Source organism: Rhinoderma darwinii, chromosome 4 (assembly GCF_050947455.1).
Source record: "Rhinoderma darwinii isolate aRhiDar2 chromosome 4, aRhiDar2.hap1, whole genome shotgun sequence".
Classification (NCBI taxonomy): Eukaryota; Metazoa; Chordata; class Amphibia; order Anura; family Rhinodermatidae; genus Rhinoderma; species Rhinoderma darwinii.
In genome coordinates, this window is record NC_134690.1 from 381,837,606 (window position 1) to 381,909,694 (window position 72,089).

A 72,089-nucleotide genomic window follows, 5' to 3' on the forward strand; every position below is an offset into this window, starting at 1 on the left:
TCTGCCTCCAGCTTTCTAATATACTGTAGATGTTATCTTTCAATGTAATCCTGCCTGTGATAATAATGATAAAAATTTAAATTTACATTCATGGGACATTATTAAGTCCCGCCACCTCCATTCTCCTCTGGAACCACAGGACAATCTCGCAATCCTAATTGGGAGGTTTGCTGCTGTGTACACAGAGCAAGCTGAAAGTGATCCCTACAAAATAGGAAGGGTTATCCTATTATAAGAATTTAGTAGCAAGTGTGAAAATTACAACATTAGAATTTACAATATATATATATATATATATACACACACAGTATATACACATATATTTTTAATATCGAGAGGTAGAACTTAAAATAAAATACCACAGTTTTAAAAAAATATATATGGTTAACATTCAAAATAAGGTACAATGAATTATGTAAATGCATATATTAATATAAATTAATAATACATAATAAAAAATAATACATAAATTATAATATATACCATTAATACATAAATCTTTATTAAACATACCATACGGAACCCATACACTATTCAGCTATAACATAAAACCACTGACAGGTTAAGTGAATAACATTGATGAGCTGGTTACATTGGCGCCTGACAAGGGGTGAGATATATTAGGCAGCAAGTGAACAGTCAGTTCTTGAAGTTAATGTGTTGGAAGCAGCAAAATTGGGCAAGTGTAAGGATGTGAGCGATATTAACAAGGGCCAAATTGTGATAACTAGATGACTGGGTCAGAGCATCTCCAAAAGATCTTGTGGGGTGTTCCTGGTATACAGTGGTTAGTGCCAACCAAAAGTGATACAAGTAAGGGAAACTGGTGAACTAGTGAGAGGCTCATGGGCGCCCACTTTGACACGTCCACACCACCATGTCATTACTTTGGCATGTGCCACCTACCTAAACATTATTGCAGACCAAGTACACCCCTTCATGGCAACAGTATTTTCTAATGGCAGTGGCCTCTTTTAGCAGGATAATGCCCCTACCACACTGCAAAAATTGTTCAGGAATGATTGGAGCAACATGACAAAGAGTTCAAAGTGTTAACTTGGCCCCAAATTTCCCAGATTTCAATCTGATCGAGCATCTGTGGGATGTGCTGGAGAAACAAATAAGATTCAAGAGGCACACCTCGCGACTTACAGGAATTAAATGATCTGCTGCTAACGTTTTAGTGCCAAATACTACAGGACACCTTCCGAGGCCTTGTGGAGTTTATGCCTTGAAAGGTAGGAGCTGCTTTGGTGGCACGAGGGGGACCTACACAATTTTAGGCAGGTGGTTTTTAATGTTTTGGCTGAACTGTTTAAATTTAAAAATAAATTAAGTACAATTACTAGTGTGAGTACCCAAGATAAGGAACCCAACCCAAGGAGCAGCATCCTATAGAAAAAAAACATGCAACAATATTTTATGTAGGCAAATATTCAAATAATATATTGTACACCTACATCAAGTGTAAAATACAAATATTATGTATCAAGTATAAGTACATGATACAGATGAATACACAAGTCAACAATCAGTGGCGTAACTACCGCTGTAGCAGCCATAGCGGCTGCTACAGGGCCCGTGGCATGAGGGGGCCTGCACCATCTGCCATCACGGGCCCCCCCATGCCTGATGGCGCCAGGAGCAGCCACTATGACTGCTACAGCGGTAGTGACCCCACATTCAATAGTATCTGTGTCCCTAGGACGCAGGTACTATTGAACGCTATGGCGGAACAGGGAGCTATCTCCCTGCTCGGCTATTTACTAGGTCACAGGCCACGTTCGGACTGCAGCCTATCATGCGTAGGGACAGGATCTCTGCGCAGGCTGGAGTGATGACATCACTGGATTATGCTGGCCTACACAAGGGTCCCGTCGCATTGATTCGCTCTGTTCGTCGCGGGAACGGGGCCTAGGTGAGTATAACGTTTTTTTATTTTATTTGTTTGGGGTCGCTATATGGCGCTATCTACAGGTGGGGCTGCATGGCGCTTTCTACAGGGGGCTGTATGGTGCACTCAACAGGGGAGCTGTATGGCACTATCTATAGAGAAGGGATGTATAGCGCTATCTACAGAGGGGGGCTGTATGGCATTATCTACAGGGGGACTGTATGGCACTATCTACAGGGACGGTGTACGACACTATCTACAGGGGGGCTGAATGGCGCTATCTAAATGAGTTATGTATGGCGCTATCTACAGGGGGCTCTATGGCGATATCTACAGGGGGTTGTATAGTGCTATCTACAGGGGGGCTGTATGGCACTATCTACAAGGCAGAGGTGGGGGCGCTATTTATGGGGGGGGGGGCTGTATGGCACTATCTACAGGGCGGCTGTATTGCACTATCTACAAGGGGGGCAGCGGGGGGGCTCTATCTACAAGCGGAGTGTGACACTGTCTACAGGGGGGCTGTATAGCACTATCTACAGGGCGGCTGTATGGCACAATCTACAGGAGGGGCTGTATGGCACAATCTATAGGGGGCACTATCTACAAGAGAAGGGCTATGTGTGGCACCTAGGTGAGGGGGCCCAGTCAAAATTTTGCTTTGGGGCCCAGTCTTTCCTAGTTACGCCCCTGTCCATAATGCAAAAAAAATTGGATAAAATGGGTTCATAAAAACATATTAGTGAAGAAACTATTTTAAGTCAGAATCATGTAAAAATAGTATACAAAAACTGCTAGACACCCCTCCCCCCCAATGTGCATCAACAGTAAATTCTCAGGAATCATAAAATACCTCAGCGCAACATAAAGGAGTAATTTAAAAAAAAAATTGACAACCTGCTTAAAAAACTAGTATGGCATACGATACGGCACAAGAAGCTATCCACAGTAGTTATACTAATTAAAACAGATAATCTTACATGCTGCATTGTAAATGATATGGCTAAAGATTAAATCACTCAAACAGCTTTGAAGTAATGATGAACTGATAAAAACTGTAAGGAAAAAAGGTACAGAAAGGTTAATTTTAGATGTATATTAGGCACAATGAAGTATATTGTAGCTTTACTGCTTGCTGGGTGGAATTCTCGGTTTATTGTCATCGACACAGTGTTCTGAAAACCAGGTTACAATCTCCAGCTGGTTGACCTTGTTGTAGGTATAATTAGACCACCTTTTAACGCCTGCTGTGAGGTGTGACAAGACACCGTGTAACACCAGCATTTATTCAATGCCTCTAACGCTGGTGCTGCAAATGGAGCTTTTCTCAGTTACAAAGGAAAAACAGAATAATCAAGCCTTTTTCATGAATTAAAATCAGTATGTATGTGTCTGTGTGTGTGTGTGTGTGTGTGTATAGAATCCACCGTCTAGCAGCACCAGTGTAAAAATATGGAAGGGTGCAAGCCTTGGGGATCCGACCAAAGTTCCCAATCCAGTGACCAAATGTATACAAAAGTAGGCAGCACTCTAAATATTGGTGAAAAAAGTGAATATCATTATTCGCCCTGGTGCAACGTTTCGGCTCTAACACTGGAGCCTTTCTCAAGCATCTATATATATATATATATATATATACATCCATACATTTTTCATTATCGTACAGGTTTTGCATTGGTGTGGAGTTTTCTTTTTCCTCCAAACATTGCACTGTGCATTTGTGCTAAAAAGTTCCCCCTTTGTTTCATCTGTCCATAAAACACCTAGGGAGAGTAGCAACAGTCCTATATTGTCTCCATTTGTGGACTATTTGTCTTACCATGGATCGATGTCAATTTGTCTAACCGTGGATTTGATGAACACCCAAGTCTTTAGCAATTCTTTTGTAGCATTTTCCAGCCTTATACGTCTCTATAACACGTTTTCTGAGGTCTTTCAAAAGTTTTCATCGAGGCATTGTTTACAGTAACCAAACTTTTTTGAGAACAACGGATTTATCAGTAACCAGGCTTTGTGTGCCTTTATTTAATGGCCAAATCACCTTTGAAATTCACACTTCCAACCGTATCTCCTTTGTTAAAACACCTTTTGCCAATTGGCTGTTGGACTGTGTCCATAACACAGAGATGTAGGTAATTGCAGCTAAAAGGGTATTTACAGGTCATTCAATTCAAGGGTTCACATACTTTTTCTCCCGGCACTGTGGCTGTTTGGGTGTTATTAGTTTAGTTAGATAGTGTTTGTCTATCATTGTGACTTAGATAACAACTAGACCACATATTTTAGTAATAAATTCAGAAATCCAGGTAATTCCAAAAACATTCACTACTTTTTCTTGCAACTGTATATATAAATGAAAATATGTATACACAGTAAAACAGTACAACTCTAGTGGTCGGATAAGCGGGAGACTGACGAAGTTCTTGGTTAAAATTTGTCACAATTTTGGTTAAAATTCAATCAGATCATCAGAGGTGTCCAGTGTCTAAAGCCAGATATATGCTTGAGATAGTTGAACAGCCAACAGCTATATCTCTCGACTTCCCAATAAATGTGCATGCTCAACCAAGTGTGAATGTTCATTGCAATGGGGAGTGGGGAATAAGCCACTACCAGACACCTCCGGCAGCAACTCATCTTCCGCACAAACAAAGCATTGGGCATGTTGCAATTTCAGATGCCTGATCCCCCTTTTCCCCAACAACTGCCATTGGGGGGGATAGTCGTGAGGCCTCTATACACATGTTTTGGCTGACTTTTATCTCAAGTGTATGCCAATATTTGCACACTTGCTTCTAATGTTCCAATTCACTGACCAATGGTCAATTTCTTGTTTGAAAAACAAAGCTCTTTCACAAAAAAATGTAATTATATATTTTCTGTACTTGAAAATTATTGTTATTGAAGTATATAAAAAAAAAAAATAGCTATACCTCCTAGCTTGAGCACAGGTCAGGAAACTGACGATTCACATTTGATTTGAAGTCTAAATATTTTTCTATGATAAAACTCTTGTGCCCTTAAAGAGGCTCTGTCACCACATTATAAGTGCCCTGTCTCCTACATATGGAGATGGGTGCTGTAATGTAGGTGACAGTAATGCTTTTTATTTTAAAAAAACGATCTTTTTTCACAACGTTAGGAGCGATTTTGGTTTATGCTAATGAGCTTTCTTAATGCCCAAGTGGGCGTACTTTTACTTTCGACCAAGTGGGCGTTGTACAGAGGAGTGCATGACGCTGACCAATTCGCATCATGCACTCCTCTCCATTCATTTACACTGAACTAGCGATATAGATATATCGCTATGTGCAGCCTCATACACAAACCCTAACATTACTAGTGTCCTGATAATGAATACACATGAAATCCAGCCTGGACGTCATGTGTACTCAGAATCCTGACACTTCTGACTCTTTTTTTGTGAGATTCCGGCAAGTGAAACCAAATCTCGTTTAGCTCCGTGATCTCGCGAGATTTGGTTTCACTTGCCGGAATCTCATAAAAAAAGAGTCAGAAGTGTCAGGATTCTGAGTACACGTGACGTCCAGGCTGGATTTCATGTGTATTCATTATCAGGACACTGTAGTAATGTTAGGGTTTGTGTATGTAGCTGCACATAGTGATATAACTATATCGCTAGTGCAGTGTAAATGAATGGAGAGGAGTGCATGATGCCGATTGGTCAGCGTCATGCACTCCTCTGTACAACGCCCACTTGGTCGAAAGTAAAAGTACGCCCACTTGGGCATTAAGAAAGCTCATTAGCATAAACCAAAATCACTCCTAACGTTGTGAAAAAATATCGTTTTTTTAAATAAAAAGCATTACTGTCACCTACATTACAGCGCCCATCTCCTTATGTAGGAGACAGGACACTTATAATGTGGTGACAGAGCCTCTTTAAGAAACCCTAAAGTATCGTAAAAAATTTAATGTGAACTCTACTTGGTTGCTATGGACTATAAGGCCTTATTTTAGCTGTATCATTAATATTAGATTCTATTGTCTTCTTGGATTGTATGAAATGAATAGCCTAAAAAAAGTGTGACCAGGCCTATGTCCATTTTATCTCAAATCTTCTAAGTGATCATACAGTCGTCACTATTCCATTTCAAGTCATTTTCCCCTTTTGCCTCTAATTATTTACCAAAATTTAAATCCTTATTGTTTACAACTCCGGGTCAGAGAGGTGCCCCGGTGGACAGATATAGCTCGTTTACACCAGTGTCAAGATCTTAAAATGAGTTTGTATGACCAAATGCACAATTACCATTGAACTGTGAAGGCTGGCGGCTGATGACATTCCTGGCATTTTGTGGAGAAATTGTATTGTTCTCACACGTTTATTGTGTATTTTGTATTGTAGAGAAAGTTCAAAAGTTCGAGTTCTAAGTGTAGAAAAAAAATATGGATTGTAACACCTCAGGGTTATAAATGTCTATGGTGTCAATCTCATTGCTGAGTGTCAGCGTTAAATTGCTCATGATTTTCTAGAAATCAGTGATTACTAATACACAAGGGTAAAGTATATCAAGTAGTGCAATATATGATATCATAGCTCAGTTTATTCCTCATAACTACAGCCCTAGAGAACAAAAAGTATTATTTCATCAACTCAACTGGTGGATGGAGTGGTCCATCTTCAATGTGGTGAAGTGATCCTACTGTTGTGAATAATGGAAACAAAGGTTAAACACTTTAACAGTCATCTAAGAAGTGTAGGGGGGCTACACTTCCTAGCTAATTGTTAAAGTGTAACTAAACTTTGAAAAAACTTTTGACATGTCATAGTGACCTGTCTGAAATTTTGATCGATGATGGTCCGAGCACTGAGACCCCAATCGATCGGTAAAACAAATCGGTAGAAGAGCTCGGATGAGCACTGTGCTAATATGTTTCTGGTCGGCTTTCCTTGGGTAGCAGAGCAAGCGGTGTATGGACTCATAGACTTTCTATTAAGCCCATACATGCCAATCAGAAACTAAGCGGCACAGCACTCACCCGAGCGCTTCTACTGCTTAGTTTCAGCAACGGTTGTGGTCTCGGTGCTCGGACCCCCTCCGGTCAAAACTTCTGACATGTCACTATGAAAGGTTAAAAGTTTAATTACCCTTTAATGTTTATTTCAGTAAGCAGATCGGAATTATAGAGGTGTGGCGGCTTATCTCTCGTAGGAAAAAAGCATTGGACATGTTGAATTTCTCAAATCTGATCATTCTTTCTACCAGCATCTGCCTTTAGGAGACAGTCAGGAGACTGCCATACACATTAGATCGTTGGTAGGTTTGAATCAGACTATCTACAGGATTTGTTTGTAGGTTGTAATTTTGGAGACACATAGTTCTGCATAGGAGTTGTAGACACAAAACGGTAGGATATTTTTGATCAACACTATTTGCAAACTTGCTTCATTGTTTATTTAAATGTATTTCAGCTGTAAAATTGCACATACTCTTTAGTTAAAAATGTATTTAAAGTAAAAAGTAATCCTAATGTGTAATATAAACTAGAAAGAAAAAAAAAAGCTTAAAAACTAGAATGACCCTTTCTCGCCACTAGACCTTCTCGTCCACACCCTGGATGGTTTACACTTCCTTCCTTATGACCAAAGGGTAGACTCCTGCAGCTCACACTAATCCTGGATACCACATTCCTACCACATGTATTCACACATAACCCTTTGTCCTTTTAACCGACTCTCAGCATTTCTGACTTTTTAAAAGAGGATTACCATGCAGTGATACTATAAATGTGAATGTATACTCATAAGGGGTTTAATGAAATCTTTACTAAATGTTTATTTAATGCCACATGTAGAAAAATCAAGCTCATATAATCACCTGACTTCTAGTTTTAGCTATAGAACAATTGCATTTAGACATGGTAAAGAGCAATGCAATGCAATTATGAACTAAGCTGTTTCTTCAGGGTTAGTTTCTAAGGGTTATCATGTTGCATTCCAAAGGATGTTTTCACCAGCTGCTTTCTAAAGGTAGCCCCCATCACTTGTAACACCGACATAAAGGCTATCTAAACCTTTGAAAGGGACTTTTTTTTCTTCATAAAAAGGTCAATCAGTGTGATTGGTGCAACTTTATAATTAGTTTTTATTAAAAATTCATTAGACTTTTAGAGATACAGCTGCTATGTATTCTGTATACAGAGCAGCTGTATCGTAGGCTAAATCCTGTTCCCGTCAGGTCCGCGGGACTGACGGGTCTAGTAAAAGCGGGTCCTGCGTGTCTCAGACACACAGGATCCACCTGTTATCCATCACATCTAAGTTCATCACTTGGATGTGTCAGAGACACACAGGACCTGCTGACACTGAACCTGTCAGGTCCGCAGGACTGACGGATTCAGGTCTTAGCAAATGATACAGCTGCTCTGTATACAGAACACAGAGCAGCTGTATCCCTAAAAGTAAAAATATTTTTTAATAGAAACGAATTATAAAGTTGCACCAATCACACTGATTGACCATTTCAAAAATTAAAAATAAATATCCCTTTCAAAGAATAGCTTCTATGAAAGCCTTCATCCTAGTTACCGTGCTGGACAAAATAAGTAACTACAATGCTATAGAAACTTTTAGGTTTTGAACCAAGGAGTTAATGGACTGTGGACTTATAGGAGCCTTCAATAAGCTTCAAGCAGAGATGTAGACGTAAAAGATCAGTCATATTACATTAAAGGGGCTGTCTCATAAAAACATCCTTATTCCATATGCCATAATAAGGCATAGGGATATCACAAAGGGTAGTTCCCCTGCTTAGGAAACCCCCCTATAAGCCAGAATGGGGAGCAGCTAAGTAAGAAAATCGGCTCCCGCTCTGGAGGACCCCGACTGTCCATGCATTATCATGTTGGCCATTCATTTAAATAGCTGGCAAGTATTACCACATTTCTAATGCAGCAGCCACTACTTGGGAAGTGTGGAGCCATCAAGTGTTCCAGGAGCCAGACCTGCAGTGATCGGCAGATCGCTGGATCGGATATCTTTAGAGGATGTTGTATTAGTCAAGTCTCATACATATATGGCTGTATTTTTAAAGAGAATTTGCACCCAAATTAGAAGTTAGAGCAGCAGCCATGGTTTAATAATTATGTTTTATTTACTTACAGATAATTTAACATTTTCCTGTTTTGTCGTGGCGGCAATTTTTGCTAAAAGTTTCATCCGGAAGTGCAGCCAAATTAATTGTCACCTTTGATTTAGCTTTCCAGTAACTGATGGCAAAATTGTCACTGATTTAACCATTACACAACTTTTCTAGCACATAAAGGCTACATTCACATGGCGTGAAAAACACGTGAATCTGGTCCGTGTGTGTTGCGTTATGCATCAGTGTGCTTTGCGAATGGCACGCCTTATTCACACACTTTCAAAGCACGTTTTTTCTTTCAATTGATTTGATACGCAAATCGCGCTCGGCACACGCATGTGCATAAGTGTGCGGTGCGTGGTTTTCACGCACCCATTGACTTCAAGTGAAAACGCACCAATAAAGGACATGCAGTGACTTTCACGCAGCGGATTCTCTCTGCGTGAAAACTCACGCATGTATGAATGACCCTATTGAAATCAATGGGTCCAGTGCTGTGCGTGATTTTCATGCGCAGCACACTGACGTTATTCACGTTCGTGTGAATGGGACCTTCATTTCATAAATGTGTCCTATTGCCTACTAAATTAGTTTTGTTTTTGGATTTTGGGGCAATTCAACAATATTGCTACACTTCGCTTCTATTTAGTGATAAAGTGGAAAGAATTGTAACATTTTAACCCCTTCCCTCTTTAGCCAATTTTGACCTTCCTGACAGAGCCTCATTTTTCAAATCTGACATGTTTCACTTTATGCGGAAATAACTTCGGAATGCTTTAACCTATCCAAGCAATTCTGAGATTGTTTTATCGCGACACTTTGGACTTTATACTACTGGCAAAATTAGCTTGATGCATTCAGTATTTAATTGTGAAAAACACAGAAAAATTGCAAAAATTTGCATTTTTCCAAATTTAAATGTATCTGCTTGTAAGACAGGCAGTTGCACCACACAAAATAGTCACTAATTAAAAGCCCCCATATGTCTTCATTAGATTGACATAGTTTTTTGAACATCCTTTTATTTTTCTAGGATGTTACAAGGCTTAGAACTTTAGCAGCAATTTCTCACATTTTCAAGAAAATTTCAAAAGGCTATTTTTGCCGGGGCCAGTTCAGTTGTGAAGTGGCTTTTAGAGCCTTATATATTAGAAACCCCCAATAAGTCACCCCATTTTAAAAAATTCACCCCTCAAAGTATTCAAAACAGCATTTAGAACATTTCTTAACCCTGTAGACGTTTCACAGGAATTAAACCAAAGTAGAGGTAAAATGTACAAATTTCATTTTTTGTTGTTGCAGAAATTCATTTTTAATCCATTTTTTTTGTAGAAATTCATTGTTAATCCATTTTTTTTGTAACACAAAGTTTTACCAGGGAAGCACAACTCAATATTTATTGCCCAGGTTCTGCAGTTTTAGGAAATATCCCACATGGGGCCCTAGTGTGCTAATAGACTGAAGCACCGGCCTCAGAAGCAAAGGAACACCTAGTGGATTTTGGGGCCTCCTTTTTACTAGAATATATTTTAGGCACCATGTCAGGTTTGAAGGGCTCTTGCGGTGCCAAAACAGGGGAAATCCCACACAAGTGGCCCCATTTTGGAAACTACACCCATTGAGGAAATTATCTAGGGGTATAATGAGTATTTTGACCCCGCAGGTTTTTTGCAGAAATTATTGGAACTAGGCTGTGAAAATGAAAATCTACATTCTTTCAAAGAAAATGTAGGTTTGGCTAATTTTTTCTCATTTCCACAAGGACTAAAGGAGAAAAAACACAGCAAAATTTGTAAAGCAATTTCTCTCGAGTAAAACAGTACCCGACATGTGGTAATAAACGGCTGTTTGGACAGACGGCAGGGCTGAGAAGGGAAAGAGCGCCATTTGGCTTTTGGAGCTCAAATTTAGCAGGAATGGTTTGTGGAGGCCATGTCACATTTACAAAGCACCTGAGGGACCAAAACAGTGAAAACGCCCCAAAAGTTACTCCATTTAGGAAACTACACCCCTTGAGGAATTCATCTAGGGGTGTAGTGATCATTTTGACCCCACAGGTGTTTCATAGAATTTATTAGAATTGGCCAGTGAAAATAAAAACAATCCTTTTTCTTCAATAAGATGTAGCTTTAGCTAAAAATTTGTCATTTTCTCAACAAATAAAGGAAAAAAGAACCCAAAAATTTGTAAAGCAACTTCTCTGAAGTACGGAAATACCCCATATGTGGTCATAAACTGCTGTTTGGGCACACGGCAAGGATCAGAACGGAAGGAGCGCGATTTGGCTTTTGGAGCACAGATTTTGCTGGATTGGTTTCTTGACACCATCTCGCTTTTGAAAAGCCCCTAAGGTACCAGTACAGTGGAAACTACCCAAAAGGGACTCCATTTGTGATACTACACCCCTTGAGGAATTAATCTAGGGGTGTAGTGAGCATTTTGACCCCACAGGTGTTTCATAGATTTTATTTGAATTGGGGAGTGAAAATAAAAATAAATTTTTTTTCCAATAAGACGTAGCTTTAGCGCAAAATTTTCATTTTCTCAAAAAATAAAGGAGAAAAAGAACCCCAACATTTGTAAAGCAATTTCTCCCGAGTACGGCAATATCCCATATGTCGTCATAAACACATTTTTGGGCACACGACAGGGCTCAGAATGGAAGGAGCGCCATTTGGCTTTCGGAGTACAGATTTTGCTGGATTGGTTTCTGGTCGCTATGTCGCATTTGCAAAAGCCCTGTGGGACCAAAACAGTGGAAACCCCGCAAAAGTGACTCCACCTAGGGGTGAATTGTGAGCATGTTAACCCCGCTGGTGTTTTGCATAAATTAGTGTGCGCTCGATATTGCAGAGAGAAAATGGGATTTTTCAATAGATATGCCTATATGTGGTACCCAGCTTGTGCCACCATAACAAGACAGCTCTCTAATTATTATGCTTTGTTTCCCGGTTTTAGAATCACTGTACGTGTGGCCCTAATCTTTTGCCTGGATTTTCGACAGGGCTCAGGAGTGAAAGAGTACCATGCGAAATTGAGGCCTAATTTGGTGACATACCAAGTTTTGGTTCACAATTGCAGAGGCTCTAATGTGAAGTAATAAAGGAAACCTCTGAGAAGTGACCCCATTTTAGAAACTACACCCCTCAAGGCATTTATTAAGGGGTGTAGTGGGCATTTTCACGCACAGGTCTTTTCCATAAATGAATGCACTGCGGATGGTTCAAAGTGAAAATTATTTTTTTTTCACAGATATGCCAATTCATTGGCAAATATTTCATGCCCAGCGTATATGCCACTGGAGACACACACCCCAAAAATTGTTAAAAGGGTTCTCCCGGGTATGGCGATGCCATATATGTGGAAGTAAACTGCTGTTTGGGCACACTGTAGGGCTCAGATGGATGGGAGTGCCATTTCGCTTTTGAAGTGTGGATTTTGCTTGGTGGTAGTTTTGTTTGTAGTTTTACTGGTATTTCAGTTTATAATGTGGGGGCATATGTAATCTGTGCAGAGTATATCAGAGGCATAGTCAGGGGGTATAATAATGGGGTAAAAAATAAAATAATCCATAGATGTGATTTACGCTGTGAAGCAATCCTTTCTGCACAAGCCGGTGTCGCACTGATAAACGATGTCTTTACTTATCCTCCTTTTGGTCCACACTCCACACATTTGCAGTTTGGGGAATTTCGCTGGGAAGTGTTGTTCTGGTATAATACGGGCACCGTCGCTTCCAGCAGATATGTTTGTCCTCCCCTTTTCTGGTTCCCTAATTTTAGGGCCCCGATAAATCGTCTCTTGAAACAGACGAAATGTTCCCCTGAGATCTGTACAACTGCATATTTTCATTTCCTGATTTATTGGAGCCTTAACTGATTTTATTTTTTCATAGAGGTAGTGGTATGAGGGCTGTTTTTTTGTGGCACGAGCTGTAGTTATAATTGGTTTCATTTTGGGGTACATGTGACTTTTTGATCACTTTTTATCCTATTTTTTGCGAGGCAAGGTTACCAAAAAACAACAATTCTGCCATCGTTTTTTTTTATACAGCGTTCACCATGCATTATAAATTACATGTTAACTTTATTCTGCGGGTCAGTACGATTCCATTGATGCCTAATTTATGGCACTTTTTTATGTTTTACAACTTTTTGCACAATAAAATTACTTTTGTACAAAGAATGTATTTTTTCTGTCGCCATGTTGTGAGAACCATAGCATACGATCGCTGCATCTAAGGGGATAATGGCAGGAATAGGAGCTAGCTCAGGTTCCTGCCGTTACAGATGGATCCCAGCTGTAACATACAGCCGACATCCACCGCTGATGACGCCGGCTGATCTCCGCGCGAGGCTGGAAGTTTTCCATGCTAGGCAAACCGGGAGGCCACTATTAGGCCTCCGGTTGCCTTTGCAGCCACTGACACCATGGATATTTCATTGCTGGGGTGTTGATGAGCTGCAAACACCTTAAATGCAGCGATCGCTTTTGACGGCTGTATTTAAGGGGTTAATGGCGGGGATCGAAGTTAAATTCGGTCCCCGCCGTTACAGCAGGATGTCTGCTGTAAGATACAGCTGACATCCGGGGATGATGGCACCGACTCAGCTACTGAGCCGGTGCCATGCATTTGTCGTAAGTATACAACATTTTGCGGGAAGCACTGGCTTTCCATGACGTATACTTACGACAAATGTCGGAAAGGGGTTAATATATCTCTACCTTTTGCCATTTCTGAGCATTTACTTTGATGTGAGTATTCTCTCATTCTTCCCCTGTTTGTATGATCTAGGACAACACAAATAAAAATTTATTAAATAACTCCTTTTGATCTGCGGGATGTCACTACTGATACATTGTGATATCATGATGTCACCTCTGTATCCCTATAGTGCTTGTATGTATGTTATGTGAGAGAGTGAACAGTGCAGATACATATTATATACCTGACACACACATATATATATATACTGTATATCCTCTAAAGTTCTAAATCAAAACATAAGCAAAACATCTCATACAGTATAGTGTTCTCGCACTCAGCTTTTCCAGACTCCTGAATGGCGAATCTGTCCAGCTATGTTGTGATACATCCTCCACTCCAAGATCTCTGCCTTAACCTCTTAACGCCGAAGGACGGATATATCCGTCCTCTGCAGCTGCTAGTTCGCGCAGGATGACGGATATATCCGTCCTGTGATGGCGCGGGTACTGACAGTGTACACACGCGATCAGCAGCAGGAGCACGGCTGTTATGCACAGCTAGGCTCCTGCTGCAACTGCCGGAATCGAAGCGCGGTCCAATTCCGGCAGTTTAACCCATTAAATGCCGCTGTCAATAGCGACAGCGACATCTAATGCTAATGTGTTTGACAGAGGGAGGGAGCTCCCTCTGTCCCCCCATCGGGCCCCCACAAAGAAATCGCGGGTCACGGTCGGGTTTCAATGGCAGCCGGGGGCCTAACAAAGACCCCCAGGTCTGTCTTCAGCAAATGCCTGTTAGGCCATGCCAGAGGCATGGCCTAATATATTGCATGTCAGTTTTACACTGACAGGCAATAATAGTTTGGTATACTAAGTATACCAAAGCATTATATATGCGATCGGCACATCGCATAGTGAAGTCCCCTGGTGGGACTAAAAAAAAAAAATTTAAAGCAGTTAAATAAAGTTTGTGTAAAAAAAATAATAATTTACAGTCAAAATCAAATAAATCAAATTTTTGCCCAAAAAGTGGTTTTATTTAGTAAAAGTGTCAAAACAAATCACACATGCACATATATGGTATTCCCGCGATCGTAACAACTTGAACAATAAAATTAACACATTAATTACACCGCCGGATGAACGGCGTCCAAAAAAAACGCAAAAAACAACAGCAAAATTCTCTCTTTTCTCGAATTCCCCTCCATAAAAAATTAAATAAAAGTTAATCTATAAGTCCTATGTACCCCAAAATAGTACTAATGAAAACGACACATTGGCCCGCAAAAATCAAGCCCACATACGGCCACATTGATGGGAAAATAAAAAAATTACGTCTCTTGGAATGCCGCGATGCAAAAACAAGTAATTTTTTCTAAAAGGGTTTTTATTGTGCAAACGTAGGAAAACATATAAAACCTTTATATATTTGATATCCCCGTAATCGTGCCGACCCATAGAATAAAGTTAACATGTTATTTACGCTGCATAGTAAACGGTGCAAATTTATAACGTGAAAATCAGTGCTGGAATAGCTGCTTATTTTCAATTCTCTCCTAAAATAAAGTTAATAAAAGTTACTCATACCCAGCTCTTTCTCGTCACCCCTGATGTCGGTGGGTACCGGCGTAATAATGGGGGTTAATGCTAGCCTCTGCACCTGCTAACATTAAGCCCTGCCTTACTAATTGAGGTTGTCAATCAGCCGGCGGCCATTACTAAGGCAGTAATAATAAAGTTTAAAAAAAATACAAGGACATAGAAAAAATATTTTCATGAAATAAAAAAACACACAACCCTCATTAACCATTTTATTGAGAATAAAGAAAACCTGCTGTCATTAAAGTAGTCCTAGAATCAGACATAGTCCAACGATCGAACCTGTAAAATAACACAAACACACAAAAATAATTAGTAACACATAAAGAAGCAAAACAATTCTTAGGGTATGTTCACATGGCCTATTTACGGACGTAATTCGGGTGTTTTTGCCCCGAATTACGTCTGAAAATAGCGCCTCAATAGCGCTGACAAACATCTGCCCATTGAAAGCAATGGGCAGACGTTTGTCTGTTCACACGAGGCGTATATTTACGCGCCGCTGTCAAATGACGGCGCGTAAATAGACGCCCGCGTCAAAGAAGTGACCTGTCACTTCTTTGGCCGTAATTGGAGCCGTTATTCATTGACTCCAATGAATAGCAGCGCTAATTACGGCCGTAATTGACGCGGCGTTCAAGCGCCTGCACATGCCGGTACGGCTGAAATTACGGGGATGTTTTCAGGCTGAAACATCCCCGTAATTTCAGCCGTAACGGACGCCCTCGTGTGAACATACCCTAATTCTTACCTTTCCTGGGTCCAGCGCTGGAGCCGCAATGTCAGCGAGCTGGGCCCTATATCTAATCCTACCATATGTGATACTGTCTGCTGAGCCCTGTATCTAATCCTATAATATGTGATACTGTCTGCTGAGCCTTGTATCTAATCCTATCATGTGTGATACTGTCTGCTGGGTCACTGTATCTAATCCTATCATATGTGATACTGTCTGTTGAGCCTTGTATCTAATCCTATCATGTGTGATACTGTCTGCTGAGCCAATGTATCTAATCCCATCATGTGTGATACTGTCTGCTGGGCCACTGTATCTAATCCTATCATATGTGATACTGTCTGTTGAGCTGCTGTATCTAATCCTATCATGTGTGATACTGTCTGCTGGGCCACTGTATCTAATCCTATCATGTTTGATACTGTCTGCTGAGCCAATGTATCTAATACTATACATAGTGTATAGGGTCATAGTGCTATAGATATGCAGTCTCCTATACACACACACACTTTTTTTGGGGGGGGGGTGTATATGTATTGGGGCTATTTCCCCAAACATTTTAAGTCCTTAGTGACACCCCTGGCTGCTAGTGCTGCATTGTTGGGTCACTTAGGAGACCCAGCGATGCAACTGAAAGCTGCGGTCTGTCGGCCATGAGAAGTTTGCGGGGGGGGGGGCCCAATAAGAACTTTTGCCCATGAGCCTTCAGGTACGCCCCTGACTCCAGGCATTATTTTATATTGAGGACCCTTACTAAGGGGCCTCTTCAACCCAAGCTCAGGTCTGTCCGCTGATAACATGCTGAAAAACAAGTCAACTAGTTGATTAAGTGGTCTAGAACCTAAATATTAACCCCTTCAGGACCAAGCTCATTTTGGCCTTCAGGACCAGACACGTTTTTTCAAATCTGACATGTGTCACTTCACGTGGTAATAACTCCGGAATGCTTTTACGTATCCAAGCGATTATGAGATTTATGTTAGTGAAAAAAATTTGGTCGCTAAATTTATTGCTTATTTGTGAAAAACACCAAAATTTCGAGAAAATTGTAAGAAATTATGAATTTTCTCATTTTAAATGTATCTGCTTGTAAAGCGGATAGTAATACCACACAAAATAGTTACTAGTTAACATTTCCCATATGTCTACTTTATGTTTGCTTTGTTTTTTGAACATCCTTTTATTTTTCTAGTACGTTACAAGACTTAGAACTTTTGCAGCAATTTCTCACATTTTTAAGAAAATTTCAAAAGGCTATATTTTCAGGGACAAGTTCAGTTCTGAAGTGGTTTTGAGGGCCCTATATATTAGAAAGCCCCATAAAACCCCAATTTTAAAAACTGCACCCCTCAAAGTATTCAAAACAGCATTCAAGTGTTTCAACCCTTTAGGCGTTTTACAGGAATTGAAGGAAAGTAGAGGTGAAATTTTCAAATTTCATTTTTTTTCCCAAAATTAATTTGTAATAAAAAAAAATCTGTAACAAAGAAGGTTTTACCCGAGAAACGCATCTCAATATTTATTGCCCAGATTCTGCAGTTTGTAGAAATATCCCACATGTGACCCTAGTGTGCTTATGGACTGAACCATCAGCCTCAGAAGCAAAGGAGCACCTAGAGGATTTTGGGGCCTCCTTTTTATTAGAATATATTTTAGGCACCCTGTCAGTCTTGTGGTGCCAAAACAGTGGAAACCCCCAAAAGTGACACCTTTTTTTTGAAACTACACCCCTCAAGGAATTTACCTAGGGGTATAGTTAGCATTTTGACCCCACAGGTTTTTTGCTAAATGTATTCGAATTAGTCTGTGATGATGAAAATAAAGGAATAAAGGCGAAAAAGCACCCCAACATTTGTAAAGCAATTTCTCCCGATTACGGAAATACCCCATGTGGTAATAATCTGCTGTTTGGATCGACGGCAGTGCTCAGAAGGGAAGGAGCGCCATTTGGATTTTACTGGAATGGTTTTCAGTGCCGTGTCGCGTTTGCAACGCACTGCAGGGACCTAAACAGTGGAACCCCCCAAAAGTGACCCCATTTCGTAAACTATACCCCTCAAGGATTTTTTTCTAGTGGTATAGTTAGCATTTTGACCCTACAGGTTTTTTGCTGAATTTATTGGAATTAGTCTGTGAAGATGAAAATCAACTTTTTTTCCTGAAAAAACATAGAATTCTCTCATTTTTATAAGTACTAAAGGAAAAAAGCACCCCAACATTTATAAAGCAATTTTTCCTGATTACGCCAATACCCCATATGTGGTAATAAACTGCTGTTTGGGCACACGGCCGGGCTCAGAACGGACGGAGCGCCATTTGGATTTTGCAGCTCAGATTTTGCTCCATTGGTTTCTGGGGCCATGTCGCATTTGCAGAGCCCCTGAAGTGCCAGTACAGTAGAAATTCCCCAGGTGTGATCCCATTTTGGAGACTATACCCCTCAAAGAATTAAATTAGAGGTGTAGTGGGCATTTTAATCCCTCAGGTATTTTATAGATTTTATTAGAATTGGGCCGTGAAAATGAAGAAAATATTTGATTTTTTACAATAACATGTAGATTTAGCTCATAATTTTTCATTTCCACAAGGAATACCAGAGAAAGACGCCCCAAAATGTGTTACACAATTTCTCCTGTGTAGGGAAATACCCCATATGTGGTTGTAAACTGCTATTTGGACACACGGCAAGGGTCTAAAGGGAAAAAGCGCAATTTTGTTTTTGGATTTGAGATTTTCCAAAATAGATTTTTTGCGCCATACTGCATTGCGCTGAGATGCCAGTACAGTGAAAACCCCCGAGAAGTGACCCCATTTATGAAACTACACCCCTCAAGGAATTCATCTAGAAGTGTAGTGAGCATTTTTGACCCCACAGGTTTTGCAGAAATTAGTGCATAGTAGATGTCGCAGATTGAAAATTGCCATTTTCCACAGATATGCTATTTCAGAGCCCCATGTGTTGTGTCCAGCTTGTACAGCTGGAGACACACACCCCATAAATTGTTAACCCCTTCGGGACGAAGCCATTTTTTGATTTTCGTTTTTCACTCCCCACATTCCAAGAGCCGTAACTTTTTATTTTTCCGTCACTAGAGCGGTGTGAGGGCTTACTTTTTGCGGGAGGAGTTGTAGTTTCTTTTGCTACCATTTATAGTTCCATATAATGTACTGGGAAACTGAAAAAAAAATTATTTGCGGGCTGAAAATGGAAAAAACTGTGATTCCTCAATAGTTTTTTGGGTTTCGCTTTTATGGCATTTTCTGTGCGGTAAAAACGACAGCTTATCTTTATTCTGTGGCTCAATATGATTACGGTGATACCAAATTTCTATAAGTTTTTGTTATATTCTACTACTTTTATTGATAATAAACTTTTTGGTCAAAAAAAGAAAATGTTTTGTGTCGCCACATTCTGAGAGCCGTAACGTTTTTATTTTTTCACTGTTTGAGCGGTGTGAGGGCTTATTTTTTGCGAGACAAGCTATATTTTTAACGGTATAATTTTTTGGTACGTAGAACATTTTGATCACTTTTTATTACATTTTTTTTAAAAACTAAGTTGACCAAAAAACAGCGATTTTGGCGGTTTAAATTTTTTATTTTTTACGGCGTTCACCGTGCGCATTAAACAACACTATATTGTAATAGTTCAGACTTTCACGGACGCAGCGATACCAATTTTGTTTACTTTTTAACTTTTTTACATTACTTTAGGGGGAAAATGGTAAAAGTTTTTTTGTTTTTTTTAAATTCCAACATTTTTACAGGCATCTGTTAAGCCCTGCCACAGGAAGGGCTTAGCAGAGGCAGAGTGAAGGCAGCCCTGGAGGCCTTCATTAGGTCCCTGGGCTGCCATAACACCCGTCGTCAACCCACCATCTCACTCCGGGGTGGGGGGGGCGATGAGCTGTCAGAGGGGGCCGCCCCTCTTTTCAGTGCCTCAGATGCTGCGGTCGCGACTGCCCGCAACATTTGAGGGGTTAAACAGTCAGGAGCAGCGCGATCGCTGCTCCCGACTGTTAGTCCCGGCTGTCCGCTATCAAATACAGCCGACACCCGCATTATATGGAGCGCGCTCAGCGCATTAGTGCGCTCTAAACATCAACCCCCACATTCTGAGAGCCGTAACGTTTTTATTTTTGCGCAAAGGGGTTAAGCGGTTCTCCAGAGTACAGTAAAACCCCATATGTGATCATAAACTGCTGTTTGGGCACACTGCCAGGCCCAGAAGGAGCGCCATTTGGCTTTTGGAGCGTAGATTTTGCTTGGTAGTAGTTTTGTGTAGTGTTTTACTGGTGTTTCAGTTTATAATGTGGTGGCATATGTAAGCTGTGCGGAGCACATCAGGGTATATGTAAGCTGTGAGGAGTACATCAGGGTATATGTAAGTTGAGAGGAGTACATCAGGGTATATATAAGCTGTGAGGAGTACATTAGGGTATATGTAAGTAGTGTGGAGTACATCAGGGTATATGTAAGCTGGGTGGATTACATCAGGGTATATGTAAGCTGGGTGGAGTACATCAGGGTATATGTAAGTTGGGTGGAGTATACCAGGGTATATGTAAGCTGTGCGGAGTACATCAGGGTATGTGTAAGCTTGGCGGAGTACATCAGGGTATATGTAAGCTGTGCGGAGTAAATCAGGGTATATGTAAGCTCGGCGGAGTACATTAGGGTATATGTAAACTGGGCAGAATGCATCGAGGTATATGTAAGCTGTGCGGAGTACATCGTGGTATATGTAAGCTGGGCGGAGTACATCAGGGTATGTGTAAGCTGGGCGGAGTACATCAGGGTATATGTAAGCTGGGTGGAGTACATCAGGGTATATGTAAGCTGGGCAGAGTACATCAGGGTATATGTAAACTGGGCAGAGTACATCAGGGTATATGTAAGCTGTGCGGAGTACATCGTGGTATATGTAAGCTGGGCAGAGTACATCAGGGTATGTGTAAGCTGGGCGGAGTACATCAGGGTATATGTAAGCTGGGTGGAGTACATCAGGGTATATGTAAGCTGGGCAGAGTACATCAGGGTATATGTAAACTGGGCAGAGTACATCAGGGTATATGTAAGCTGGGCGGAGTACATCAGGGTATACGTAAACTGGACGGAGTGCATCAGGGTATATGTAAGCTGGGCGGAGTACATCATGATATATGTAAGCTGGGCGGAGTACATCAGGGTATGTGTAAACTGGGCGGAATACATCAGGGTATATGTAAACTGGGCAGAGTACATTAGGGTATATGTAAGCTGGGCAGAGTACTTCAGTGTATATGTAAGCTGGGCGGAGTACATCAGGGTATATGTAAGCTGGGTGGAGTACATCAGGGTATGTGTAAACTGGGCGGAGTACATCAGGGTGTATGTAAACTGGGCAGAGTACATCAGGCTATATGTAAGCCGTGCGGATTAAATCAGGGTATATGTAAGCTGGGTGGAGTACATCAGGCTATATGTAAGCCGTGCGGATTAAATCAGGGTATATGTAAGCTGGGTGGAGTACATCAGGGTATGTTTAAACTGGGCGGAGTACATCAGGGTATATGTAAACTAGGTGGAGTACATCAGGGTATATGTAAGCTGGGCGGAGTGTAACAGGTCATAATAGGATGATGTAATAATGGGGTAAATGAATAATAAAATTAATTATTCATGGATAGTGACGTCGCATTCAACCAATCCTTTATGCACAGGCCGGATTTTTGGGTGCAGGACTCGCACTTCTAAAGGGTGTCTGTGGTATTGTACAAAATATCCGCACTCCAGCATTGCCTAATCTTTGACGTCTTCCATAGCCCCATGTGTATCACAGACCCCAAAATGTCATTGTTTCTGCTGCATTTACAGGTCTGAAGTGGGGCCTGCAAATGATGATGTGTGGTTTTAGGTGACGAACTGCTGCACTAGTAAATTAGTCTGGGCCGTCGTTTTGCATTATTGCGTTCCGAGTGTCATAGCTTTTTATTTTTCCGTTGACTGGCCGTGTGAGTGCTTGGTTTTCATGGGATGAGCTGTAGTTTTTATTAGTATCATTTAGGGGTACGTGCAATTTTTTTGATCAGCTTTTATTCCATTTTTTGGGAGGTTAGGAGACCAAAAAACAGAAATTCTCTCACTGTTTTTTATAAATATTTAACGGCGTTCTCTGTGCAGTATAAACAACATATTTATTTAATTCTGTGGTTCGATACGATTATGGCAATACCAAATTTAGATTGTTTTTATATGTTTTAGTACTTTTACACAATAAAAACACTTTTTTCTAAATAAAATCATGTTTTAGTATAACCATATCCTGAGAGCCATAACTTTTTTATTTTTTTGTCTACGGAGCTGTGCGAGGGCTTGTTTTTTTGCGTGACAAACTGTCGTTTTTATTGGTACCATGTTGGGGTACGTGCGACTTTTTGATCACTTTTTATAAAAAAATTTTGGAAACAACGTAACCAAAAAAGGAAATTCTGCCATGGTTTTTTATTGTATTTTTTTACGGTGATCACCGTGAGGGATAAATAATATGATATTTTTATAGGTCACGCCGATACGAACGAGACGATACCTATTATGTACAGTTCTTTGTTGTTTTTTTTAAAAAAAAAATTCTAATTATAAAGGAAAGGGCTTGATCAGGGAAACAGGGCGATTATTGTTTTTATTACAAAAACCTTTTATTTATTTATCTAAAACTTTTTTTCACTTTTTATTTTACACATACTTGGGGACTTGAAGATCTGATCTTCTGATCGCCAGTATAATACACTGCACTACTTCTGTATGTACTTATGTAGTGCAGTGTATTGTAAGGCCGGATTCACACGAGCGTGTGCGTTTTGCGCGCGCAAAAGGTCCACAAAAGGTCCGTGTGTCATCAGCATATGATGCGTGGCTGCGTGGCATCATTATAACACTCTGTTTTTATATTTGTAAAAGTTTTGATAACTGTAACGCGCATCACGCGCGGCACACGGAAGTGCATACGTGTGCTGTGCGCGGTTTTCACGCACCCATTGACTTCAATGGGTGCGTGATGCACGAAAAACGGGCAAATATAGGACATGTCGTGCGTTTCACGCAGCGGACACACGCTACGTGAAATTCACTGACAGTCTGAACGGCCCCATTCATTAACATAGGTCCGTGCGACGCGCGTGAAAATCACACACGTCGCACGGACGTATTATACATTCGTCTGAATAAGCCCTAACTCTCATTTTACAACTGACAATTAAGCCTATTACATCCTGCCTTGGGCAGGACCTAATAGGCTCCCGTACTTGGCAACCAGGAAGCTGTTGCTAGGCTTCCTGGTTGCCATTGCAACCATCAGCACCCTGCGATTTTTCGCAGGGGGCCAACGGGGTACAGAGGGAGCCCCCTCCCTCTGTGTCAATCACTTAAATACCCATGTCGCTATTGACAGCGGCATTTAAGGGGTTAAACGGCGGCGATCTGAGAGAACTATGATCGCCACCATTGCAGCGGGATGTCAGCTGTATATTACAGCTGACACCCGCTGAAGATGAAGCGCGCACAGCTCTTGTGCCCGCTTCATCCTCAGGGCGTTACTGTACGCCCATTTGCAGGAACGCACCGTTAAAAGGGACGTACAGTAACGCCGATTTGCGGGAAGAAGTTAAGTAAATTACTTGCAGCACTGGAGATGTACAGGAAAAATAAGGTATAGTAAATGTTGCAATAAGAGCTCGGTTATTCTGAAATGGGTGATAATAAATAAATATTGGCTGATAATAAATAAATCTTCCCCCACAATTAAAACAGTAAATATTTGTATCCAGTACTTGTCCTGTTAGGTGTTTTACTTGTGAACAATATTAAACATATTCGTCTATTTTTGAGTCAATGGCCCTTTAAGGGAAAAGTTCTACAGGTCCGGCTGATGTCATAGAAGCGTCATGGTGAAACGATTGTATTAGAACTTCGCTTGCTGAGTGCTCTGCACATTGCTGGACTTTCCCTACAGAGAGAAGCAGTGATATTGGTGTGCGCACCAAGTGTTTTATATAATTTTTTGGAAGATGTGGGCAGAAGACTCCTTTGACTGTAGTAGCTCAGTAACATCCAGCTCAGATTCTGACCTCTCAGATATTTCCTCCATCTGTTATGGCATGAATCACAAGTACAGTCTAGGTGACAACTTTGCTGACTACCGGGATGTGGCGGCTCAGAGAGTGCTGGCCAGGTTGACCAGCAATCTTCAATTGAGAATCCCTGACAAACATCCGCCATCTGGTGACTGTGGAAAAAATCTGGGTTGGAAAATCCCTAACACCCCAGAACCACCTAAAAGGCCCAAAAAAGCCACAGAAAAAGAGGTCACCAAGGAAACTGGCCAAAGATATAAAAAGTATATTGCAGCAGCGGAAAAGACCTTGGAAGAACTCAGGAATATGAACAATGGGAGGAATTCTCTCCAGGCGTATCCATCAAAACTTTTACCAAAAATAACGCCTGTGAGTACGGTGCAGTATAACAATTCCTATTTACATCAAAGGAACCAGCATGATGAGCCTCCTGCACCTGAGAGAAAGAGGACATCTGTATTACCATCTATAGGACCATCATCAAGTCATCATGCAGTCCAAAGCCATAAAGCAACGCACAATAAACAACCAAAGAAGATGTCCCAGTCCAAGATGACAGTTGCTGACGCCTTAATCCTGCTGGAAGACGAGGACTGGGAGAAAAAGATTCGAGGCATTGACACCATCTCATCCTTGATATCGGTCCATCCTGAAGCTGCTGTTCTAATAATACAAGACCTGAGGACAGCAGTAATGAAGGAAGTGACCAACCTGAGATCCGCAGTGTCCCTCGCAGCAATCAAGTGCCTGGACATGATGTTCACAATATTGCAGGTGAACATGGACTGCGACCTCCAGCAAAATGTCCGGGTGTTGCTACACAAGGCCGGGGAATCCAACACCTTTATCCGTGAAGCAGTGGACAGCGCTCTGACATCAATGGTGGAAAATGTCAGCCCAGGTCGCGCTCTGACAGCCCTAATAGAGGGAGGACTCTGCCACAACAACAGCAAAGTGAGATCCACCACAGTCAAGCATCTGGTAGGTTTGGTGGACAGAATGGGCCCAGACTTTTTTCTGTCTGGTAGAAAAGGGATCACAGATAGGGCAATACCGGCTGTAGTTCAATCTTTACAGGACCGCTGCCCCGAAGCCAGGATGTATGGCAGGGAAATCCTGAGCAGTCTAGCTCCACACCCTAGACTGGGCGCAATGCTGGCTAGGTATGTGCCACCTAAAAACTTAACAGCCATAAAGCTCCTGCTGAAAAGATGTTCCAACTAATCTTTTTTTAACCAATGAAAACATTGCACGGAGGAGAACTATTTACATGTTATTTATTTAAAAAAGAACTTCAAGAACAAACAAAAATTTAAAATTGCTTGTTGGACAAATTAAATTGTGGAGAAGAGACCCAACCTACAGTGTCCTGAGTCATAATCCAGGAACAGCCCTGGTATTACCGGCAGATCCCACTGGCAAGGTATGTGGAATTGGGAAGGATTTATGTCTCATTACTTTGTCTTACATACATTTGTATACAGTAGTAGTTGCAGTTGTATTTTTGGGAAAAACCCATGTTGGTTACTTTGCCCAAAGTCTATTCATGTCTTATTTTCTTTTCTGCACACATTATTTATTGATTTAATTGGCTACTATTATCACAAAAAAATCTTATGAGTTTTCGGGTCCCCATTGAATGTGAGAACAGGGTTCCCGGACCCCCTGTTACTAATCACTGCACCCCCCACAGTGTAGAGGGGCTTGATTGGTGCTGCGTCGAGCATGCGCCACCTGTTCCATTCAATGTCTATGAAAATTACAGAAACAGCTGAGCCCTACACTCAGCTGTTCCCACCATTCCCATAGACTTTGAATGGAGCAGCAGAACGCATGCTCGACCGCCGCTCTATTCAATATCCTCCTCATTGCTCAACCGCAATGAGAAGGACATTGAATAGAGCGGAGGATTCAGGTTCCCCGTTCTAACGATCAGTGAAGGTCAGAGCGGTGGGGCCCCTAACCATAAGGAAATGATCACCTGTTCTGTGGATAGATCATAATTTTTGATTCTTGTACAACCCCTTTAAGAGGGTTTTCTACTGATATACAACTATGGGATCACAACTAGACATGCCATTAAAGTGTGATTGGTGATCACTGAGAGCCCCACCAATCTCAAAAACACGGTTGGTCTGATCCCCATTTTCTTTGCAGTGCAATTCCAGAATTACCCAATTGAATCAATATTTATAATAGAATATATGACATTCTGTGTAAATGCCACTGTACCTGTCGGCTCCGTGTAACCTGATCCTCTATCCACAGGTCTGTAAGAAGCTTTGAAGCCACACACTGGACCTCCCATCACAGCCGGAGACTTCCAGATGTCCTGGAGGATATAACTAAGGAGTAGTCACTGGATCTGCACGCTGCTGCCCCAGTGTGAGATGCACCTGCCGCAGCCTTTCTCCATCAGATTATATCTATCATTAACATCTAGAGAAAAGAAGCCCCTCGCCCTCTGGACTATTTTTTGTGACTAATAAATTTTCCTTTGTACAGAAAAGAGCGTAATATATTGTATAGTATAACAATCAAATCCTAATACTAAAATGTGAACCATCCATCTCTTGTACAAATGCCAGCCCCCGTCATGCCAGTGATTTCTCTATCTGTCAAGAGATCGTTGTCATAGTACAGATTTATATATATATATATATATATATATATATATACACAGGGCCACCATCAGTACTAGGGGTACTGCTGTAAGTGGCCCGGCCAAACCTAATTGAAAGTGGGCCCGGCAACTGCCGCGACTTGCCTTTGGTAGAAAAAAAAACAGGTCCCTGCAATGGGGCCCGTACTTTTCACCAAAAGAAAGTCGTGAGCTTCGGGCCCCCCTCTCATCATGGGGGTCCGGACGTCAAACACCGCTTGCGCGCACCCGCGTGCTACCGCGCGCACGTGTGAACGGACGGCCGCGCGCTCCCGCGGGCGGACACGTGCACTCGCGAAGGATAGGCCATCAATAGTTTTGGGGTCGGTACGAGCGCTGCTACCCCTTCATTTCTACTTGCTCACTGTGAATCGTCGACCCTGATGTAGCGGCGATTCACAGTATTGCAGCCCTCTCCCAATGAAGTGATTGTGAGAAGGCTACAATACTCTGAATTGCACTACATCTGTGTTGGCGTTTCACAGTGAGCAAGTAGAAATGAAGGGGAAGCAGCGCTCGTACAAGCGCTGCACTCCCTTCAAAACAGCTGATCGGCGGGGGGCCCGGTAGTTGGACCCCGACCCATCAGCTATTGATGGCCTATCTTGAGGATAGGGCATACATTTTTAGGGGCTGGGAAACCCCTTTAAGTATTATATTTATTAAATCTGCAGAAAAAGGAATAAAGTCTATATATTTTTACGTTAGAGTAGAGTAGGGCCCAGTCAAAAGAGTCTACCTTGTCATGGGGGCAGGCTCCAAAAATTTTCGGCCAAATAAAAAGTTATTATTTAAGTATCACACAAAGAGAGTGATATGGTGCTGGACGGAGTATCGTTAACGGGCGGTGCCACGGTAGGGGGGCCCAGACAATTTAGCTGTATGGGGCCCTGAAATTACTGATGGCGGCCCTGGATATATATATATATATATATATATATATATATATAGTATTCAAAAGAAGATCTTGCTGCACTCCAATAGGTGATAAGAAATTGTAGTTTATTCAGGCAGCATCAGACAGTGCAACGTTTCAGTCCTGCAATAGGACCTCTCTCAAGCATAGTGATACACAGGCTCATAATGATTTATATAACATGTAATCAATTAGTATCATCAGCCTCATTATAATAAATATAAAACTTGTAAAGTGCAAATGCAGTGAAATAAATAAAGATTAAGGTATCAACGAAAACAAAAATGTATACATAAAGTTACAAATATAAAAAATATACATATCCATATTCTGTGAAAAATACATGATTTGGAACATAATCAAAAAGTATACAGCTGTGTCAGGGGATGGAACTGCAGGGCCACTCGCCAATCAACGATCAGCAATACAATCAGCTTAGTTGCTACAATGTGTTGAGACGATCCTCATCGTACTTTGTTTTGGCGTTCGTAAATCACAGATGCGCATGCGTGAAAACAAAAGACCGGACATAGCATATTGCTATGCAACAGAAAACGCCGGAAGCGCGATGCAGTCACACTACCATCAACTGCGCATGTCCAAATAGGATCCGGTGAGCGTCTCATGTTGTCTAGCAGCCAGACAACATAACCGTAAATCAAAAGGAATTTTTTAATAAATTTATATTTGTGATGTCCTAGATCATACAAATAGGGGAAGAACGAGAGAATACTAACATCAAAGTAAATGCTCAAAAATGGCAAAAGGTAGAGATATATTAAATCCTTGAATGACGACATATAAGACGTCAACGTTTTTAGTAATATTCAATATATGTAAAAGTAGCACAAAAAGTTTATGATCCACACTTCACCCCTCAAAGTATTCAAAACAGCATTTAGAAAGTTTCTTAACCCTTTAGACGTTTTACAGGAATTAAACCAAAGTAGTGGTGAAGTTTACAAATTTCATTTTTTGTAGTTGCAGAAATTCATATTTAATCCATTTTTTTTATAACACAGAAGGTTTTACCAGAGAAACGCAACTCAATATTTATTGCCCAGGTTCTGCAGTTTTAGGAAATTTCCCAGATGTGGCCCTAGTGCGCTACTGAACTGAAACACCGAAATCAGAAGCAAAGGAGCACCTAGAGGATTTTGGGGCCTCCTTTTTATTAGAAAATATTTTAGGCTCCATGTCGGGTTTGAAGGGCTCTTGCGGTGCCAAAACAGTGGAAATCCCCCAAAAGTGACCCCATTTGGGAAACTACACCCCTTAAGGAAATTATCTAGGGGTATAGTGAGCATTTTGACCCTACAGGTTTATTGCAGAAATTATTAGAACTAGGCCGTGAAAATGGAAATCTACATTCTTTCAAAGAAAATGTAGGTTTAGCTAATTTTTTCTCATTTCCATAAGGACTAAAAGAGAAAAAGCACCCCAACATTTGTAAAGCAATTTCTCCCGAGTAAAACAATATGGCAGGGCTTTGAAGGGAAACAGTGCTATTTGGCTTTTGGAGCTCAAATTTAGCAGGAATGGTTTGCGGAGGCCATGTCGGATTTGCAAAGCCCCTGAGGGACCAAAACAGTAGAAACCCCCCACAAGTGACCCCATTTTGGAAACTACACTCCTTGAGGAAATTATCTAGGGGTATAGTGAGAATTTGACTCCCCAGGTTTGGTGCAGAAATTATTGATAGTAGGCCGTGAAAATGAAAATCTACATTCTTTCAAAGAAAATGCAGGTTTAGCGAATTGTTTCTCATTTCCACAAGGGCTAAAGGAGAAAAAGCATGCAAAATTTGTAAAGCAATTTATCCCGAGTAAAACAGTACCGATATGGCTTTTTGGACACACGGCAGGGCTTAGAAGGGAAAGAGCGCCTTTTGGAGTTCAAATTTAGCAGGAATGGTTTACGGCGGCCATGTCGCATTTGCAAAGCACCCGAGGGACCAAAAAAGTGAAAACGCCCAAAAAGTGACTCCATTTAGGAAACTACACCCCTTGAGGAATTCATCTAGGGGTGCAGTGATCATTTTGACCCCACAGGTGTTTCATAGAATTTATTAGAATTGGGCAGTGAAAATAAAAACAATCCTTTTTCTTCAATAAGACGTAGCTTTAGCTCAAAATTTTTCATTTTCTCAACAAATAAAGGAAAAAAAGAACCCCAAAATTTATAAAGCAACTTCTCTGGAGTACAGAAATACCCCATATGTGGTCATAAACACTGTTTTGGCACACGGCAAGGATAAGAAGAGAAGGAGCGCCATTTGGCTTTTGGAGCACAGATTTTGCTGGATTGGTTTCTTGACACCATGTCGCTTTTGCAAAGCTCCTAAGGTACCAGTGGAAACTCCCCAAAAGGGACTCCATTTGTGATACTACACCCCTTTAGGAATTCATCAAGGGGTGTAGTGAGGTGTTTCATAGATTTTATTTGAATAGGGCAGTGAAAATAAAAATTATTTTTTTTTCCAATAAGACGTAGCTTTAGCGCAAAATTTGTAAAGCAATTTCTCCCGAGTACGGCTATAACCCATATGTGTTCATAAACTAATTTATGGGCACACGGCAGGGCTCAGAAGGGAAGGAGCACCGTTTGGCTTTCGGAGTACAGATTTTGCTGGATTGGTTTCTGGTCGCTATTTCGCATTTGCAAAACTCCTGTGGGACCAAAACAGTGGAAACCCCCCAAAAGTTACCCCATTTTGGAAACTACACCCCTAAAGGTATTCTAGCCATTTAGTGAGCATGTTAACCTCGCAAGTGTTTTGCATAAATTAGTGTGCACTCGATATTGCAGAGTGAAAATGGGATTTTTCAATAGATATGCCAATATGTGGTTCTCAGCTTGTGCCACCATAACAGGACAGCTCTCTAATTATTATGCTGTGTTTCCTGGTTTTAGAAACACCCTACATGGGGCCCTAATCTTTTGCCTGGACATTCGGCCAGGCTCAGGAGTGAAAGAGTACCATGCGAAATTGAGGCATAATTTGGCGACATATAAAGTATTGGTTCACAATTGCAGGGAGCTAATGTGAAGTAATAAAAGAAACCCCTGAGAAGTGACCCCATTTTAGAAACTACACCCCTCAAGGCATTTATCAAAGGGTGAAGTTGGCATTTTCACCCCACAGGTCTTTTCCATAAATAAATGCGCTGCGGATGGTGCAAAGTAAAAATTTAAAATTTTCCCCAGATATGCCAATTCAGTGGCAAATATGTTGTGCCCAGCTTATGCCACTGGGGACACACACCAAAAATTGTTAAAAGGGTTCTCCCGGGTATGGTGGTGCCATATATGTGGAAGTAAACTGCTGTTTGGGCACGCTGTAGGGTTCAGATGGGTGGGAGCGCCATTTGGCTTTTGAAGCTTATATTTTGCTTGGTAGTAGTTTTGTTTGAGTATTACTGGTATTTCAGTTCATAATGTGGGGGTACATGTAAGCTGGGCAGAGTACATCAGGGGCATAGTCAGGTGGCATAATAATGGGGTAAACAATAAAATAATCCATAGATGTGTGTTACGCTGTGATGAATCTTTTCTGCACAGGCCGGTGTCGCACTGATAAATCGTGACCTTATCCCCCTTTTGGTCCACACTCCGCACCTTTGCTGTTTGGGAAATTTTACTGGGAAAGTGTTGTCCTGGTATAATACGGGCTCCGTCGCTTCCAGCAGATATATTTGGGCCCTCCCCTTCCTGGTTCCCTAATTTTAGGGCCCTGATAAATCACCCCTTTAAACAGACAAAATGTTCCCCTATGATCTACACAAACGCATTTTTTAATTTCATGAGATCGACTTACCTGCAAACGCTGATGCTGCTGCAGAATCAACTGTAGCCTCTGGTGCCGATGTGGCCGTCACGATGCAGGACCTGTGAGTGACGTCACAGATCTGCACTGTCAGAAGCTGGGCGTTCTGAAGAGAAGAGGATGTTACTTCTCTTCAGAGCGCCCAGCTAGTAAAAGTATTAAAAACGCCCCGATGTACGCACATAATACACGCCCACTTGGACTTTTACTTTTAAGCACACCCACTTGGACTTTTGCAAGCCTCATTTGCATAACTACAAAAATGGTCATAACTTGGCCAAAAATGCTCGTTTTTTAAAAATAAAAACGTTACTGTAATCTACATTGCAGCGCCTATCTGCTGCAATAGCAGATAGGGATTGCAAAATCTGGTGACAGAGCCTCTTTAACTCATTTTATTTTTTCATAGATGTAGTGGTATAAGGGCTGTTTTTTTGCGGGACGAGCTGTAGTTATTATTGGTACCATTTTGGGGTACATGCAACTTTTTGATGACTTTTTATCCTAATTTTTGAGAGGCAAGGTGACCAAAAATCAGCAATTCTGGCATAGTTTTTTCGTTTTGTTTTTTTTACAGCGTACACCATGCGTTATAAACTACATGCTAACTTTATTCTGCGGGTCAGTCTGATTCGGGCGATGCCAAATTTATAGCACTTCTTTTGGCACAATAGAATTACTTTTGTAAAAAGAATGTATTTTTCCTGTCGCTAAGTTCTGAGAACCATAAATGTAAAATGTTTTCGTCGACTGAGCTGTATGTGGGCTTGTTTTTTGCAAGACGAGCTATAGTTTTATAGGCACCATTTTTGGATACATGCGACTTTTTGATCACTATTCATTTCATTTTTGTAGGGTAAAGTGACCAAAAAGCAGAAATTCTGGGATTGTTTTTTAAGTTTTTTTTTTCACCGTGTGGAATAAATAACATAAGATTTTTATAGTTTAGGCCGTCACGCTTGCGGCGATACTAAAGATGTATGGTTTATTATTTTTTTTTCAATAATAAAAGACTTGATAGAGGAAAAAGGGCGATTGTGTTTTATTTTATTACTTGAAACTTTTATTATATTTTTGACAACTTTTTTTTCACTTTATTTTACACTTTACTTTAGTCCCACTAGGGGATTTGAAGGTCCAACTGTCAGATTTTGTTTCTAATATATTGTACTACCTATGTAGTGCAATGTATTAGATCTGTCAGTCATTCACTGACAGCAAGCCAATTAGGCTTCGCCTCCGGGCGGGGCCTAATCGGCTTCCATAATTCCAGACAGGGGGCCATTGCTAGGTCTCCTGTTGTCATAATAGCAGTCGGCAGTCGTGTGATTGCAGGGCACAGCTGCCGATCTGCTAGCAACCACAAAGATGCAGTGATCGCATCCAATCGCTGCATCTGAGGGGTTAATGGCAGGGATCGGAGCTAGCTCCGGTTCCTGCAGTTACAGATGGATGTCAGCTGTAACATACAGCTGACATCCATCGCTGATTGCGCCAAAAAATCTCCTGAGCCGGCGCCATCTTGCTGGCGGCTATGGAAGCCTTTCAGGGGGCTGAAAGTTTTCAGTGCTAGGCACACCAGGAGGCCAGTATTAGGCCTCCGGTTGCCATTGCAGCCACCGACACCACAGCGATTTCATTGCTGGGGTGTCGATGAGCTGCAAACACTTTAAATGTAGCGATCGGTTTTGACGGCTGAATTTAAGGGGTTAATGGCGGGGATCGAAGCTAACTTTGGCCCCCGCCGTTACAGCAGGATGTCAGCTGCAAGATACAGCCGGCATCCCGGGATCATGGCTCCGACTCTGAGCCGGTGCCATGCATTTGTCATAAGTATACGACATTTTGCGGGAAACACTGGCTTTCCATGACGTATACTTATGACAAATGTCGGGGAGGGGTTAAAAGAGTTGAACGCTGTTTAGTAAATAAAGCACTAGATGTGTCCAACCAACAAACATTGAACCTAATTTAGGAAAACAGTCTAACAGAAAAACTGATTGTCCATAGCAACAAATGGTTGCTATTGGCAACAGTGCCAGTGTTGGCAACTTTGAGCAAGATATAAGACTAAAAACTGAAGTAAATAGGCCTCATTTATGTCTGGAAAAACTGGCCTTGTTACCCATGGCAACCAAAGTCCAACTTTTTTCCAGCGTATTTTAAGAATTTAAAGCTTAGCTCTGATTGGTTGCTATGGGTGATGAGGACAGTTTTTCTTTTGGACAATTTTGATAAATGAGACCCTATATTTATGAAGCCTCTGCATAACTTTTTCTGTGCGACCCCAAGGTGTGACTCCATTATCTAAAGTTTTTACAACTTTTGTAACAAGAAAAGTGATGGAAAGCAAGGGGTGGTCCAATTTGGCCTAAGTCTACTTTATAGGTGGGATACATATATATATATATATATATATATATATATATATATATATATATATATATATATATAGAAAAAAGCAGAGGATTGGAGCAGCACTGTGAACAAATGCCTGACTAGGCTGGTGCAAAGCTTCAAAAATAAAGGAGTGACCTCTCCTTATGTTTTAGATATCCAAAAAAGAGAACATGAAGCAGCACTTAAATAAAGTGAATTTATTCATCCAACATGGAACCACAACGTTTCACCTCCTCTATGAAGGCATTTTCAAGAGGAGGGCCTTCATAGGGGAGGTGAAACATTGTGGTTCCATGTTGGATGAATAAATTCACTTTATTTGAGTGCTGCTTCACGTTCTCTTTTTTGGATATATATATATATATATATATATAGAGCTCACCTTACTGTATTAAGATAGCTTATAGATAAGGGCATTTGAACAAATTATCCTCCTACCAGCTGTGGTGTAACAGAAAATCTAGTCTACTGTGACATGAGCAACATTTTCTAAGCTACTGTATGTATTAAGGGTCTAAGGGGTGGTTGAGGCACCCTATGGGGTCACCTAAGGCGCCATTAAAAAAAAAGGCTCTGCCTTTAAATTTCTTTGTAGTCGATACTGAGTGGCTTATAATTCTGTAGGTACCAGGGACCAATGCGTCTTTTCTCTTCACTAAATGGGAATGTTCCAAAGGGTTTGAGAATCGCACCTGTCACACAGGAATAGACTTTTGCTGTGTGACAGGAGACCACTGTAACGAATTAGCGCTTCTCTGTAGATTAAATCAGCTGATAGAAGAAATAAGCAAAGTCATTGGGGGGCGCATTCTTAAACCTATGCATTGGGTGCCTTGCTGTGAAGACTAAAGGGGGGATTTTAATAGTACTGGCCAGTATCTCTTCCACGTGCAGCGTGCACCAGATTCATCCTCAGGGCACATGCCCTTTTAGACCTTGTGTTGTGCTCCATCTCATTTCTAAGTGTGACTCTAAAGGGTCACCTACTTTTTCCAAAAAATTTGTCCGAAAAAGGAGTATTTTTCAAATTGTATAAATCAGAAGACTACAGTAAATACACTGATAAATCTGACCCAAAGTCTCCATCTATGAATATGCTTCGCCTTTGTATTAGGGCATGTTCACACGTTTCAATGTCGTGCGTGGCAAAAATCTATTTCATTCAACTGAATGGAGTTATTTCTGCAGTATGTGCACAGAATTCTGCAAACCCCATTAAGATGAATGGGACAATCGCAAGAAATTTCTGCAACAAATTTTCCATGTGTGAACATACCCTTACAGTCCTGCAGCAGTATAAATCAGCATCATTCCATTAATGAATTAATCATGGCTTTATATGTTAATCTTGGCTTTATTTCAAGGATTTAACAAACCATTTTAGGAGAATGATTTTCTTCTAAATGGTTTCCCACATTCCAAGGCTATTATGTGTTTTCAAGTATGTCACAAGTCAGTCTGTCAGGCTCATTTACAGATGACGTCTCAATTTATCTCACATGAATGAATCTTTAGAAAGGCCAGAAAATTACGTTAGGCCAAACTAGCAGCAAATACTCCAACATGAGGTCAACGTGTCGGACAGCTTCCTTAGAAAGAAAACAAAATGTCTTCAACTTTTCAGGGAGTGCTGGCTATTCCTGATTGAATAGATCTGGTTTACCTATGGGATTTCCTCCCTCTTTCCTCCGTTTTTATTTTGCCATAGGGTTAATAGCTATACCGGGCAGGGTCATGGAAGACATCTGTGTCTCAGATAATATGCTTACGGTGATTACCACACATAATTGTCTGACCTTCCCTCATTCTCTTCCTGCTGCAGGCCATGACTGATAGGCTGAGATGTTCATGAAAAGTAGATTTCCCATCTCTCTCCATTGTGCTACTGAGCAAACATTTTAGAGAAAGGTTTCAATGAATCACCTTCTCAAGCTCTTGCCTTAATAAGGAGACTGTGACCAATCTCATGACATTGAGTTTGAAATCGTTATAGTGAATTTCACGTATGTCTAAACGAATTAATGCTAATGCCTGATAAAGAGCAATTTGTCCCTTACATCTAGCTTTACGCAAAAATTGTATTGTTATTGTTAACAATAAAATTAAATCAAGAAATGTAAAAAAATTTAATAATTGAGCATTCTATGAAATGTGTCCACCTTAGATAGAAACATTGGGGCAGTTTTATCAATGTATTTACACTGGTAAATACATTGAAATTTATGGAATTGGGGCAAGACACCATATTTATGGAGACCCTGTGCCACGAATGTATAAGGAGCAGTGAACATGGCTTCAGATTCACAATGATAGTGGCTCATTTATCAAGATTTTCCAGCATATTTCTGCTTAGAAATCCTAAGGGTGCGTACATTGTTGATGAATCTGAAGCATGGGATGAATTTGATCATATGATGCACCAGTATTTAATCTCCCAAATGTATTTACCACAGCCATTTAGCCCTTCTGGTCATCCCCATTTAACCCCTCCCCCATCCAACCTTCACATCACCTATTGAGCTACAACGTATAATGCGTGAATTGCTTTTTACATATAGAATTAATATACATAGAATGTTAAGTCACTTTGTAAATACATTGTAATAATATCTTGTACTGATTTACAGTCTGTGTTACAGTCCATTTTGCAGGCTTCACAGCTGAAATCTCACGGTAATCTTTACAGTCTGCATTTTGCTCTGGTGGTTACATTCTTGGAAATGTCATTGTTGATGTGCTGTAATCTGATGTATGAAAAATTAAGGGTCCTCTTACATGGCTCGACATGGGCCGTGTAAACAAACACCGATCACTGATACAGCTCGTTGACCGGAGCTAATTTTTCTCCACTTACAAGGACCAGGATCAATGCTGGGGGACGAGCGATCGTTCCTATTTTCGCTTGTCCCCATTAATTTACACAGGGCGATGTGCTGCCAAAATGATAATATTTTAGGCTGCATAAATGATACGATCAGCCGATGAACAAGCGTTTGCTCGATCAGCCGATGAACGAGCGTTTGCTCGTTGATCAACTGATCATTGCCCTGTTTACACAGGACAATGATCGGGAACGAGCGTTCATATGAATGCTCATTTGCCCGATAATTGGCCCATGTAAAAGGGCCTTAACTGCCCCACGAGATACAGTAGGAACTTAGCTAATGTACTTGGAATCTCTTGTTTTGTTATACCGGGGGTCATGAAGATCTTGAGTTTGTCCATGGTTTAACGTCAATAGATTTTTTTTTTTAAATTGGTGATTTTGTTGTAGTAGTTGTCTGCAGTAGGAAAGACAGACCATGAAATTATCTGTAGGACCAATATGAAATATGATAGTCTCCTTATAGCATTACGTAATATATGTGCGCTATATAAAAGACAATACGTTTATCTAGAATCACTTTGCTAAATGCGGTGATCAGGTAGTTTATAAGAAAATACTTCATTGGTCACCAACTTTAAACCAACTATAACAAACAAGCATTCACATATAACAGTTATTCCCAACCTTAATACCATGAGGGAACCCCTGAATAATTTTCCCATTTCCCATTCCTACATTACTGGAGCTTGGTTCATGGGTAAATTCTATAATCCTTGCCTAGCACTATATATTGGCTTAGATTTGTTGACTCTGTTGCCAAGTATCTTTGAGAAGGCTTGTTTGCCATCTTCTCCTTAAAAGAAACAGGTCTAACTACTGCTGTGTTCAGAGGAACCCCTAACCAGGTTCTGAGGAACCTCATAGTCAATGTTTCTCAAGGTTCTCAGAGCTGGAGGTATGTGAGAGAAAGTAGTGGTGTTGGGATCAGACATATTCTGGACTTCTCATCAGTATTCCTATTAAAGAAAACTATAGTCATCCTCTTGCCAGCCTAAAATGACTGCTTACATTGAACAATCAATGGCATTCAAAGGAATAGCAAATGTAGAGAAGAATTTAGTTCCCTTCTAAAACCATACCTGAATGGTCTAAATGTATCCTACATATGTCCTCAATACCTGTCATGCATGGTGGTTAACGATCTCAAAAGACATCACTTAAAATATTAAGAACCTCTATATGCCTTTTTGAAATGTAACTTTCCCTGCCATGAAATCTTTATGGGTATAATGTAGAGATGAGCGAATCAATTCTAATTTCTAATTCGGTCAGAAATCCAGTGAAATCCGAAACTTTTATGGTTTTTACAGATTCAAAAAATTATCACATGACTTAGAACGGGCTTCCTCATAATGTCTTGCAGACAGCTTTCCCAAAATGCTCTGAGGTTATTTACCCATACCCATATATGTTGCTGTCATTTTTGACATTACTAATGCTGGTTTAGGGTTAAAGAGCTTGAAAGGGTTTAGATACAGTCCTAGAAGGCATCAGAGATTCAGACATGAGTTTTTAGGGTAATTGGGGCACTTGCGATTCACAGGAAATTATTTTGTCCCGAATCGAATCGAACGACTTCTAGTATAATGACGGAATACTACAATGTTTTTTTTCAAGACCTTTTCGGAAAGGTTTACATTACCTAGCAGCCCACATTGCTGGTGTCTTAATTGTCATTTGTGGCCTCATTCAGATGGGCATATTATACCCATGTTAACTATCGGTATTCCAGACTCTATAGTGCTGTGAGTTTGGTTCAGTAGGACCCCGGGTGGTCCAGGTGTTACATCCAGAATACGTACAGTTATATGCAGGTAAAATACGCCCTTTGGAATGAGGCCTTATGGCTTACACATTAAACCTATCTCAATTTTCATTCTTAATGGATTTTCATACCGCAGTTAAGCCCTACCAAGTAGCTTCAACATTAATATCACATTCACATTAGTATATTGCAAAAATCCAGGCTGTAATTACAACCTATCAGAATTTATCATGAACTGTTATCTTATACAATTTCCCAGCTTATTCTCTTTACAAAAAATGATAGGAAAAAAAACACTTTAAAGGGAAAAAATATAAATATGGCAAACATAGGGGTGATCTTTAGAAATTGTCAGCATCACTTCATAATTATATACTACAAGTTTTAATTAACTAAAGCTCAGAAAATCATAATGCCTTATTAAAATGCAATTAATCCTTTGATTAAAAAACAAAAAGCACAAGTATTTACAACAAAAACACAAGTAGAATAATTACAAATATCATGTACCCATTTCTTTTATTTTGGTGTCACTTATAATGTCGCTATTCCCTTCATTAATTCAAATACACACATTATCTCAAATCCACAGCAGACTGACTGACAGTGGCCACCAAACACACAGAACTATATCCTATTGATTTTCGCAAATCCTGAACAATACCATTTGCATGCTTGTTTCTGTAATAATAAAGATATGCCATTCAGAATTAAAACACCGGCCAGACTTTTGGCAACTAATTGTGTTGTATGTAATGAGTGCAATTTCAATTTGATATAACCCTCAGCTTTTCTTGCAGCACTCGCTAAGTACTTTCAAGTCTTTGTGGGGAAATAATTGATTTTTTTGTGCTATGGGCACAAGAAAATTATTATGATCTTTTGAATAATGCCAAAGAAAGGACCATGAATGATTTAAATTGGTGTATGTAGAAGGCTTCACTGTGGCTTGCAGTTTGACAGACAATCTGCTAATGTAGCATCTAGATTAGAAAATTTTAAGGAGGCAGCTAATGTAGAATTGGTAAAAACACATTTACGTGTATTTATTGATTGCTTTTGTCTTTTGTTGTATTTACATCCGGGATTTAGCAAATATTTCACCACATTGTAGACCGTTTTTTTTTAATGACTGCTCCGTATTTTTCAATTTAATTTTTTTTTAAGAACCTCACATTACAGGGTAATTTTTTTTTAATTCTCCAACCAGTATCTGAAATCCTAAAAGTATAGGTTTGTAATGCTAACACATAATCAGAAACGAAATCAGGGGACTGCTTGAATAATGTTTCTTCAATAATATATCAAGGAAAAATATCTAATTGTAATATTCTAGATCATAGTAAATTTTTTGTTTTTTTTTATTGATGTGGGAGGTATTTTTTTAATTCTCGAAAATTATATATTTTTTATTAATAGCTACTGATATCTGTGAAAAAATATAAAAGAATTTTTTTAATTAATTTTAGGTAAGGATTTAAAAAAAAAAAAAAAAATATTACATATTAAAAAGATTTTCTTTTTTTTTGACATAACATTTCACTGTCTATTCTTTTTTATTAATTACAGTTTGTATTTAATCGAAAACTGAAATAAATCAATATTAAACTATTATATCATTATTGAAATAATTTATTATTTTCACTTTTATTCAGAACCTTAAATCATAATATTTTATTTGAGCGTTCCTTAAAGTTGTTTTTGGGTTATCGTAAATCTATATAAAAATCAAGATTTAAAAACCAGGACGGAATGTGTTAAAGCCCTTTAGCATTTCTATGTTTAAATGGTTTTTTTTTCAATCATATTTTTAAGAAGAGAATCTTGTTAATTTACTTGGTCATAACTAAATAGTTGCTAATCTGGGGCAGGAGTCTGCTGAGAATATTGGACAGTTTAAAGGTTAATCACCGTCGCCTAGTTACATGAGTGAGGCAGAACTAATTCTTCCAAAGGCAAATGGCTTGCCGTTTTATCAGCAGTGCAGATTAGAAGTGTTAATATACAGAATAGAATGGATGCTCAAGGGCCAGTTTTCCCTTATCGGCAAACTTTGCAACAGAACTGAGCTCGAGTAAAACCTCTGCACTTTCTATAATAAGGCCCCTCATTTTGCCTCTCGAGCAGAACTATCAAACAATCCTCCCCAAACTACTGCCACCAAAATCAGGGTATTACAGACCACAGCTAATTGGAAGATCACTATAATGAAGTAAAAGATAAAATACATTGGCTGCCAGCCTAAAACGTGGATCAGCACCATACTGGAAGCTATCTTGCAATGTCACACTCTGAGAGATTTACATAAACAATACACTAGAACCAAATGCCCTGAAAATACATCTCTGTTGCTGACAACAAAATCTGCCTCAAACCTGAGTTGTAGAAAGGAATACAAGATGCATGGGATTGCAAGCACCTTATTTTACACATGGCTTGTTAAACATGGCATAACGTAAAGCCCTGCCCCCATCCCATCAACATCTGCATTAATAATTATCACCAAATGATTAAAAGATAAATGTAAATTTTTATCTTTTTAATTTTTTTTTCAACATTTTAAATGTAAAGCCCAAATTGTCAATATTCTGATAATTCCAATTATTCTTTTAAAGGTTACTTAAAATTCTATGCACACTACGCCAGGTACATGCAACAGGTCTTAGCGTGAATACAAATATATGGCAACAGTTAAATCCAGAACATCTTTTTTTTGTACTAAGGATATGAGCCATATTTCCCATTAGGCACAAAAGACACCTGCCTTTAGGTGGCCTTGGAGGAAAGGGCGACTCCTGTTCAATGTCAGAAGTGAATCATATACAGTACATGTAATATAGATCTCGTGGTTCTTGTTCACTGGGGTGGAAGAAGCTCTTGTGGTGTCCAAGGCAGGGCTTTGAGAATGGACCCACAAACACCCATGGTCCCTGAAATTCAGCATGATAACTGTCTGATGGACAATCATTCATTTCATTGCCCCTCTAGCTGCCATCCTTCCCCTCCAATTCCTAGACATGTCCTCACCAATGCCATCCCTTTTGAATATATAAAAATATTTGTAGGCAAAAATTGTATCCATAAATTGCATCCCATCAAATGCTGTTATAGGGGACCACCTACATTATCGACTCCACCTATCCCTTGACCCGCCCCTGCTTGTTCAATGATATAAATTTATTTCAAGATTTTCTGTATTCATTTTTGGAGTGAGTTTATTAATGGGAGGTACATATGGCACAATACGTTTTGTGCCTAGGGGCTCCTGGGTTGTAAATCCAGTGCTGCTAATAATAGTACAGCCAGTTTTAAATTCAACTAATTTGTATGTTTCTACATACTGTAGTTTCCCTACAGTTGTAATAAGGAACAAACTTGTTAAGGCCGAAGTGTAACTTCATGTTCCAAAACCACAAAGCAAATCTCTACTGATGTCACATGCCATACTACATCATGATATCCTGCTGTATAGGATCCTATGCACTATACAATTTTTATAACATCCCAAGACATAGTTGTTTGGGTGTACATTAATCCTTAAAACTTTGCAAGACAACAAGTTAGCACTATATATTGCTTAGGTTTTCCAAAAAAATGGCAAAGCTTAAAGAGGATCTGTCATATATTTATGCTGCCCTGTCTGAGGGCACCATAAAGACTTGACAGAATGGCTAATTTCATTGGTCTGTCACTTATTAGGCAAATTGCCGCAGTTTAAGAGAAGTTACACTATATAGGGGCGGCACTCTGGATGCAATGCAGGCGGCTTGAGTCCAAGGATATTCATATAGTCGTGCTGTCCCCGTCCTCCAGCTGCTGATTGACACTTTTTTTTTCCTATGCAAAGTAATAGAGGAAAGTGTCACTCAACAGCTGGAGGGTGGGGCAGGCGGGGTCACCAAGAATACAGGAATATCATTGGACTCAAGCCCTGCATCACAGCCAGAACGCCACAACTATATAGTGCAATTTCTCCAAAACGTCGACACTTTAACTAATAATTTGGGTGTTGGCGTCTTCCCGGTGCAGGACCATGACTTCGGGTATGTATATTACTTAGAACAGGTGTTTGTGTTTCATGCTTTTGGCCTGATGTGATTCTGCCCTCCAGTTATGGGCTGCACAGGTCTTAGCTCTGCATCTGAGATATGTTTAGTCCACTAGTTCATGGCCATTGGCTGTGCTACCTGCACTCTCTAGTACTTTACACTGGGCTATTGTTGTTACTATATTGATTATCTAGTTACACACCTCATGCAGGTCGGTTGCCCTCTTTTGGACTCCAATGTACACATGCGCTTGTATCTTTATATCTACGCATGATCATGCTCTATATACATGTTTCTTTGGTCTTTGCATTGGTTGACACCTTCTCATTGTGTGACTCATCTTTTTATTCTGTTGTGTCTATCTGTAATAAAATCTATTTATTTTTATACTCAATTATTTTTGTGCCAGAGTTGATCATTTGTCTAGTCTATAGGTGTCTCTCTTTAACTAGTAGGTGACAGACTGCTGAAATCAGCGTACCTGTCACTTCTTTATGGTGCCCTCAGAACGGGCAGCATAAATATATGACAGATCCGCTTTAAAGGGTTTGTTCAGGTTCAGCAAATTAATGTCTTCTTTTGTATAATTAAAACTTATTCAATTCTCCAATATTCTTTCTGTATTAATTCCTCACAATTTTCAAGATCTCTGCTTGTTGATATTCAGTAGGAACCATCATTGTTTACTTCCAGTGGATAAAATTATGTCCATGCTCATGTGATGGACACACCGGTGCTGGGATCATTAGAAGACACAGCACTGATACACATACTGTAACAATCCCAGCACCCGTGTGTCCATCACATGATTATGGACAGAATTGGTACTGAGTTCAGTACACATTAATGAAAGATCAACGGTTGTCAGATGTATGCAGAGTACGTACACAGGAGAAAGAGATCAGCCATGGTCAGATGTATGTAGAGCTCCATTCATAACAGCGAAAGATCAGCCGTGGTCAGATGTATGCAGAGTTCGGTGCACAGGAGAGCAATAGTGGAAGCTGGATTACTTGCAAACCAGAACAATAGGAACAAGAAATACCAATCTGTAGGTGTATATAGGGCAGCAAATACTGTGATTGGCTACATAGTAAAGGCAATTCATAACCAATCACCAAGAGTAGTAAACAGCTGCACATGACTGAAATAAAACTAGAATAGGCAAGGCTCTCTATATCAGAGTAGTCAAGGCCGCAAAGTAAGACTGGAGAGTCCAGAGTTCAAGTCCAGGAAGTTCAGTTTTTAAAATAGAGATAGGCACATTGGGGGAATCCAATAGGAAGCCAATAAACCTATCAGTATGTTTTCGGGGGGATATAGGGGGAATGCGGAGTACCTGGAGAATATCTACTCAAACACGGGGAGAGTATGCAAACTTTGTGCAGAGATTGTCGTTGTTCATATTCGAATCCTGGACCCCAGTGCTAATCACTGAGCCACCATTGTATTTTGTTGGGTTGTTTTTGTTTATTTTGTTTTTTTTTTAAATGGCCAGGTAATCATTGCACATAATGTCTATGTGTATAAACTGTGCTGAGGAACATATACAAAATACAAATCCATACTTTATGGCAAAAAAATTATAAATATTAATCATTATAGGGTATCTTGAAACTAGGGCCACAAAAAAATCTGCCAACCACAAAATCCTTCCTCTGTATATGCAATATTAACACATGCTAATTACCTGAATACTCTGCCTATAACTCAATTATATTACATGCATTTGTCTCAGGGTAACCTTATAACTAACCAGCATTTATATTATAACGCATTTAACCTTTGACCTCAGCCGAAGCTTGCTAATTTTCTATACGTTTTAAGCATTAAAAGGAACCATAATAGGCGTTTCATGTAACTTATTAGGATGCAAATGTTTTCTGCTCAGCATACAGATGTAAAGGAGAAAGAGCAAGGCAGAGTGGCCTATAACTAATCATTTTATTTACCGTAGGGTATTCATAATATACATATGCCGGCATGTTGGAGTAATTAGTTGATAGGTGAGTGCATAGCACCATACTTGGTTGCTATGGCTAAGGACTGAGCTGCTGTGCAATTGTGCTCAACAAATTTGTGTTTATTCAGGGATAATTCTCTTGTGGACAATGAAGGGGGTTTGTGTATTGACACATTAGTGGTAGTCTGATCAGCCTTGAATAGTGAAATCACAAGTCAGTGCCAATACAGGTCCATCTAGTAAATAATAGCCATAAAACGAATAATGGGTGTGAATTGTATTGTATTTTATTTTACATTATACTCTAAAAGGTTAGGTTGATTATTTGTAGAGGCAATGTAACACATTACTATAAACACTTAGTGAAATACAAATAGTGGCTACTGTTTCGGAGCTCTTAAATCTTTGTTTACTAAAATACAAAAAAACATCAACTATAAATTATCCTTCATCTGGTTGGTAATATTAAATATGGGAATTCAGGTTTCAAAAATGTATGTTTTTTTATTTATATTTATTTATAAAGTGCCATCAACCTCCGTAGAGCTTTACATAGCATCATTTTGGGGTAACACATTGGTTTTGTCACGATCCGTGGGTATGTGGAGTAGCAGCTGGCCAAACAACGGTCTACAAAGTCTAGCACAAAAGTACCTGTAATAGTCCAGACAGTAGCAGAGGATTAGGCACGGATGGAACTAGAAAGTAGATGATGCCAAACGTAGTGGATGATACCAGGTGTGGCAGATGACACAGACGTGGTGTATGACAACAGACGTGGCAGATGACACCAGACGTGGTCTATGACAACAAACGTGGCTCCAACACTAGAAGAGGCACAGGAACAAACACAGCAAGGGCTATAGGATACAGGTAGCAGGGCACGGGATACAGGATGCAAGTAGCAGGGCACGGGAACACTGGGAACAGGCTACGACTAAGGGCCCATTTGCTTAGAATAACATGGGAATACACAACAACGCTCAGGCAAGGAGTGAAAGGGCAGAGCACTTTTTATAGTCATGGGTGATTTGGGGATAATTTATTTTCTTTTTTCTTTTTTTCCATTAAGTTTTTATTGAAAAGACATATAAAAAACAAAGAATGATAAGTACATTTGAAAACATTCAAATAATACATTACATAACAAAAAAGAAAAAAAAGAAATCGATGTGGACACAGATACAATGATGGTCAATGAGTGCAAGATACAGATGCAACCTGTAAACTCATATGAATAAGACCGACATGAGGAGAAGGGGGTACATCCATATGGATTCCCAGGTTATCTAGAAATACGATGGTGGTATAGTGTTGTGAGGGGAATCTAGCCACAGTCTCCATTTCGATAGTAGTATAGGACGATTACAGTTAATGCCAGCGTAAGTAAGTTCATACCAACAGTTGTCATTAATGCCTTTGATTATCATTTTCAATGTCGGCTGACAGTCACCCTTCCAATGTTGGGCAATTTTCAACCTGGTTGTGATTAAAGAATGTGATATGGTTGTGATATGATCATCAGGGAATTGTTCTAGGCCTAAACCTAGTAATGCCAGGCCTGGGTTTGGTGAGAAGTGGACCTTACATAATCTTGATAATAGGTCAAACACCTTAGTCCATAGCGCTTTGACTACAGGACATTCCCACCATAGATGGAGGTAAGTTCCCTCTGAGGTCTTCAATTTCCAACAACTGGTAGAGAACCTAGGAAATATTTTTTTACGTTTTACCGGGGTCAAAATACCAGTGATAAAAACAATTTCTAGAGTTCTCTAGGTGTGAAAGACATTTTGAAGTGGATATTTGGAGATAATTTATAATTATTTTCATGTGCTGGCCCTTCAAGGCCAGGAAAGAGCGCGCGCACCCTAGGGGACACTGCCGAGAAGGGCGGCCGTTAGTGCTGGCCAGAACACAGAGGTCTGCGGTCGCAGCCGTCAACGGGTGAGTGAGGACGACGGTCCACGACGCCAGACGTTACAGGTTTAGATAAATGAAACAGCTTTTACAAGTTCGGAGTTCTGCCCATACAAGTTTACAATCTATAAGGAATAGGGAATAGATAAAAGAGAAGGAGTAAACACACATGCACAAAATAATATTTTCAGAAATTTGTTTCGTGCCTCAATACCAACAAGCTCGGCGTTCTGGCCGCCGCATGGGCCTCTCATCATGGCCGCCGCAATTTGAATATCAGAACTCAGGCACTCTAATCAGTTTGTTACAAAACAATAATAACTGTCTCCTGAGGTGCCTGTAGATTACACTGAAGGCGAGACGCGTTGAGACGTAAAATCTATGCTCATATTTTACCGGAGCATAGAAAGAAGAGGGACAGAATTATTGTTGCTCATTGAGAATCGATAGGAATACCCAGGTTTCACATTAGGGTACATACTGGCAATCTATCAAGTTTCTATTAGTGGTTTCTGCCCTGATTCCAAACCGATTATTTGGGGGAAATTAAGAAATTATGCCTAGCGTAATATAATTATTGTTTTAATGTATATTCAATAAAAGTAACGTCTTATTACTATTTATCCATAAGAGAGTCAGTGATATGTTATTTAGTAGAGGTGGATAATTATATCAGGATAGTACAGTAAAGTGTTAAAAAAATATTCCCAAACAAATCCCTCCCTACATACAGAAAAAGAAAAACCATCTTGTCTTTAGTGAAGCTGGACATAACTTTTAGATAGCTGAATGATGGTTTATCCCTATGGAGCAGGTAAGGAGAGTAACCAAATTATACTTCTGGCAACATTATATTGTATTTGAGAAAAATAGCAGATCTTATTTCCTTCAAGAGGAAGTTTGTCCTTCTTAGACATTACTGTATCAGCAGATCGCCTTAACAGATAGATAGATAGATAGATAGATAGATAGATAGATAGATAGATAGATAGATAGATAGATAGATAGATAGATAGATAGATAGATAGATAGATAGATAGATAGATAGATAGATATTAGATGGATAGATAGATAGATAGATAGATAGATAGATAGATAGATAGATAGATAGATAGATAGATAGATAGATGATAGGTAAATAGATAGATAGTTCCCACCATCCCTAAGCATATGTAAGCTTAGTCCCAGTTCTGGGTGTATGTGCAGCATAGGGACCAACCCTAAGAGGTCGCCTTGTCGTGGCAGGTGGGCTCACACAATTTAATCAAAATGTGCGCTAAGGACCTAACTATTGTAAGTAGATTCAGCAGCAATGCATATTTATTTATTTATAGTGTTTAGTGTTTGCAGAGTGCTGTCACCATTTTCTTGTGTGCTGTAGATAGATAGATAGATAGATAGATAGATAGATAGATAGATAGATAGATAGATAGATAGATAGATAGATAGATAGATAGATAGATAGATAGATAGATAAACCTGTTAAAGATGCATCTGAAATTCACATTTCTAGGTGTTGATATTCAGTTGTGGATGGAACAAGTATATATGAATATATCAACAACAGACAGATTAGAATTCCTGAGAGTAATTTCCAGTAAATAGGCATGTAAAGATGGAAGTGATCTTTTTTTTACTCAAATCGATCCTCCATTTTTAATGTAATTGAATTTTGAATGAATTATCATTGAGTGGCATGTGGCGCCATATTACTTATATGTGGAGGTAATTAAGGGTGCCTGAGCTTTAACTTGGGCTAAGCTTACACTGAGTGAATATAACATTTAATATATATCGTTTGTATAGCATGGTATCTCATTTACATTATCATGTGGTAATCTTACTGTTATGTTAAGTCACATTAAGCTTCCTCATCATGGTGTCATTTAGCTTAGTAAATGACACATGTTGTAATGTGATGCTAAGTGACTTAAACATTCGTAAAGAATCTGGTCTAACTTGTCCCAATGTACCTATTCACACCTTTCTGCACCTAATCCTAAATTAATTCCCCTGTTTATTGTATGTTTTGTTTATTTGGGTGCTTACTAACCAATCACCACACTTACTTCTGTGGTGATGCATTAATTATAAACAGCGATGATAATAATATACAGTATATTATTATTTTCATTATTTAATCTCACTGTATGTTTTTGGATTATCATTTCAATTAGGCCTTATGCAAATGACCATATTACCAGTTCCATGTGGTGGGAATCGGTAATACAGCACTAATGTTATCCTTTGAAGATTCCGTATATCTCTGTGTGACACCATATTTTCACAGTACGTTTTTTTTATACGCAGTTCATGTGATGCCATAAAAAAAAATGGCTCCTCAATCTGATGGGAGTGAAGGTAGTTTGAAGGGTGGTAGGATCTAGTATCTTAGGTTTTCTGCCCCACATGAAGACATAACTGTTTATGTATTTCAATACGATTCCTGTGCACTACTTGTGATGGTGGTGGGTATTTTGGGGTGTGGACTATATATGAGTTGATATAAAAAAAAAGTATAAAGTAGAGCAAATGATAAAGCAATGCAAAGGAATATACCCTCATATTAACAGTCAGTTATAACACAAAAAAAATTGTGCTACTTTTTGACGCCACATTTGCACATTTTGGGACCATGCATGTCACGAAGGCCATGACATTTTCTGTCACGGGGCCAGCAGAGGGTGGTGTGAACCCACCTTGTCACCAAGGTTGATGTGGGGTTAACTGGGAGCGGAGTCTAAGGGAACCCCTGGTCTTTACCGTTTAACGTCTATACAGGGTACTGAACTTCGCTGCAGGGGAACCCCAGGTCTCTACGCCCAGATTAGTTTCCCTTGGTGACAGCCAATGTAACAGGTGTAGCGTAGTCAGGTATGGTAAAGCAAATGGTCAGGGGATGCGGCAGAGGTTTGCCATAAGTAAAGTAGCTGGAGGTCCGGGCTTAGGTTCATCACGGGTATCATATCAAAAGGTCAGAGCAGGCGGCAGGTACGGATGGTCAAAAATACAAGCAGAGGTCGAACACAGGAATACAAACACTATTAAGCATGAGATCTTTTGGAACTCAAGGTGAACCAAATTGCTTTGGCAATGAGTTTCAGAGAAGGAAGGACTTTTATGTCCAGGGACAGCTGTAAGAAATAATTTTGTCGCACGCACTAGGAGCCAGGATAGAGAATCGGCGGCTAGAACGGCCGCCGGACACTGAGCAAGAAGCAGAGGAGTGGCGTGGACCAGGTAAGTACAACGTGGGAGGCAGGGGGCATGACAATCCAGAGCAAAAAATATATTTCTAGTTGCTTACGATGTTAATAGACTTATTTCCTATAAATCATCTCCGCAAATTGTAGGAAACCACAGAGATGTTCTTGCTCTTTCTTCCTAAAGAACATTGCTATAGAATAAACTGATGGACAAAACATAGTTATTCCAGCTGTATATTTCCCAACCTGCTGTCTGTATTCCCAGCCTTTATCATCAATATGTAACCCTGCTGGGATCCCGGGCCTATCTGGTCATACATTTCCTACAAATTTCTATTCACGTTTATCTCCTCACCAACTGTGTGGCTTGAAGGCTCTTTTCATACAAGAAGTAAGATTCTATTGAAGTGCAGCTCTCAAATCCTCCTCAGACTATGATCGTTTTTTTTACTTAAAATATGTATTGAGTTGTGTTAACCTCAGGGTATAAAACAATATGGGACTGAACAAGTGCTACCTCACATTAACCCAACCTCAGAGTGACCTTGCTCATTAGAATGGAGGAAATCCTAAGAAAATAAACACCAAAATGTCATTCCTTTAACTAAAATAGCTGTAACCCACATGGCAAATAGCCAGATAGATGACAACTTTATTATTAGCTACTTACTGTCAAAAGCAAACTGCTAGACAATCATTAGAGTTATAGGAAATTTAAAATAATTGAATATAATATATATCATTATAAAAGTAAAAAATCCTTTAATCCAGCACCATTGGGACCTGGCAGGACACATTCTGGATTATTTGACAGTCATAGAAAAGAATATTACCTATCAAGAAAATCTACGAGTGTTTTCCCATAAATGAAACATAATTTTATTTATTTTCCACTTAAAAGGTATACAAAATACTATAAGTCTGTTTTCACACGACCTATTTTCAGACGTAAACGAGGAGTATTATGCCTCGATTTACGCCTGAAAATAGGGCTACAATACGTCGGCAAACATCTGCCCATTCATTTGAATGGGTTTGCCGACGTACTGTGCCGACGACCTGTCATTTACGCGTCGTCGTTTGACAGCTGTCAAACGACGACGCGTAAATTGACTGCCTCGGCAAAGAAGTGCAGGGCACTTCTTTGCAACGTAATTTGAGCCGTTCTTCATTGAACTCAATGAAGAGCAGCTCAAGATTTACGAGCGTCAAAGACGCCTCGCATAATACGAGGAGCAGCATTTACGCGTGAAACGACGCAGCTGTTTTCTCTTGAAAACAGTCTGTCTTTTCACACGTAAATGCCTGCTATCGTGTGCACATACCCTAACAATGGATGGATCAAAACCGGAAAAAACAAACCGGCATCAGCAGATTATATTACTATGTAACTACCATGAAAACAACCTTTTGACATGGGTATAGGGTCATAGGTAATGAATATATATAATAGAATAGCAAATAATGAACTCAAGGTTCAGCATCTGGTTGATAATAATCCTGTATACATATAAATCTAAACAATTGCGCTATTGAAGTAAACAATCTAATAAAAATCGTATGTCAACATATACCCTGTCATTTCATTACCTGCGAGTGCTATCTGCTGCGCTGCCCCAACGCGCGTTTCGCATCTGGTTAGTCATAGAAAACGATATAAAACTTATTTAATAAAATATGGTATTATAACTGTTTTTTATTAGAAGAATGTCTTTTATTAGGCCCTGTTCACATTAGCGTTGTGTCTTCCATTTATAACAGAGCCATGACTGCTATGCCGAATCTGTTTTTGAATAGATACCAACTAATCCTGACAGATCCCATTGATTTATAAAAGGGTCGGACAGGATTCCGTCTGGGATTCTGGTATTTTTGAAGGCAAGAATAGTAATGCAGACTGCGCAAAAACTCCAGTGTGAACAAAGCCAAAGTCGTCTGCTTCCGAAGTTATAACATTTCACATTATATTGCAGTTCTGTACCAGATTGTTGAATTACAGGAATTTCACTATATAAATATTTTGTATAAAATTATTCCGTGCTATAGAATTGTTTACATAGATACATAATTTCAAGAGCGTTCCAGCAAAACATAAAAAGCACATTTTCTGTCAAATTGCTAACAATTCTCAGTCCTTTCAATAAAACTTAAATGACCACTGATAGTGCCCCTTTTACAAATCCAGCTATCCTAGAATCCTGAATGGCAAACCTGCCTACAGCAGGTAGCAGCAATATGAGCAAGTAGTGTGTATCAATGCATTGCAAGAACCATTTGGCAAAGCGACAAATCCACTGGCAGATGCTAAGGCAGCCATATTGGAAGTTACCCAGCTTTTCTAAAAACTGATGTATCAGCAGTGATGGTTTTTTTTGAAATTGGGGTCCGGGGCAACAAGGAAATGATGTCCCCCTTGCCATTTTTCGAGATTTTCTTGTAATTTAAAGTGGCCCTGTCACCAGTTTATAACTTCCCTATTTCCTATCTAATCTAATAGGCGCTTTAATGTAGTAATGTAGATAACTACTGTTTTTTTTTTAAAAGTTTATTTATTTTTTTGTTTTATTTTTTTTAGTAAATTCTCTGTTTATTTTAGAAGTTTCTTTCAAAAAGTAACAAAATGATTAATACAGAATCACTGTAACATTACAGAGCAGTAAAGTGTAAAACAAAACAAAACAGAACAAATAGGGGGAGAAAAAGAAAAGGGTAGGGGATTCCGCTTAATGATGATCTAGAAAGATAATCAGAAAAATACAGATAGAGTATCTTTTCATGTTTCTATCTCAAGCAACATTTTTTCTAGATGAAGATTAGATCCGTAGACAAAAACGAGTCGACTAGCTCTGATTCTTGGAAAGTCAACCATTTTTGCCATATCTTGAGAAATTTATCATAGTTTCCACATCTAATCCAGCGTCTTTTTTCAAAATTATAAATGATACAAGTTTCCTTGTACCAATCTTTTATTGAGGGAGTAGATTTTTCCATTCATAGGCGAGGAATCAGCAGTTTTGCAGCATTTAATAACTGTAATGTAAGTTCAGTGTTGATGTCACAATTTTGCCTCCGGCTGGAGACGATGTCTGTTCACTTTTCCATCGCTCTGGTGAAGGACCTGCAGGAAGAATTGAAGTCACAGCATGATCTCGCGAGATCACGCTGTGCTGTGTATCAAGCTAGGCTGGAATGAAAAGAAGTGTATGATGCTGATTGGTCAGCATCATACACTTTTCTTTACAACGCCCACTTAGTAAAAAGTAAAAATAAACGCCCAGTCGGGCATTAAGAACAAATTTGCATAAATCTTAAAATGTTCATAACTTAGTCAAATATAAACATTTAAGAAAAAAAACAGTAGTTATCTACATTAAAGTGCCTATTAGATTAGGTAGGAGATAGGGCAGTTATAAACTGGTGACAGAGCCTCTTTAAGATGACTTTATACCAGCATATAGATCCAAGATAATACTGCCATATATGCCCCACATAATACCACCATATAGTGCCCAAAATAATATGAAGTATACAAAGAACACTATCTTAGAGAGCCCTCATAATAATACAATTCAGTTAATAAATCAGACGCGTAGCTAGGTTCTCCAGCACCTGGGGCAAAGATTCAGTTTGGTGCCCCCCCCCCCCCCCAAACTTCAACCTTGGTCTCATCAGACCATAATGCATTTTCCCACATGGTTTTGGCAGACTTGATGTAGAAATTAGAAATGTCTTCCGTCTTGCCACCATACCCCACAGCCCAGACATACGAAGATTATGGGAGATTGTTGTCACATGCACTACACAACCAGTACCTGCCAGAAAGTCCTGCAGATCTTTTAATGTAGCTATAGACCTCTTGATGGCCTCCCGGACCAATTTTCATCTCTTTTTTTTTCATCAAGATTTGAGGGACGTCCAGTTCTTGGTAATGTCACTGCTGTGCCAAAGCTGACATCTGGCTGTAACGGCGGGGACCGAAATTAGCTTCGATCCCCGCCATTAACCCCTTAAGTGCAGCGCTCAAACGCGATCGCTGCACTTAAGGTGTTTGCAGCTCATCGGAACCCCAGTAATGAAATTGCCGGGGTTCCGGTGGCTGCAATGGCAACCGGAGGCCTAATACTGGCCTCCCGGTCTGCCTAGCACCGAAGCCGGTCAAGATCCGCCCGGCGGCGGAGCCTGATCGGCTTCCGTAGCTGCCAGCAAGATGGCGCCGGGTCAGGAGCTGATCCGGCGTCATCAGCGGTGGAAGTCAGCTGTACTGTACAGCTGACATCCACCTGTAACGGCAGGAACCGGAGCTAGCTCCGATCCCTGCCATTAACCCCTTCGATGCAGCAATCAAAAGCGATTGCTGCATCGTAGCGGTTACTAGCAGATCGCCAGCCCTGACAGGCAATCGGGACTGGCGACTGCTGTTATGGCAACAGGAGACACAATGGTCTCCTGCTCTGCCATTACGGAAGCTGATTTAGGCCCCGCCGGGAGGCGAAGCCTAATCGACTTGCTGTCAGTGAATGACTGACAGATCTAATACATCGCACTACATAGGTAGTGCAATGTATTAGAAAAAAAAAAATCTGACCGTTGGACCTTCAAGTCCCCTAGTGGGACTTGAGAAAAAGTGTAAAAAAAGTATAAAAAAGTGTAAAAAAAAGTGCAAAAAATAAAAGTTTGAAAACAGTAAAAGTTTCAAGTAATCAAATAAAACACAATCCCCCTTTTACTCTTATCAAGTCCTTTATTATTGAAAAATAATAATAAACCATATGTATTTGGTATTGCCACGACCGTAACGACCGGAGGTATCAAAATATTATATTATTTATTGCACGCGGTGAACAGCGTAAAAAAAAACCGTAAAAAACGTTACCAGAGTTTCTGTTTTTTGGTCACTTTGCCCTACAAATATTAGAATAAAAAGTGATCAAAAAGTCGCACGTATCCAAAAATGGTACCTATAAAAACTATAGCTCGTCCCGCAAAAAACAAGCCCTCATACAACTCCGTCGACAAAAAAATTAAAAAGTTATGGTTCTCACAACTTGGCGACAGAAAAAATACATTCTTTTTACAAAAGTAATTTTATTGTGCAAAAAGTTGTAAAACATGAAAAAGTTCTATAAATTAGGTATCGCCGGAATCGTATTGACCCGCATAATAAAGTTAACTTGTAATTTATAACGCATGGTGAACGCTGTATAAAAAAAAAACGAAAAAAGCTGTGCCAGAATTGCGTTTTTTTGTTTACCTGGCATCCCAAAAAATAGGATAAAAGGTGATCAAAAAGTTGCATGTACCCCAAAATGGTACCAATAATAACTACAGCTCGTCCCGCAACAAACCAGCCCTCACACCGCTACGTCTATGAAAAATTAAATTAGTTATGGCTCCAATAAGTCAGGAAATAAAAAAATATTCAGTTGTGCCCGAGGGGAACATTTCTTCTGTTTGAAGAGGCGATTTATCAAGGACCTAAAATTAGGGAACCAGGAAAGGGAGGGCCCAAACATAATCTGATGGAAGTGAGGGTGCCTGTATTATACCAGGACAACACTTCCTAGCAAAATTCCCCAAACTACAAAGGCGCGGAGTGTGGATCAAAAGGGGGATAATAAAGGACGCCATATATCAGTGCGACACCGGCCTGTGCAGAAAGGATTGCTTCACAGCGTAACACACATCTATGGATTATTTTATTGTTTTTTTTTACCCCATTATTATACCACCTGACTATGCCCCTTATATACTCCGCCCGGCTTACATATGCCCTACATTATAAACGGAAACACCAGTAAGACTCCAAACAAAACTACTAACAAACAAAATCCACGCTCCAAAAGCCAAATGGCATTTCCTCCCATCTGAACCCTACAGCGTGCCCAAACAGCAGTTTCCTTCCACATATATGGCACCGTCATACCCGGGAGAACCCTTTTAGCAATTTTTGGGGTGTGTGTCTCCAGTGGCATAAGCTGGGCACGACATATTTGCCACTGAATGGCATATCTAGGGAAAAATATAAATTTTTAATTTGCACCATCCACAGCGCATTCATTTATGGAAAAGACCTGTGGGTGAAAATGCTCACTACACCCCTTAATAAATGCCTTGAGGGGTGCAGTTTCCATAATGGGGTCACTACCCAGGGGTTTATTTTTATTATTTCACATCTGAGCCTCTGCAGTTGTGAACCAATACTTTGTAAATCGCCAAATTAGGCCTCAATTTTACATGGTACGCTTTCACTCCTGAGCCTGGTCGACTGTCCAGGCAAGAGATTAGGGCCACATGTAGGGTGTTTCTAAAACCAGGAAAACCAGCATAATAATTAGAGAGCTGTCTTGTTATGGTGGCACAAGCCGGGCACCAGATATTGTCCACATATCTGTGGAAAAAATCCAGTTTTCACTCTGCAACATAGAGTTCACACTAATTTCTACAAAACACCTGCAGGGTTAACATGCTCACTACACCCCTAGGTAAATGCATTGAGGGGTGTAGTTTCCAAAATTGGGTCACTTCTGAGGGGTTTCCACTGTTTTGGGCCCACAGGCGCCCAGAAACCAATCCAGCAACATCTGCACTCCCTTCTGAGCCCTGCCGTGTGCCCAAACAGCAGTTTATGACCACATATGGGGTATTGCCGTACTCGGTAGAAATTGCTTTACAAATGTTGGGTTCTTTTTTTTCCTTTATTTGTTGCGAAAATGAAAAAATTTGCGCTAAAGCTACGTCTTATTGAAGAAAAAGGATTGTTTTTATTTTCACTGCCCAATTCTAATAAATTCTATGAAACATCTGTGGGGTCAAAATGCTCACTACGCCCCTAGATGAATTCCTCAAGAGGTGTAGTTTCCTAAATGGTGTCACTTTTTGGGCGTTTTCATTGTTTTTTCCCCTCAGGGGCTTTGCAAATGTGACATGGCCGCCGCAAACCATTCCTGCTCAATGTGATCTCCAAAAGCCAAATAGCGCTCTTTCCCTTCTAAGCCAAGCCGTGTCTCCAAACAGCCGTTTATTACCACATGTGGGGCATTGTTTTACTCGGGAGAAATTGCTTTACAAATTTTACAGTGCTTTTTCTCCTTTAGTCCTTGTGGAAATGAGAATAAACCTACATTTTCTTTGAAGAAATGTTGATTTTAATTTTCACGGCCTACTTCCAATAATTTCTGTAAAAAACCTGTGCGGTCAAAATGCTCACTGTACCCCTAGATAATTTCCTTGAGGTGTGTAGTTTCCCAGATGGGGTCACTTTTGGGGGAGTTTGACTGTTTTGGCACCGCAAGAGCCCTTCAAATCTGACATGGTGCCTAAAATATATTCTAACAAAAATAAGGCCCCAAAATCCACTAGGTGCTCCTTTGCTTCTGAGGCCGGTGCTTCAGTCCAGTAGCACGCTACGGCCACATGTGGGATATTTCCTAAAACTGCATAAACTGGGCAACAAATATTGAGTTGCATTTCTCTGGTAAAACCTTCTGTGTTATAAAAAAAATTGTACAAAAAATTTATTTCTGCAAAAAAATATGACATTTCTAAATTTCACCTCTACTTTGCTTTAATTCCTGTGACATGTGTAAAGGGTTAAGACATTTTCTAAATTCTGTTTTGAATACTTTGAGGGGTGAAGTTTTTAAAATGGGGTGACTTTTTGGAGGTTTCTAATATATAAGGCCCTCAAAGCCACTTCACAACTGAACTGGCCCCTGTAAAAATGGCCTTTTGAAATTTTCTTGAAAATGTGAGAAATTGCTGCTAAAGTTCTAAGCCTTGTAACGTCATAGAAAAATAAAAGGATGTTCAAAAAACGATGCCAATCTAAAGTAGACATATGGGGGATGTTAATTAGCAACATTTTTGTGTGGTAGAACTGCCTGTCTTACAAGCAGATACATTTAAATTGAGAAAAATGCTAATTTTTGCAATTTTTCGCAAAATTTTGGTGTTTTTCACAATTAAATACTGAACATATCGAGCAAATTTTGCCAGTAACTTAAAGTCCAATGTGTCACGAGAAAACAATCTCAGAATCGCTTGGATAGGTGAAAGCATTCCGGAGTTATTACCACATAAAGTGACACATGTCAGATTTGAAAAATGATGCTCGGTCAGGAAGGTCAAAAGTGGCTAAAGAGGGAAGGGGTTAATGGAATTGTACAGATTATAGGTGACATTAAAGGTGGAAAAAGTTCTTAAATGATTCATCAAGTATTGATTTTTTTACATGAAAGTGGCATTTTAACAAGGGTGTGTATACTTTTTATATCAACTGCGTGTGTGTGTGGTTGTGTGTGTGTGTGTGTGTGTGGTTGTGTGTGTGTGTGTGTGTGTGTGTGTGTGTGTGTGTGTGTGTGTGTGTGTGTGTGTGTGTGTGTGTGTGTGTATATAATATAATATTATTATTATTATCATGAGTGTTTATTTTATTTTTTTGAATTTATTTTTTTGCTTATTTAGTTCATTTTATTTTTTGGGGTGTGGGTTTTAAACTTTGGCCTATCTATGGAAACATCTGTAGTACATTGCAGCATGTAACTATCATTAGTGTATCAATACCAGAGTAACCTTGGTGATACACCATGATTGTGTCTGGAAGGGAGATCAATAAAGGCTATTATTTATGAATTATCATTGTGGAGTGCGGAGAGGTAAATAATCCACTTGTGATATTTTATTTCTTGAGAAGACTGTAATATTGGAGTCTGCTGACGTCTAAGTTTCTTGGTCTGATTTTTTTAAATCCTCTTGTGTAAGCGAGTGCTGGTATGCTACAAGCCCACATTTAACTCATACAAACACCACCCTATAATGTCGACAAAGTAGGACTACGTCATGAACACCTGGAGAGCGACCTCAGGGGACGTGATTGTTAAACACATCATGAAGCTAAGATCTTCATTGTGTTACAGCACTAATTACCAAACTAATAATGCAAACTGTTTTGCACGCAGTTGAATAGATAGCCCTAAGGGGGAAACCTAAGGTTGTCAGAATTATATTGATGCTGAATGGAGAGGCTAGTTAGCCTCTACTGCTATTTAAAAACAGCTTAACCCTTTCTTCTTGTTAATCAGTTCTCCTGTTTGTCCTAAATTTCATGAGACATATATTCAGGTGAATGGGAACTTGCGACGATGTTACGAAGAGTCCACTTGTGATTCAGTTAAAGGGGTATTCCGCGTTCAGCAAATTAATGTTATTTTTTTTTGTATAATTAAAAGTTATACAAATTTCTAATTTACTTTCTATATTAATTTCTCATGGTTTTCAAGATCTCTGCTTGTTGTTATTCAGTAGTAACAGTATTTGTTTACTTCCAGTCGATAAAATTCTGTCCATGTTCATGAGGGGCACGGCTCGTTACAGTTACACTATGTGTATCAGAGTTGTGACTTGTGACGATCCCAGCACCTGTGTGGGAATTTTTAATCAGATGCAAATAATTTCTTTAAAAAATTGGTCACAGTCTGACATTAGGAGGAGACACCAATGTATATAAGTTCATCACCACACTGAGACATGTCTAATGACATTATTTTTTATACTTTTTAAAATTTTGTTCAACTATCATGGCTTCTTCTACTCCAAGGTTGGATTTAATGAATCCTCTAGAAAAATCACTTAAAGGCTATGTACACCTTTGAATAAGATTTTATTTTGTTATTAAATCATCGTGTTTTGTGTTTTTAAGCACTTTTCCAATTGACTTTTATTTAAAAATGTTTTTACTTTTTATGATAGATAAAAGCTGTATCAATCTCTCACAGCCGATTCCGTCAGTTCAGATGAACTGACAGCTCGGTTGAGAGGGGGTCCTGCGTGTCTCTAACACACAGGATCCACATAATATCGATTACATCTAAGTTCATTATACAGCTTCTATGTGTACAGGATACATAGAAGCTGTATCATAAAAGGTAAAAACATTTTTTTAATCCAAGTCAATGAGAAACGTGGTTAAAAACACAAAACAAATTGATTTAATAAAAAAATTAAAAAATCCATTCAAAAGGTGTACATAGCTTTTAAAGCCAGCCCTAAGCTGGCCGTGCTCATTTGGCCAACGTATCTCTCCTGACTCCCCCATACACATGCATGTTCAGCCGAGCGTATGTTGTTTCAATGGGTAGAGGAGCAGTCGCTTATCTCCTGTAGGAAGAATGGATTGGACATGTTGAAATCCTACATGTGGCCCCCACACACATTAAATAGTGGGCTTATAACGCCAAATCAAAATTGGCAGGTTTATTAAACATGTATTTGAGGTCAGTGGTTTCTTTAAACACAGATTATCAAGATGTATTAACCCCTTAAGGACAAAGCCAATTTACATTTTGTTGTCTTTGTTTTTCCTCCACGCATTCTAAGAGGCAGAACTTTTATATTTTTACGTCTGCATAGCCGTACGAGGGCTTGTTTTTGTGGGAAAAGTCGTATTTGTACTGAGAAACTTTTAAAAATAATTTTGAGAGAAATTCCATATCCATTACTCTCCCTACCTATGCCGGCTTCTACGTACTTAAATAACCAATTAAAAACAATTAAAGGTATTAACACGTTTTATCAAATTGGTTCCCAATCACTCACCTTTGAAAATCAAACACACATATATCTAAATGGCATAGAGATCTGAACGGCCAATTTTCAAGAGACCAGTGGTTAACCCCTTAGTGTCTAAGCCTGTTTTGGCCTTCAGGACCAGCCCCATTTTTGCAAATCTGACATGTGTCACTTTATGTGGTAATAACTCCAGAATGCTTTTACCTATCCAAGCGATTCTGGGATTGTTTTCTCGTGACATGTTGTACTTTATGATACTGAAAAAATTTTGTCATTAAATTCAATATTTATTTGTAAGAAACGCAAAGATTTAGAGAAAATTAGCAAAAATTAGCATTTTTCTAAATTTTAATGTATTTACTTGTAAAACAGATAGTAATACCACACAAAATACATACTAGTTAACATTTCCCATATGTCTACTTTATGTTTGCGTCATTTTTTGAACATTCTTTTATTTTTCTAGGACGTTACAACGCTTAGAACTTTAGCAGCAATTTCTCATATTTTCAAGAAAATTTCAAAAGGCTATTTTTTCAGGGACCAGTTCAGTTCTGAAATGGCTTTGAGGGCCTTATATATTAGAAAGTCACCATAAATCACCCCATTTTGAAAACTGCACACCTCAAAGTATTCAAAACAGCATTCACAAAGTATTTTAGCCCTTTAGGCGTTTCACAGGAATTAAAGCAAAGTAGAGGTGAAATTTACAAATTTCATTTTTTTTCTTCAAAAATTCATTTGTAATAAATTTTTTCTGTACCACAGAAGGTTTTACCCGAGAAATGCAACTCAATATTTATTGCCCAGATTCTGCAGTTTTTAGAAATACCCCACATGTGGCCCTAGCGTGGTCATGGACTGAAACACAGGCCTCAGAACAAAGGAGCACCTAGTGGATTTTGGGCCTCTATTTTATTAGAATATATTTTAGGTACCATGTCAGGTGTGAGGAGGCCTTGTGCTGCCAAAACAGTGGAAACACCCCAAAAGTGACCCCATTTTGGAAACTATACCCCTCAAGGAATTTATCTATGGGTATAGTTAGCATTTTGAACCCACAGTTTTTTTGCTAAATTTATTTGAATTAGTATGTGAAGATGAAAATCTACTTTTTTTCTGAAAAAAGGTAGCCATTTTTAATTTTTACAAGGAATAAAGGAGAAAAAGCGCCCCAACATTTGTAAAACAATTTCTCCTGATTACGTAAATACCCCATATGTGGTAATAAACTACTGTTTGGACCCACACCGGGGCTTAGAAGGGAAGGAGCGCTATTTGGCATTTGGAGCTCAAATTTAGCTGGAATGTTTTTGGGTGCCATGTCGAATTTGCAAAGCCCCTGAGAGACCGAAACAGTGGAAGCCCACCAAAAGTAACCCCATTTGGGAAACTACACCACTTAAGGAATCTATCTAGGGGTATAGTGAGCATTTAGGCCCCACACGTCTTTTGCAGAATTTATTAGAATTAGGCCGTGAAAATTAATATCAACATTATTTCCACTAAAATGTTGAATTTTTTCAATTTCACAAAGGATAAACGAGAAAATGCACCCCAACGTTTGTAAAGCAATTTCTCCGGCAATACCCCACATGTGGTCATAAATGTTTTTTCATTAGAAAGTAATTAACCCTTTACGAACTGATTCATGTTTTGCTTTTTCGTTTTTCCTCCCCGCTTTCCAAGAGCCACTACTTTTTTATTTTTCTGTCAATAGAGGGGTGTGGGGGCTTATTTTTTGCGGGACGAGCTGTCGTTTTTATTGGTACCATTTTTTGGTACGATGCCATATCGGTGGACATAAACGGCTGTTTGGGCACGCTGTAGGGCTCAGAAGGGAGGGACGCCATTTGGCTTTTGGAGCGCATATTTTGCTTGGTAGTAGCTCTGGCGTTTTGCTGGTATTTCAGTTTATAATGTTGGGGCACATGTAGGCTGGGCAGAGTACATCACGGGCATAATAAGAGGGTATAATAATGGGGTAAATAAATAATAATCCACAGATATGTGGCCGGTGTCGCACTGATAAATGGTGCCCGATCTTATCCACTTTTGGAACACTCTGCACATTTTGCATCGCCATAATCTGGGAGCCGGAACTTTTTTTATTTTTTCACCACCGGAGCCGTGTGAGGGCTTATTTGTTGCGGGACAATCTGTAATTTTCATTGGTACCATTTTGGGGTACATGCGATTTTGTTGATCACTTTTTATTCAATTTTTCGGCAAGCCAGGTGACCAAAAACCATCAATTCTGACAATGATTTTTATTTATTTTTGACGGCGTTTACCCTGGGCTATAAATGACTATTATACTTTATTCTGCGGGTCGGTACGATTACGGCCATACCATATGTATATAGGTTTTGTTATGTTTTGCAGCGTTTGTGCAATAAAATAACTTATTTAGAAAATAATTTATTTTCTGTCACCATATTCTGAGAGCCATAACTTTTTTATTTTTCAGTCAAAAAAGCTGTGTAAGGGCTTGTTTTTTGCGGGACGGGTTGTAGTTTGTATCAGTACTATTTTGGCGTACATGCGACTTTTTGATCACTTTTTATTACATATTTTGTGAGGGGTGGTGACCAAAAAATAGTGATTCTGGCATTGTTTTTCGTTTTGTTTTTTTGCGGCGTTCACTGTGTGGGAAAAATAATATTATAGTTTTATAGTTGGGGTCGTTACGAACGCGGTGATACCAAATATGTGTACTTTTTTTTACGTGTTCATTTTTTTTCCTATAATGAAAGACTTATTATAGGAAAAAAAGCAGTTCTTGTTTATGTCAGTTATAACTTTTATTTTTACACTTTTTTTAAAACATTTTTATTCTTTTTTTTACTTTTTTCACTTGTCCCACTAGGGGACACTTAGACTTGCAGCTCTGATCGCTGCTGGAATACATTACACTACACACGTAGTGTAATGCATTCCAACTGTCATTGTGACGTGACAGTCACACTGACAGGAAGCCTACGACGACCACCCTCGGGGTGGTCCTCATAGGCTTCTGTACATGGCAACCCGGAAGCCATTGTCTGGCGTCCGGTTGCCATGGGTACCATCGCCAGCCCCTGTGATTTCACATGGGGGCTGCCGATCGGCGCTAAAGACCTTAATTGTGGCGTTCAAAATCGAGCGCCGCAATTAAGGGGTTAACTGCCGATATCAGCGGCGACAGGACGCTGATCGGCAACGGGGAGAGCAGGGCTGACACCCTGCACAGTTAACCGCCGCTGCGGTGTAGCGCCGCGCGGCGGTTAACTGTCAAAGCACTGACGTAACTGTACGTCAAGGTGCGCGAACTTACTGCTCACCATGACGTACAGTTACGTCATGGTGCGTTAAGGGGTTAAGAGCATTCTCCATCTCTCTTAAATCCTCTTCCTGTACTAATCATCAATAATTATATTATAAAATATTCTATAGATGGTATCTCACTCCGTATAAACTTTCCAGAATATATAGTGATGCATCGCCCCAATGTTGGAGAGGTTGTAACCATTTGGGATCCATACTTCACATATTTTGGGCATGTCCTTTATTATTAACCTATTGGCAATCAATTAGCGCACTACTACATGAGATTACAACTCAAAATATCAACCTCACGCCGGAACTTGGGTTACTACGGCTTGGAATTGATGTTATTCCCAAACAATTCCAAATTGTAATATGTCATATTTTAATATCTGCCACATCAGCTGTAGCGTTCAGATGGAAAACATGTAACATCCCGACCATCACAGACATCATTAAAAAAGTCAATACAAACTATCAATATGAATATATTTATGCCTGTAGCATACAGAGACATGACCGGTTCCGTAAAGATTGGATGTGCTGGAATAACTCTGTATATGCCGTACCACTCCCTTTCTAGTGGGAGCTCATACGGTGCCTGTTGTATACATTTTATTTTTTCTTTATGATGACCTGTATACATTTATTTTATTTACCTTTCTTTTATTATCCATATTATTTTGAATCCCATTTTCTCAAAATGTTAAAACTTATAGGAATTAACGATTTAATTATTATTTGAGACTAACTATTTACTTCTACCTGCGAGTAGAACTGTTCACATATATTTTCTGATGTCTCAACTGTTTAATAAAGACATATTGAAACAGAAAAGAAAAAAAATAATAATTTTGGAATTGAAAAGAAACAACTATTCCACCTTAGTTTTATGGGTTTAGTTTTTACAGCGTTCATTGTGGTAAAATCGACATGCTCATTTTATTCTACAAGTCTGTTCGAATACGGCGATACCAAATTTATGTCGTTTTTTTAAGTTTTTTACTTTTACAAAATAAAAATAAAGCCATATTCTGAGATGCTTTTTTATATTTCTGCAGAGCATTGTGAGGGCTTCATTTTTGCAGGATGAGCTGTTGTTTATATTGGTACCATACTGGGGTACATATGAATCTTTGATCACTTATTATTTCATTTTTTGGGGGCATGCACGGTGGCCAAAAACAGCAATTCTGGCATTGTGAATTTCTTTTTTCTAGAACGTTCACCTGCCAGTTAAATAATGTGATATTTTAATAATTCTGACTTTTACAGATGCAGCCATACCAATTATGTTTATTTTTTTTATTTACACTTTTTATTTAAAAAAAATGTTTTTTTCTGAAACATTAATGGGCTTTATTCTAATGGCTTTATTCTGATGCATAATCCTTTTCACGGCACTGCATCAGAATAAATAAACAGAGCAGGGAGCTGTCAAATCTCCCTGCTCTCAGCTGTCAGAGGTAGCTGGGGGCGTCCCTGCTCGAATGTGTGAAATTGATATCAGTATCGATCTCACCCGTTTAATCCCTCAGATGCGGCACTTAATAGCGAGCACCGCATCTGAGTGGTTTTGGAGAGAAGGAGGGAGCGGCCTCTTTCTCCCACCGACACTCGGCGATAAGAACGCCGAGTGTCTGTGTCTCTGATGGCAGTCGGGGGCCTAATAAAGGCCCCCAGATCTGCCTCTAGTGAATGCCTGTTAGGCTATGCCATTTAAAACGGACAGGCAATAATACACTGCAATACAAAAGTATTGCAGTGCATTATAAAAGCGATCGGAGAATCGCATATTAAAGTCCCGTAGTGTGACTAGTAAAATAGTTAAAAAAAAGTTTAATAAAGTTAATTAAAAAAATTTCCACTTACAAACTGCTTTACTGTTAAAAAAAACCAAAATAAAGTAAAAAAAGTTACACATATTGGTATTGCCGTGTCCGTAACTACCCCGACTATAAAGCTATTACATTATTTAACCCGCACGGTGAACGCCGTAAAAAATTAAATAAAAAACAATGGAAACATTTTTCTGTGAATCCTGACTTAAAGAAAATGTGATAAAAAGTGATCAAAAAGTTGCATCTACTCCAAAATGGTACCAATAAAAACTACAAGTCGTCCCACAAAAAAAAAGCCCTCATACAACTGCATCGGCGGAACAATAAAAAAGTTATGGCTCTTCAAATATGGAGACACAAAAACAAATATTTTTTTTTAAAAAAAGCATTTTTACTGTGTAAAACATACAAAATCTATACAAATTTGGTATCCTTGCAATCGTAAAAACCCGCTGAATAAAATTATTGTGTTATTTATACCACACAGTAAATGGCATAGATTTAGGACGCAAAAAAGAGAGGCAAGATTTCAGGTTTTTTTCTATGCCCCCCCCCCAAAAAAAGTTAATAAAAGATAATCAATAAATAATATGTACCTCAAAATTGTGCTATTAAAAAATACAACTCGACGCAAAAATAAAAAAGTTATAGCTCTTGGAATGCGATGATGCAAAAACTTAAAAAATACCTTGGTCATTAAGGTTTAAAATAGGCTGGTCATTAAGGGGTTAAAGAACATCAAAAATAGAATAACTGTCATGCTCCACCCCCTCAGACATGGCACTTTGGATAACACAGTGTACCTCTAATCTATATAATAATGTTTATATGTCATGGCTGATCTACACGCAGTTTAGACTTGGGGTCTGCTTTATGAATTTGGCCTGGGCAATAGACAAATTTGTGATATCAGAAGAAAATCAGTCAAGGAGTTAGTCTACTCAACCAGGGCAGCTCTTACCATAGGAAAATCGGTGCACCTGAACTTGGACCAATGACAGCAAGATTATTTTCAATGTCCTCAGGACATGGATATTGTTAAAACCTATCACTATTGGCTCGATCCACCGCCATTATCTGCAGTAGGCCACAGGAGTCTGATCCCGGGATCAAGTGTTCACAGCATTACCATTGAAGTCCCGCTATGAACATAAACACATGACAGAGGGCGCCTTCCCAGCGCAAAGAAGCAAATGATCATCCGAATTCAGGCAATAAGGCCATACATAGTTTGGGTCGACTACAGTCAAAATTTTCCAACCTGGCCAATCATATTTTTGGCAGATGGAAGTCTGTCATTGGCCACTGCGAATGTTGGCCACCGCAAATAATTCAGACTTTTACAGATGCAGCAATACCAATTATGTTAATTTCCATTTTTAAAAAATGTGTAATTTTTATTTTATTTTATGAAGCGCTTTTTTTTCACATTTTGATCACTGTTTTAAGAACTAAAGGGGTTTACTCACAAAACAAATTTATCGGGGGCCCAACACTCGGACTGCTTTCCTCTGCTTCCACTATTGTCATAGAGCTTGAATTTTGTGGCAGCGCGCATTCTCGGCCACCGTCCAATCAAACTCTTCCTCCCCACAGCCATGCAAGTGGGGAGAACCAGGAGACTCGGGGTCCCCATTCGAGTGATTTTGGAGGTCACAGTGGTGGGATCCCCAGCAAACACCTGAGGATAGCTGATAAATGTAAGAGTACATACCTCCTTAGTCTTCTACCAACAATTTTAAACTTTTATCAAGTTTCACACAGGTAAATTAGATGTTATGTGTTCAAGTGTGAAACATAGCTTTAGGTGTAGTTTGGATGTACACTACCGTTCAAAAGTTTGGGGTCACCCAGACAATTTTGTGTTTCCCATGAAAACTCACACTTATATTTATCAAATGAGTTGCAAAATGACTAGAAAATATAGTCAAGACATTGAAAAGGTTAGAAATAATGATTTTTATTTGAAATAATAATTTTCTCCTTCAAACTTTGCTTTCGTCAAAGAATGCTCCATTTGCAGCAATTACAGCATTGCAGATCTTTGGCATTCTAGCTGTTAATTTGCTGAGGTAATCGGGAGAAATTTCACCCCATGCTTCCAGAAGGCCCTCCCACAAGTTGGATTGGCTTGATGGGCACTTCTTGCGTACCATACGGTCAAGCTGCTCCCACAACAGCTCTATGGGGTTGAGATCTGGTGACTGCGCTGGCCACTCCATTACAGATAGAATACCAGCTGCCTGCTTCTTCCCTAAATAGTTCTTGCATAATTTGGAGGTGTGCTTTGGGTCATTGTCCTGTTGTAGGATGAAATTGGCTCCAATCAAGCGCTGTCCACAGGGTATGGCATGGCGTTGCAAAATGGAGTGATAGCCTTCCTTATTCAAAATCCCTTTTACCTTGTACAAATCTCCCACTTTACCAGCACCAAAGCAACCCCAGACCATCACATTACCTCCACCATGCTTGACAGATGGCGTCTGGCACTCTTCCAGCATCTTTTCAGTTGTTCTGCATCTCACAAATGTTCTTCTGTGTGATCCAAACACCTCAAACTTCGATTCGTCTGTCCATAACACTTTTTTCCAATCTTCCTCTGTCCAATGTCTGTGTGCTTTTGCCCATATTAATGTTTTCCTTTTATTAGCCAGTATCAGATATGGCTTTTTGTTTGCCGCTTTGCTCTGAAGGCCAGCATCCCGGAGTCGCCTCTTCACTGTAGACTTTGACACTGGCGTTTTGCGGGTACTATTTAATGAAGCTGCCAGTTGAGGACCTGTGAGGCGTCTATTTCTCAAACTAGAGACTCTAATGTACTTGTCTTGTTGCTCGGTTGTGCAGCGGGGCCTCCCACTTCTCTTTCTTCTCTGGTTAGAGCCTGTGTGTGCTGTCCTCTGAAGGGAGTAGTACACACCGTTGTAGGAAATCTTCAGTTTCTTGGCAATTTCTCGCATGGAATAGCCTTCATTTCTAAGAACAAGAATAGACTGTTGAGTTTCACATGAAAGCTCTCTTTTTCTAGCCATTTTGAGAGTTTAATCGAACCCACAAATGTAATGCTCCAGATTCTCAACTAGCTCAAAGGAAGGTCAGTTTTATAGCTCCTCTAAACAGCAAAACTGTTTACAGCGGTGCTAACATAATTGCACAAGGGTTTTCAAGTGTTTTTTAATCATCCATTAGCCTTCTAACACAGTTAGCAAACACAATGTACCATTAGAACACTGGAGTGATGGTTGCTGGAAATGGGCCTCTATACACCTATGTAGATATTGCATTAAAAACCAGATTTTTGCAGCTAGAATAGTCATTTAGCACATTAACAATGTATAGAGTGTATTTCTGATTAATTTAATGTTATCTTCATTGAAAAGAACTGTGCTTTTCTTTCAAAAATAAGGAAATTTCTAAGTGACCCTAAACTTTTGAATGGTAGTATAGGTTCCAACAAATTTCAACTTGGGGTCCTCATAGGTGCAGCTAGCAGAGTTTCTATCTCCCCCTTGCTGTTTCATTGCCTGTTGTCTTCTACCAGATGTCTTGGAATGGAGCTGTTACCACCGACCTACAATAAAACCCTAAGCACGTTCAGAGAGGTTAAACATATATCCTGCAATGGTTGTCATGAAGCAAGGCCCAGGTATGACAACTGTAGAGGTAGAACCTACAATCTAAAGAAGAAGATGAGCTGGAGTTTGTTGACTACAGATTTATTCTTTAAACGTGCATTTAGGGCATCATGCCCACTGCATAGCTGTATGCTGGCACTTTGGAATCTCTATTGCTCTGTATTTCAGGGCAGTAGGTACTCCATATACTTCTGTAGTGTGCCATCCGTGCAGTACTGTATAAGGCATTGTATACGGCATGCCTCCACTTTTTTCTTGTCGTATTTATACAGAATCCAACATAAAAAGCTTTGCATTCCTCCATATGAAATCAGAGATTCATAAAGGCACATTAGGGCCGTATGGACGTTTTTGAGTGCCCCCATACCGGCTCCACACAACTCAAAGACTTTATGGAACTGTAATATTGCCATGTTAATGAGGCCTTAGAAAACGTAAATCAAAATGTTTAAAAGTTTTTTGCAATATGCTAAGTTCCACATCATGGGATATGCAGGAGACCTTTGATCTAGAAATGTGGTCCACTACCATCTTTTATTCTCAGCAGTCACTTTCATACATAAGCCTTACTGGGACAATGTAGCTGCCGTCTGACCATATTTTTCACCAGATCAAATTGTCATCTTTATGTTTCACCTCCAATGCTAATTAAGAACAGTCATTTTCTTTCTCTTATACAGTCTGTAATACATGACTAAATAAATTAATATGAAATGGCATAAATAGCTGCAAAAGAACACAATTTCTCTTTTTACTTTAGTCAAAAATTGTCTAAAATAAATGCAAAAGTTATATAGGAGAACTTTACTTTTATGCCATCTTTTAACAGAGATCCCCAGCTGTGAACACTAACTTAAAAAACCTTTTGAAATGTCATATTTATACCTTTCTCAAGTCACCAACGTTTCAAGCTGCACGCTGTGTATACGAATTACATGTGACCACATGCTCAGATATTAAAGATTGACAAACTAGGCTGCACTTATGGAAGGACCCACGGCTTGTCTACCACATGTTGCTTAATTGTGGAACAAAAATATACCTGTCGTATTGTTCCCAATAACACATGTTTTATTCACTGCTTACAGGTAAGTTGCCAACTGTGTGTATAAGTCCCTCAAATTTTCTGTTATCATAAAGTATTATTATGTTATATTTATTCCAGTACATGAAATAATATGGTTTGATTTGTCTAATGATGAATACGAAAATCTCCAGTTTAAACTAACATTTTACTATATATACCGCTCAATCAATGTGATGTGTTAAAAGAAATGGAGAAAGCAATCGGAAATAACATACATTAGGATTTTCTCACTCAGCGTTACATAGTTGCTGAGAACGGGTTATATGGTATCATGGCACAACAAGTTTGATTTAAATTACTACACAGGGTACAGGTGTCCTATACACTGCTGATGTACTGTATATATAACTATCAAAGCCTATATTACACACATTTGCAGTGGAGTGCTTTAAAAACATGAAAAATGGTTTAAATCCCTTATTTCTTTGTCAAGATAACAGAGGTCAAATTTAATAGTTGCTTATGGAAAGAGCTTCCATGCCTGTGACCACATGACAACACTTACATAGAAGCAGGAAGTGTTATCATGGGGTTATAGGAACCAGAAGCCTTTCTTTTCGGAGGCCTGTAACTTTAACCTCTGCAGGGATATAAATCTATTGGATGCAGAGGTTGCCTGGGCCCTAGTGCCATGAAGGGTCCAACAGCAAGTCTGCTACATAAGGTAATACCAGTGTTATTCTTTGTACTGTGATATCACTGTCTATTATCCCTTTACTGTTACATCACTGTTTGCATGATATTTTAGCTTTATAATTATGACATTTATTATCCCTGTGTTGTGATATTACTTTATTAATTATCCCTGTACTGTGACATCACTGTTTGCATTATTCTTATTCTGTGACATCACTGTGGTCATTAGCCACTAGCTGTGACATCACTGTGGTCATTAGCCACTAGCTGTGACATCTGTGTTTATTATACCTGTTCTGTGAGCATTATTCCCATACTGTGACATCATTGTGTGCAATAACAGCTTTCTATTACTTCTCAGTGTTAATTGTCTGTTATAATCTGACATCACTGTGACTATTATTCCTGCACTTTTACCTAGTTTTGGTCATTACCCTTGTGCTTTGACATCACTGCATTTATTATCCTGGTGCAGGTATATTACTATTTATTATTCCTGTATCACGACATCACCATACTATCAAATCACTGTGTTTATTATCCCAGTACTGTGACATCTAGACATTTATAGTACCTATACTAAAGGCCCTTTTACAATGGCCGATAATCGTCCGCTGCAGCGAGCGCCAATCAACGAGACATCGTTGATCGGCGCTCGTTTGCTCCTGTCACACGGAGCTATGGATGGGGACGAGCGGTCGTTACTCCGATCGCTCGTCCCCATACGTTATCATGTTGGCAGCGGGGATGTGCTGCCGACATCGATAATATTTTATTTTTTTAAAACTATACGACCAGCAGATGATCGAGCGTTTGCTCGTTCATCTGCTGATCACTGCTCTGTTTACATAGGGCACCTTAAGACATCACTGTGTTTACTATCACTATACTGTGACATCACTGTGGTAATATTATCCCTGTACTGTGATGTCACTGTATTTATTATACGTGTACTGTGACATTACTGTGTTTATTATCCCGTTGCAGATATAGTCTTGTACTGTGACATCACTGTTTATTATCCCTGTACTGCGACATCCCCGTATTTATAATACATGTACTGTCACATTGCTGCATTTATTACTACTGTACTGTGACATCACTGTGTTTTTAATATCTCTGTACTGTGACATCACTGTGTTTACTATCACTATACTGTCACATCACTGTGTTTATTATCACTATACCGTCACATCACTGTGTTTACTATCACTATACCGTCACATCACTGTGTTTACTATCACTATACCGTCACATCACTGTGTTTACTA

General features: G+C 39.5%; 1 protein-coding gene across 1 annotated transcript; it reads left to right on the forward strand.

Annotated features, from left to right (window-relative positions):
* Nucleotides 1–24,029: 24,029 nt before the first annotated feature.
* LOC142761386 (TOG array regulator of axonemal microtubules protein 1-like) lies at nt 24,030–26,629 on the forward strand. The gene is made up of 2 exons (XM_075864576.1): nt 24,030–25,579; nt 26,425–26,629. The coding sequence occupies exon 1, from the start codon at nt 24,091–24,093 to the stop codon at nt 25,378–25,380; it is 1,290 nt and encodes a 429-aa protein (XP_075720691.1). The 5' UTR covers nt 24,030–24,090; the 3' UTR covers nt 25,381–25,579; nt 26,425–26,629.
* Nucleotides 26,630–72,089: the final 45,460 nt, after the last annotated feature.

Coding starts and splice junctions, on each gene's coding strand:
- LOC142761386 (XM_075864576.1), top strand. CDS start 24,091: ATGTGGGCAGAAGACTCCTTTGACTGTAGTAGCTCAGTAACATCCAGC.